Below are 59,974 nucleotides of genomic sequence, written 5' to 3'. Positions count from 1 at the left end.
AAGTTGTTTCCGAACAACGTCATGATGTTTTCGTATGGCGTCTATGGCTGCAAGAACTGAAACACTGTAAATCATCAGGGTCGACTGAAGATTTATATTCAACACGGGTATTTTGAAACCGAAAAACTTAAACGTCGGTTTTGGTTCAATTGAATCATAACACATTCATCCTGGAAAAATTTGTAATAGGCTATTAACGTTCCTAAGGTTTTTACTTGATTTATTACCATAACTAAGGCCATTCGCAACACCACCACCGCACCCAAGCACATGAGTGGCGATAATCCCACACCAACTGCTAGCCACATCCACCTTCTCCCCGCACCCATCAACCTTGTTCGTTTTTGACGTGTTGTAAAGCCTCATCCCGTGCATTTGTTGCTTCACCCATGATATCATCGCCAACTCACCGCCCCATTGTGTGTGAAGTGACCATTGGTCATTACACACGCTCTAATAATATTAAAATTTGACACGTAATCCAACTAGTTAACCTTTCTCCTTCAACCTAATTGAGTTGGTTTATAATATATCGTGTATATAAATTGCTGTTTTGTAAGCATTTAAGTGGCTTGGTCTCAATCCCACTAGCAAAGTGGAAACTTTAGCAGGATAAAGAACTCAAATATTTAAATGATATTGAGCCCTATATTGGCGTGGGAGTTTTAGTGTGTAAGATGAAAAAGAAATCTTTATTAAAGTTTCCACGTCAAATATATAAATGATATTGAGCATTAGTTATCATATGATTCTTTTATTATTAATTGTTTCTAACAGAATTGTTTAGATATTGTTTTCATATTTAGCTTATCAGTAGTTACATACTTATATAAATCGAAGGAGAGAGCAACATCTAACCAATTCTCTTACAGACAATATAAAATCAATTAATGTAATACTAATATGTTTAAAAAACTTACAAAAAATTAGATCATTTGTTTAGTGTTTTATTGGTGTGCGTATTAAGGACATGTTTGGGATTAAGTTTGGAAAGTGCTTATGGGCTTAATGGCCTTTTCAAAAAACTATTTAACAAACCCAGGATTTAGGGCTTTTATAAAACTGTTTTTCAACTCTCAAAAAGCTGAAATAAAAAGATTTTATGATTGTCAAACACATTTTAACTTATTGGCTTTTTGAAAACACCAATAAGCCAATAAACAATTTTCAAACTCAATCCTAAACATGCTCTAAGTATTCTGATTTGAGTTTAGTTAAAATGATCCCCTAACAATTATATTGCTTACACATGCGTAGATACAATACAAAAAAAAGATATATATAAAAACAAACTAATTTTGATGGGTTTTTAGGCGCATAAACTACACATAAATGTATAAGAAACATAATATTTCAAAAAACAAATTAAACCATTGACACTAAAATGATTCAGATTTGTTTGTTTTAATATAGGTGCTAAAAAGACTTAAAAAAAGGTTTTTCATAAACAAGTGTGTGACAAAGCCAAATTAAGAACTCCAAATCTACATAGATTCCCTTGCTTTTACAATAATCCTAAAAGGATGAGATGATAATTCATGTACTCTATACAAAACAATCGCCAAGTGTTCCTAATGGACCACAAAACGATGGCGCCTAGTGTTCCACTGACCACGATGTTTCAACAACAACAAGCGTGCACACGACCGACCAACTGCCAAATCAGCATACAAAAACCAACCAACTCGACTACAGACATGGCACCACGACTCACGACACTCAAAATACTTTGCAGCACAAAAAAAAGGTCAAAGTGATTTACACTTGTGTGATTCTTTTACGGTTCCCTTGGGCCGTTGTTTTCTTTGGCAGCGGTGGTGGTGGCAGAGGCGGTACGCGATGCCTGAAGTTGAACGGTGAATTTCCTCTGCAGATCTTTAAGTTTGTCTAGTATTTCTTGAAAAGTCGGTCGCAATTGTGGATCACTAAAAAAACAAAACGTCTTTAATAAGATTGTGTCATCTTTAATAAAACATATAATGCAAATTAATCGTATATATACATTGAGGTGTAAATGAGCCAAGCCGTTTGTAAGATACTCAAGACCAGCTCACTAAAAGCTGGAACCGAGCCGAGCTTAAACAAGCTCGAGCCTAAATATAAGCTTGTTTAACAAACGAGCCTGAGCTTCATTTATCGAGCTTGAGCCGGTCCACGAGCGTTAAGGAGCCTATTATTTATATAGTCTTTATTTATTATACTTAATTAATAGTAATTATACATAAAATAACGATGATAATATATATTCTGTTATTAATAAAAAAATTAATTATAACTACATATAAATATCTTTTAATATGTATAGAAACTAATTAACATATAATAAACGATTCGAACTCAAGCTTAACAAACTACTCACAACCCAAGCTCGAGCTAAGAAATAAAACTCAAAACGAGCCGAGCTTGAGCTCTCGTAAGTAAAACCAGCTGGGCTCAAGCTTACACTTTGTTTACACCCCTAAAAATATGAATAGTTAAAATATCAAATACGAACCTGCACCAACAGCTTTCGATAAGAGAAGCCCATTGTGGGTCCACGTCTTTGGGAATATCTAACCGTTGATTCATGAATCCTACGGCTCCTATCACCTGTAAACACAAGCACATTTTGAGTTTCAAGGTCAAAACAGATTTAACTTTCAACTCTTTGATTTGTGAAAATATACAATAATAATAATAACAATAATAAAACCTTCACATAATAAAACTCAATAAAACATTAACATAATTTGTAATAAAGTCTACACATATGACATTTCAATGTCTCGGTTTCTTCCATATTCTCATATGTTTCGGTTATAGAAAACACTAAGTTTGACCATAAAAACTCCGGATAAAAAATATCGTACGGTACCTGCATCGAGTTAAGACTATCCCAAGGAATCTTCTCTGTGGTAAGTTCCCATAATACCACACCGAAGCTGTATATATCAGACCTGCATATTTCAAACAAATATTATTATAAGATTTAAAACTTTATAAGCATTTAATCTATTAAAAGAAAACGGATCGGTTTACAAGGATAAAACTTACTTTTCATCAGCTTGTTCATTTCGAAGAACTTCAGGGGCCATCCATTGGGGCTAAAAGTTGAAAATGAAAAATAAATGTTTATTAAAGAAACTCGTTCTAATGTCTAAACTACCCTTGAATAATGCAAGCTTGAAGAAGGGTATATAAGTAATTACCGTTCCTTTCCCCGTCTTTGTTGTAAGGTAGGTTTCGTGCTTTATACGAGAGAGACCAAAATCCCCAACCTATTCAATTTGTAAAAAAGAAAAAATTATAAAAATATATAATTAAAGTTAATTACACAAATGATCCTCGTGGTTTAGCCAAAGTCACATATTTAGGTACTAAGTTCTAAAAATTGCAACTTAGCTTTCGTGATTGCGATTTGTAACAAGTTTGGGATTAACGAATTGCTTCCATTAGCTTTTCTGTTAAAAGTGACTAAATAGACTAAACTACCCTTTATTAACTAAATGGACCATTTACGTAATTAACTAATACATACTTTACTTTGGGTAAATTGACTTAAATTCCCTTTAATAACTAAATTGACTAAAACTCGTATTTGTCAATATCAAGAAAACAACACGAGAAATTAACTAATATGAAACAAACCTTTACATTCCAATTCTTATCGACAAGAAGATTTGAAGATTTCAAATCCCGGTGAATGATGGGTGGATGACAATGATGAAGATAATTCATGCCTCGCGCCTGTCAATTCCACCAAGTATATCAGAGTATGGACATATAAAACAAACAGACGACAACATTGTATAGTTACTTACTATATCCACGGCCATATGTATACGCCGCCTCCAATCTAATCTAGTTGTATTTCTTTGAAGTAACCGGAACAAACTGCCACTGCATAAAATAATATACACATCAAATGTATGTATATATACACAACATATGTATGCGTGTGCGTGTGTTGAGTAAATGCGGAACCAACCGGGGAAGGAACTCTGTGACAATGCAAAGGCGTTGAGGTGACATTACAGCGCCCATGAAGAGGAGAATGTTGGGATGCCGAAGCCTTTTCATCAGAGATACCTCCTGTCTAAATGATAATATGACATCATCTGAATATTCTTGCCTTGAGAAAACCTTCACAGCAACATCCTGCTTACACATGCATATGTTAGATATATATATATATATATTTGTAGTTAGAGAAACTAGCAGGGAAAAGGTTTCATATATTAAACACAAAGAAGGCATGTAACAATTGGTCAAAGGGTAAAACTGTAATTCTGCTAATAAGGGAGAGATGAAGAACATACCGATCCATACCACAGTGCATGGTACACCGTCCCACATGAACCTATGAAAATATTATATTAATTAAAAAACATCAATAAAGTGAAATTACCATCAAATGACAAAAATACCCTTCAAACAAAATGTCATACCTTGTCCAATCTGTTCTCCAATCACTAAATCTTCCCACAAAATTTCATAATCCAAGTTATCAACTTCCATGTCCGCTTTATTAATGGCACTACCGTTTGTACTGCCACAACTGCTAGCACTACTGGTACTATTAACGTTAAAAGACGACCACGACCCCGGAGCCTCATTCCTATTATTATTATTATTATTTTCCCACTGTTGACTTTCCACTTTCGACGAGCCCGACTGTTGACTCGACGACTCGTGTTCTTGCTCATTATGCAACCAATTAAACCCGAACCGACACGTTTTCGAATCTCCCTCTCGTTCGTTTCCTTTCCATGGCCATGTAATTCCCTTTTTGCCCATCCATGCCTCGGCTTTTGAAGATAGAATCTTGTGGATACCGAGTTTGTTTTCGCTTTCATCACCGGAATCTGTTGAGGGCTTTCCGCTAATTTGGTCTTTGAATGGTGAGTGAGAAAGATTATCACCTCTTGGGGTGCTGGCTCCGCTTGAATATCCATCGTCTTTATGGTCAGGGGCGTTAATGTCATTTTCGGAATTATGACCGTCTGCACTCCCGCCATCTTGATCCGTGAAGTTTTCTCCGGGTTTTATTTTCGATTTGACCTTGTTACTGACTTTTGAAGCCTGTTGTTGTGTTTTCAATAATCAAGATTCATTGTTACATAATATAATCCAAAAGTCTTTTTTTTTTGTAATAATAATAAAGATTCATTTTGCATAATCTAAAACTATTGCTGCAATTTCACAAGACGAAGGAATAATTAACTGTGGGTCCTTAACTTTCCACTAAGGTGACCCTTTTGACACGTTTAGTCGTTTACTTATTATAAATGGGTCGATTTGGGTTGTGTTCTATCTCAAACGGGTAAAATGGGTCAAATAAAAAATAGCTTTAAGGAGAACGGGTCAAAGCGGTCGAAAGTCAACCAAAGTCAACTCCAAATTTATTTCTATTAAAAAAAATTATTATTGTAATAATATTGTGTATGTAATCGTAATTAACATAATATTACTCTATTTACAAAAAATAAAAATAAAGAAAAAAGTGTGTGCGAGTCAAAGTGAACCAAACCCGGCATGCAAATTTTGACCTGTTTACTGGTTATAGTCTATAGATTGCTAGGTTGATTTGGGATGTGTTCTATTTCGAACAGAAAAATTGGTCACATAAAAGAATAGCTAAAAGGGATCAAAGGAGTTGAGTCAACCAAATTCTAACTCCTAAAATATTTTACTTTATATTCAAAATTTTAGATTATTATTATTGTTATAATTCTGTTTATGCTATCATAATTTCATAATACTTAAAATATTAAAAAAACAAAAATGGAGAAAAAGGTGTATTTGTGTCGATAGCGGCGACATGCATGAAACCGACAAAACTTATTGGTAACCGAAATGACCGAACACAAACAAAACCAACAATTTGGTTTTATGTTTCACAACAACCGACATTCGGTTTGGTTTTGACTTTACAAGTAATTAAAAACCGAACCAAACTGAATTTATGGATTTTCATTTTTTTATTCCGAATGTTAAGTCATTAATAAGAAGTTGATGAATAGTATAACCCACTTTTACCCAATTGTAAATAAACAATTAACTATTAAATCAACAAAATGATAAAACCACAAAAAACCAAAACCAAAACCGAAACAAACCCAAACGAAACAGAAAAAGAACAGTTTTCAACACTCAAAAAGCGAATATTCGGTTTTGGGTTCAGTTTGTGCCCCAAATGACCCGTGCGTACCCTATGTGTCAATGTTAATCAAGCCCGGTTTGGACCCGTACTAAAAATAACCATTTTCAACCTGATCCCGCCTGACCCCCTATCTATATTAATATCTTAAAACACTCACCAAACTTGAAATTTTTGAGACGATTGCAGTTTGTAGAGGTTGTTGAGGATCAAGCCCGAGTTTAGCCGAAGCAATCCGCCTCGGTGCACTAATATGACCCACGGGCTTCATATCCCGATACGGGCGGGTGTCACTTGATACACTTATAACCCCAATTAACGTCCCATCTTCATCACGAAATGGCGTATTTGTGGCAATAATAACAAACTTTTCCCCTCTTTTGTTCCTAATTGGAAATAGGCCCGACCAACCTCCCCCTTTTATTGTTTTGTGTATGATATCATCAGCTAAATGATAATCTTCCGGTTCTACAAAAAGCTCGTTGGGTGTTTTTCCGAGAGCTTCTGCAGCTGTGTAACCATAAAGATCTTCGGCTGTACGGTTCCTACAAAATTCCAATTGGTGCACAATGTTAAAATATAATTCCTCATTTACTTATGAATGCGTCGATTTGTAGGCTTGTAAATGAACCGAACGAACATGAACAACTCAACGGACAGGGTTTTCTTGTTCGTGTTCGTTCGTTAAGAAATGAATGTGTCCGTTCGTGAACAGTATAAACGAACGGTTCACGAACATAAACAAACAAACATAACTAAACATAGATAAACGAACATAATTGAGCTAGAACCAATTAATAGTAAATGTGAACAACAATGTGTTGGGCATAAAATGTTATTAAAACTAGACTATTGTTAATGGGCCTAAAAAAGTAAATGAATATATTGACGAATGTAAATGAATGTTCACGAACATAAATGAACGAATGAACTAGAACATAAATAAACAAAAACTTTTGTTCATGTTCATTCATTTATAAGTAAATTTAAATAAATGTAAAGCAACGAACATAAACAAAGACAAACAAACAAAATCAAATAAACAAACTTCCTGTCAAACGATTCACTGAACGTTTGGTTCATTTACATGTATATTCGGGTCAAACGAACTTGTTGCTTATTCGGGTTATGTTTTGTCTCTAACAGGTCAAATGAGTAAAATTAAAAAGATCAGCTTAAAGGGTCAAACGTTGCCCACAGTTGTCCTTAAAAATTAATAATTTTGTAATCATATATGAGAAACCAAGTATTTATTAAAAAAATATATATAAACCCAACAACTTGCAATTTAAACGCGTATTGACTATTTTTTATTGACTATTGACCCGTTAACCAACTAGCCCAAGTTGTCCATTTTTTACACATCTACTCCTAATCTTTTTCAATAACCCCAAATTAATCAAGAATCCATATTGACACAATTTAATTCTATGAATTAATGAGAAAATGTTGAGCTATTAAATGATGTGTTTTTGTTTCCTGCAACTACTTTTGTGTTTCTTTGTGAATTGTGATTATGAATCCTAACATTGCCTACTCTTTAATAATTACAATAATAATCAAAATCAAGGAAAGTGAAGAATAGATATGATAGGAAAATGTTTTAACTCACCAATAAATTATGTGCCCATTGAGATCAAATATATGAACAGCCTGGCCTATCGACTGCAATATATTCAAATACTGTGTTTCCGATAGCTTCACAAGAGAGGGCCCACAAACTCCACCACCCTCTCGTTCAGTGGCACCACCATCACCACGCTCCTCCGTGTCACCACCACCACCACCACGCTCCTCAGTGGCACCACCAACACGTTCCTCAGTGGCGGCACCACCACTCACGACAAAACCATCATGTCTATTATTATTAATATTATAATTATAATTATTACTATTATCATTATTACTACTGTAACTAACATCAATGCTACGGGTTTCTCTCCTCAATGGCGAAGAATGCCGAAAAGATGCTGAACCCATTTTGAAGGCCGCAACAGGCCCGCCCTCAAAAAACCCACCGGCCCCACCAATGGTTCTCCTGCGAGGTCGGTGGGGGGATACCGAACTTGACCTTTGGCGGTCGTATCTTTGGTTGTCATCTGAAATCTTTAGCATTGACATTTCTTGTTTGAGGTGAGCATGGCTTTCTTCTAAATCATGAATTTTCTTTAATAGCTCCTCGGTTGGTGGTATTTCATTCTTGTTCTTGTTACTGTTGCTGTTGCTGTTGCTGTTGTCGTTGCCGTTGGCCATATTGCGCACACTTTCACACAAATACACACCGTATGGTTCAAGAATCAAGAAACTGGTTCTTAAAGCTCCAAGATTTCATTTTTAAGGAACCCTAAATCAAAAAGATAACAAAAGAATTCAAAATTATTTTCTTTATTCACATACTGATCAAATCAAATTAAAACCCTAATCAAGAAACTTGAAAATCAATTTATTTGTACTAAAGATTAACAGGCAAACATCATATATACAAAAGCACATTGATCGAGTAACCGAGTTAAAGAACTATAATTTTGCTAAAATTAAAAGAATTAAGGTTAATCCATGTTAACAAAAGAATTCAAATTTGTTTCCTTTATTCACATACTGATCAAATCAAATTGATAATCTTGCAAATAAGCAAAAACCAACATCAAGAAACTTGAAAAAGCAATTTGATTTGTACAAAAGATAAACAAACAAACATCATAAATACAAAAACACATTGATCATTAACTAATTTCCCTTGAAGCCAAACTCACTGACTTTAACTTTGTCAAGACTAAGATAAAAAAGAATATATAAAAATTATTAAAAAAAAAAACATGTCTGATTGCAGCAACTAAAAGAAGCAAAAGATACACTCAAACAAAATAAATATAGTACCTGCAAATATGTTGAAATGGTAGGAGGTCTGTAGTTGTTGTTGAGTGATGCATAAGCTGATTGTTGATCTTCTTCTTCTTCTTCTTCTTCTTCTTCACATAAACACCACTTGAGCTTTCAAAGATGCAAATGGGATTTGGGTATGGAGATATTATTATTATGATGAAGAAGATAAAGATGTGTAGATGGATCAATTAATTGAATCTCTCTCTCTCTCTCTCTCTCTCTCTCTCTCTCTCTCTCTTAACTCCTCTTTCTTTATTTCTTTCTCACACAAACATACACACACATTAAACCCTAAATTAATTGAGTGTTATGTGGTGAAGTTTGTATTGGAAATAATAAGTATTTGAAATGAAAGAATCAAAGAAAAGATGTTATGCCTTGACAGGTCAAGACTTCAAGAACAACCCTTGTCTCTCTGATCTCCATAAACCATTTTTTGTTTTTTTTTTAATCTTCATTTACTTTGATTTTCAGCCTTCTTTTCTATTTTTTCAAGTATTGAAAATTTGACCCTTGTGTTATAAAGGATATGTATATTAGACCTTGATTTATTCAATTTTTTTTAATAAATGTTACTTTTATACCCTACTAAAAATCATAATATCAAATACAAGGTTTAAATGAACCAAACGTTTGACAACAAGTTTGTTTATATTTGTTCGTTTAATAGATGAACGAACATGAAAAGATGACATGGGAATACAGTTGTGCTGGTGAATGCTCAATAATGTGTGTGCTTACGTGGAGTTATGCTCGTTAATATTTGTTTTGGGTTTGCTTATTAAAGGATTTTAATAATTTTTTTAATGAGTTTTATAATCTTATCATATAAATTTAATAAAACTATAAACTATAAAAAAATATGCATGAATAATTGAGTATTATGTGATTAATTTATTTGTAAAATAACATATGAACAGGAATGTTAAAAAAATACCAACACAATCTTGGTAGCCGGACCAAACGATTAGCACTGATCATTATCAGTTAGCAAATCAAATAATACATTGTTTCTGTTCATTTGTGTATCATTCGTTTGCGTTCGTTAAATGTTCACGAACAGGTTCATTTTCTTAATAATCGGGCACGAACAATAAATTTTGTTTAACTTGGTGTTCGTGAACCGTTCAATTGTCTGATAAAAGCTTAACAGCCAGACATTAAAAAGACATTGTTTGGTTCGCTACGATAAGTTTGCGACCCTAATCAAATATATACCTTAGTTATTTGCATATTTCAATAAATGTTAGTTATTTATACCCTACCAAAAATCAGAATATTATATATATATATTACAATTGTCAAAAGGTAGTTACCTCACAAGTTCACTATTCACTTCATCGCATGCATAATAAATTGTACATTGTGGTATGTATGTTGTACCTTAATGGGTCCCAACTCTCAATTACCTTTGTATTTATTTAATATTTAAAGATACAACAGGTGATCCCAAAAAAGAGCAAAAGCATGTATAGTAACCAAAATTTTGATGTCAAAAGCATGTTTACAAAATGCCACTGTCAATTGTCATACTCAAAAGATGATATGTTTTTCTTTGCACTAACTTTAAGCAGATATGTTGTTATTTATGATTTTTATTACAATTAATGACATGCTTTAAAAAAGATCTTACAATCACTCAATCAGTAAGATGATTAAATGGTGCTTTTTAATTACTGGTTGTTCAATATACTACCATATGTGGATGAAAACAACACTTATGATTGAATGCCTTATGATAGTAAACGATGGAGTCCATAATATACATCATTTTAAAAGTATAATGGTAACAGGACATTCATTCTAAATCCGTACGATCACCTATATATAAAACACAAAGCAAGTGTCAAAAGATATTTTGATTAGGGATGAGCTCGGTGTTGGTATCGTTCAAGAAATCCGGAAATATTTGGTACCGAAATGTTTTGCCTCTTTCACCATTTTCGTTTATTTCCGACGCCGTTGTGGTGGGGTTTCTATGGCGAAGGCCGCGATTAACTATTGGATTTTATGGATTTAGAAGTTAGAACTTAGAACATTATTTTAGTTTTGATTTAGTGTTATTTAATTTCACTTATTAGTGTTGTTATTTTTCTTTTTGAATTTTGGTTATTATTTGTTACAATCTCTCAAGGATCAAAAATTGATTGAATATATAATGAATTTATAAAACAGACATGAAGTTATGTGATAGGCGTGACAGAATTAGAGGACGGCAAATGTGAATTTCTTCACTTGCAACCTCTATGATAGCTGCGACAGTCTAATAATAAAATCTAAGCCAAATAGGTCGTTGATTAATGAGTTTCACGTATTGTTTTGTCTCACATGGTTATTCTTCCGTTCCTTTTGTGCTTACGTGTGTATGTTTTGATGTTGGTTACCACCTGTAACCTCTATTGCAGCCCAATCAAGCAAACATGTTTTTTTCCGTTTAGTTTGACAGCCCAGTCGCAATAAGCAGACTTAGTTATTTTTTCATATGTTTTATGTTTCGGTCTAATTTTTGTTAGTTAACGTGCATGTGTTGTTCAGTATCTTCATTCGATTTAACGGTTCCGCCACAACGCTCGGGTCCTAAAACTAGTTTATAAATAAAAGTCACAATCATTGTTTTCTTTACCTTGGTACCTTTAATTTCTTTTATGCGTATAACTTTTATATACTTTCTAATGTTAAAAAAAGTTAACACTATAAAATCAAGCATTTTATCTTTTTAAGTTAACATTGTGTTGTGAATTGTTGAGTTTAACAATTGCTTTAAAAGAAAGAAGTGTTGTTTGCATTAAATATTAATTTTGCAGATATATCAAATTACTCAATTAAATGTATTTATTATTAACTATTATACCAATATTGTTATGTTGATGTGCAAAATTAGTCTTTCTTTAACAACAAAACAAAAGATATTTATATAAAGATGATGGTTAGAAAATTTACAGTATGTGGTTTTGTATTTCACAAGCCAAAATATTTTACAATTTCACATTGAATTTATTTGTAATGATCAATTAAATGATGGTTAGAACATCAGTGATAAAAGAAATATGCACGGTATATAGTTTTGTATTCCATAAGACGTAATATTTTATAATTTCACGATGAATTAATTTGTAATGATCAAATACTTAAATTAAATAATAAGTGACAGACCAAACAACCTTTGTTTTAGAGGTTTGCTCGTTGCAATTATAATCTCATGTTATTTTTTCAAATAGTCGTATGAGCATTTACAGGTTAAAATGTCAAATGCCAAATCATACCCTACTTTTTAAATAGTTGTTTGATGAATCCTCATATTCAAATAACGAAAATTTTTACACATGTTCAAAATCACCTAAGAAAGAACATGGCGTGCAAAATTTTTACGAAATATAAAACTTTGACAACATGGGGCTCATGGGGGCATCATAGCCCTTGATGCTCAGGCGCACTGCACATCATTGCATTAAAAGTACAACCAACCAAAGCTAACACCCCATGCTGCACAATATACATGTTAAGGATCAAACATAATTAAGCACAAACCAACAAATTTCACAATAGAGGGTTCCGGCGAGCATCATAACCCTTAACGCTCACCTCACGCATCAACGAATCAGAACATTAAGGAAGATAACAAACACTAGCTCATGAATATAAAAGTTTGACAATAAAGGGCTTAGACCGCCTGCCATAACAACAACCCTAGAAAAACCATTGCCGACGCCCACACCACACCACCGTCGCCAAGGGTCTAGAAATAAAACTCGACAACAATGCAAGGATGAATCGAAGATTGTACAAAGATAGAACCATCAAAGGTAGTATAATGGTTGTACAAAAAATTTGAGCAGCATCCAAATCAAATAACCACATAGTAAATGAAACAACCATGAGGCTTATATATGTAGCAACGAAATTTCTTCTTGCGCATATATGTCCTTTGCTGCAATCAGAATTGCATAAAAATTGCCATCTGGATTGTCACGTCAAGATGCAAATAGGATCTACAAAGACAGATTATGCTCATCCTATATTTCATTATCACCGCCTCGTATAAGAACCGGATAGAACCCGACAACAACATAGATAAACCAGCCACTGCCACTTACAATCACCATTGCTACAAACAATCACCATCCTTAGCAAACCACCGCAACACAACACCACCACCACCAAGGGTCAAAAAATCAAATCCAACAACGGTTACGGGATAAATCAGAGAGTGGGTGAAGAACAAAGCAGTCACCATCACCATATTCTGCCATAACATTGCCGCCAAAACACTGCCGCCAAAACAGTGGCGCCATAAGCAATCACCATCACCTGCCATAACACCGCTTATAACCCTAGCAAACCACTTCCAATACCACACCACCACCACCAAGGGTCCAGAAATCAAACCCAATAACGTGATGGGAGCAGGGCCGACCCTTGGGGGTGGCAGGGTGGTCGAAGGCCACATGCCCGACACCCCGCTAGACCCGAATATTTAAAAAAAAGACTATATGTATTTTTATTAAATACAATATGTGTATTCAATGTTTAAACTCAAGTACATAACCACTAGCTTGGTCTAGTGGCAAAGGGGTGCTACTCCCAACCAAAAGGTTATGGGTTCCACTCTCATTTAAGACATGTTTAATTCTAATACAAAAGTTTTTTACACAACTCAAACTATAACAAGTAAATCCATATAAAAGTTAAATTGTTTAAACATAACAAAATACTCAATTTAATTAAGGCTCAAAATGTTTTGAGCAAAAAAAAATATTTCGCCTTCGGTTCAAATCTATTTTTTTCTCGGAGCCAGGCCTGGATGAGACAGAAAGAAACCTCCCCCCCCCCTTTTGTATGTTGTTTTAAAACCGAAGACGAAAATATAATGGAACCCTAGTTGGGAATTGTAACATATATAATTTGAATAGGCACCCGCACCATGTAGGGGTGTTCTTTGGGTTTGTTTTTCGGGTTTCAGGTTCTTCGGGTTTCAAAGTTTTATATCTTGACCCGAAACCCAGCCTGAATCTCTCACGGGTTTTTCGGGTTTGGGTAATTCGGGTTCGGGTTTTTTCGGGTTGGGTTAATCGGGTTTCGAGTATCCTAGCAAACAAAGCAAAAAACAAAAAAAAAATTAAAACATATTATTCTTTGCTCGTAAGCATATAATCAAATAATAAACTAACATAACTTGATAAAACAATCTTGTTCAAGAGTAAAGCTAACTCGAACCATAGTCGTCTTCAACCGAACGTGATTTGTTTGTTCGATTATGGTTGTTATTAGCAATAAACAGAAAACATAAATTAACAATAAATAACCGATCTATAATACTTGTAATGACAACAATTGATTAGGACCAGATTATGATAACGTTAGTGGCTAAGACTAAGTCTATTATACCTAAAAATATATTTAATTTCAAAAATAAATTTTATTCGGTTGACTCAAAACTTATAAATCAAACCCGAGAACCAACCCGAATTACTTCGGTTCGGGTTCGGGTTAGCTTTTTCTCGAGTTCGGTTCTTCGGGTTCAGATACGTGTTTTCTCAGGTCGGGTTTCGGATTTTAGGTAAAAGTGACAGCCCTAACACCATGCCCATTGCTATTGATTCAATTTTAATAAAACTGGGTACCAATTGCAAAAGTTTTACATAACTTCATTCGAAATATATATAAAATATTTCTAAACATTCATTCTAATATATATTGCTGTTAAAATTAAATAACAAAAAATTATACACGTCACAATATCAGTTTTAAACTCAATTATTTGAAACTGAAATGTGAAAGTATAAATTTATACAACATAATTGAGATAAGGCAGTGTTTTTGTAAATTATAGCAACATTATCCATTGAATGAAGGTGTCAAGTCAGTCTTCATCATTCATGTTTTCTCCAATCTTCATACGCTGATATTCCTTTTTAGGCTTAACATATTTTGCGTACTTTTTTTGGGTGGTAGGCGGCTTGCATTATATTCTCACTCACTCTTATGGATCTTATTTTATTTAACCTATGATACTCTTTTCAATAAATTGACAAGCTCCATGATAATATAATATTGACCGTGATTAAAAGTTAATTCATTATGAAACACGTCTATTACTTTGTTTGGTATTTTACTGAAAAAAGTTGATTTATCTAATCTGGTGATATAAGCATAAGATTATCATAACCTCTCTTATCTACCAGCTACAATTAAAAGGTAAACCTCATTTTTTTTCTTTATTTTTTTTTAATTTTTAAGAAATTCCGATAGATTTCGTTGACGTGGGATTAGTGGACTCCTTGAACCTAGAATCTCATGTTCGACCCTCTATTTATCTATAATACTAGTAAAAGTAGTTTATCAGTCATTTGCTGATTAGTAATCTATTTAATTTCATAAATTATCTAGAATCTGATAATGAACTAATAACTTGGGTTATTGAATTTTAATAATCCAAACTTTAATCTATTGGTCAAGATTAATCTCAACTCAATAAATGTTTTTAGAGAGTCTTAATTTTGAACGTATTTTTCTCCAACAATCACACACTAACCGTAAAAAAGGAATGTGGGAATGTCTTGAAATTCTACCCCTCTCCTATTGGTGGAGAAATGTAGTGGTATTTTTTAAACGACCAACTAAGTAACGTCAGGTATTCCCTACGCGGTCCCCATTGGCTAAAGGCAGCCCAAGCCGGCCACAAGTCCGGACGGACGGAGCCCCTAGCGGTCCACCTATTGAGGAATTCTCCGGATAAAACCCGACCCCACGCCCGTTAAACGGCACGACAGCGAGGAGCCGGTAAAACCGGGTGAGATCAGGACTCAAACCCTGGCAAGCCAGGGACATCCTTTATATCTTCCGTATAAATTGGTGATAGTGATGTTTGAATCTCATACATCTTATTAGTAAAATGAGTGCTCTATCATTGAGGCATATCCAATTTATGAAGAAAGATAATGGTGTAAAGATATTTTTCACTTGCCTATTGATTTTCTTATGTTTATTATAATTTATTTGTTTAAGATGTTATTGCATCAAAAAGGCAACACCAATAACAAACATAGAGATTTGTGATTTACGGAAGAAATCAACGAAGGGAAAAATATTAAGAGTGGACGATTAGGGATTGAGCGACAAAACGTTTGATTGTAATCCAAGTTCGAAATCATTGACCTTGGGGGGGGGGGGGGGGGGGGGAGGGGGGGGATAACGTGGGGTAGGAGAGGAATTAAATGTGGGTCTTTAGAGGGAAACTAATTCCATCTTATTACCTTATACCGAACACTATAGTAATGCAAGAGTTCTTTTTATTTGTCAACCAAACACCTTTTATTTTTCTTACCTTGAATGAGTTATTAAATTCTTAACTTTATTACTTTATACCGAACACTATAGTCATTGCAATTAGATAACTAGTAAACTAATAAGATAAGTATGATACCTCTAATTTATCTTAAAACTATGGTAATAACAACTGAATATATAAATATTATAAAAGGGTAATAATGCAAATATAATTTTAATAAGTTGAACAAAAAAAATGTGGGAAAATTTTAGAAATGTCCATTTTGATTCCACACTTTTTAAGAATGTCTATGAAATAAAAAAAATACTCAAAATATCATTAAAGTATCGTCGGTCCTCACAATCTTCTAATAAACGGGCAGTCATCACAATTTTCAAAAATTAGGTAGCCCTCATCATCTTGAACCTTAAACAGTTAAACGGTTGGTCTCACCGTCTTCTAAAATAAATCGACGGTCTATAAGGCCCCGAACCCGGTAGCCTTACTTTAGCGTCGGATTTACTCATAAACACAGTTCTTGCAATCAGAGTTAATTAAAACTTTCGCGGAAACGTTTACTTGAAGCATTCGTTACAAAACATTCAATCTCTTCTCTGATACTATAAAACAAATCATTATATTTAAAACATCTTTTCTTCCATCTTAAGATGTCAGCCATTCAATCCATGCCATGTGCCATCCTCATGCTAGTTCTTTGGTCTGATCACCTGCGTGCATACTAAAAGTCAGCTACGCTGAGTGAGTTCTAGTTAATCAAGCAACTTATCATACAACCACTACATGCATCATATACGTATCCGAAGACACGTAGTCCACTATCTAACCTGCTTACCTTACCACTTAGCCTCTTATTTACACCTACCACCTTACCACTTTGCCACTTTAATAACGTTTAACGTTATGCCACTTTGCCACTTTGCCACTTTAATAACGTTTAACGTTATGCCACTTTGCCACTTTAATGACGTAGTCACGTATAGGCTTACCCTACCACGTACTATCGTCATGCCACTATCACTCTTACTACACCCTTGCCACTTCTAACACGCTCTACCTCTACTTATCTACAACATGCTTCATATCATTTACATAATAAGCAAGTCACATCATAGCATGCATACACACTAATAACCACTTGGCAATCACTGTCCTTGGCGATGCGTGCAATATCCGAAGATCGTTCACGCACCAACAAGTACTATATAATAGCTACCTCGTATAACATCAATAGCATACACTTACCACTTAAGGTAAGTGTATTCACACTTCACATCGGGTATGCACACAGCCCCGAAAACATAACAAGGAAATGGGGCTAGAAACTCACCTGAACTCTGCCTCTTCCTCCGATAGTTGTAAATCCCTTCTTTAACTGAGCTCGGCTGACTGTATAAGTTACACGTATCAATACTCGCCTGATCTAATCTGGTGGCCTAGTATTAGCTTACTTTTACTTATCGTTTTAATCTATTCTCTAATCGAACTTGACTTTAGGCGAAGTTAAACCTTAGGCGAACTTAGCTTTAGCCGAAGTTAAACCTTAGGCGAACTTAGCTTTAGGCGAAGTTGTCATCAGGCGAACTTGGCTTTAGGCGAAGTTGTCATCAGGCGAACTTGGCTTTAGGCGAAGTTGTCATCAGGCGAACTTGGCTTTAGGCGAAGTTGTCATCAGGCGAACTTAGCTTTAGGCGAAGTTGTCATCAGGCGAACTTCGCTTTAGGCGAAGTTAAACCTTAGGCGAACTTAGCTTTAGGCGAAGTTGTCATCAGGCGAACTTGGCTTTAGGCGAAGTTGTCATCAGGCGAACTTAGCTTGCAGGCGAAGTTCATCAGGCGAACTTAGCTTGTAGGCGAAGTTGTCGTCTGCAGCTACTGTTCGTTCTTAAATCCTTCGTTTCTTAACCAAATAACTCGATTTAGGTATCCACGGAATCGTCTGACCAGCGCCTACAAACCCGAACAATCAAATCGACCTAACATCGATGTTTAAAGGGTGCGATTTAGGCATATAGGTTACGGGTTCTTTTTATCAATCGATTAACCCATCAAATCATAACCATTTTCAGTAAGATTAGCTTTGTTGGATTCGTTTTTACCATACAAACTCAGATCTATCATTTCTCAAATCAAACCGAACCTATACGAACGATTTCTAACTATAAACGTACCTTGAACGAGTCGAACTACGAACACGGTTACGCCTTGATGTTGTTTTGGTCCGTCACAACGTTCCAGCACCAACAAGCTCGGGTTTTCGCCTTCGGATCTTGGTTCGGGTCGTGTGTGTTTTGGGTGTGTGTGTATGGAATATGTGAGAATGAGGATTAAATGGTGGTTAATGGTATTTATATTTAGGGATCATGGGCTTAAGCCCATGGACTCTCCTTCCTTCTTTCATAACCCAAGTCCATAACCCATATCCATTACCCAACACTAGCCCGACCCATACCAACTCCTACTCTATTTATTTCCCGATAACCCGAGTAAACTTTCCCTCTATTATTAACTAATACAATTAATATTATTTTGGAAATTTCGGGATGTTACAAGTCTTCCCTCCTTAAAGAGGTTTCGTCCCCGAAACCTAACGTATTCCCTATAAAAGGAAAACTTCTTATATTTACACACTTTATTGAATCGCCTTTGCTTTCTGGGTTATCCCTCTTACTCCTAACTTGTAGTCATCGAGCGGTGATCATGTGTTTTAGCTATTACGGTAGCTTGTCCATGAAACCCTCGATGTACCAAGTCTCGTATCGCCTCCCCGAGGAACCTTATTTTATATAATAACGCTAACTCCTAAGGCGACGCGTTACCATCACACAACTATTTATCATAACCAACATGCATTCAAGATAAATTCATAGGTCGTTCATACAAAATCACAAGAAGTCACAAGTACTTCATAACATAAAAGGAAATCATTCAAGCTTGCTAAACAAACATAGGTTCAACTGTAACATAAAACACTCTTCAACTACTAAACATAAAACAACTGTGACATGCCACTTATTCTCCGGCAACCTCCTCAGCAGCTAATAGACCATCCTTTCACGCGTCTCCTCTTCCTTCCCCCACTGCCACGGCTTCTCCACACTCCCTAGCTATGTGACCTGACTTACCACACTTGTAACACTTCTGGTCCTCGGTGCATTCACGGGAGATGTGCCCCTTCCTCCCACATCGGTAGCACTGATTTGGACCAGCCTTGCATTCCCCCAAGTGCATCTTCCCGCACACCTTACATGCTTCTCTTCCTGCCATCTTCTGTGTTTTTCTCCCTGCACGCTCCACGACATCCCTAGCTCTTTTAGTTCCTTTCCCTTCTTCCTAATCTTCCACTTCCACATCATCCGCTGCCATATCAACATAGACCATCTCCGCCAACTCGACCGCAGACTCAAAGGTAACAGGTTTGTTGGCCCTGACTAACATGCGGACCTTCTGGGGAATTCCTCTAACGTAGCACTTGATCCGTTTCGCCTCGGTGTTCACCATGTCAGGAACCAGCCTAGACATGCGGTTGAATTCAGTGGTGTACTCACGATGTGTCATCTTGTCCGCCTTCAGATTCAGAAATTTCATCTCGGCCCTCTCAACCTCAGCATTAGCACAGAACCTTTTCATCACTAAATCCTTAAGGTCATCCCATCTCATGGCCTTAATCTCCTCTCGGGTCTTCCTTTGTTCCACAGTTTCCCACCAGCACATGGCCTCATCTTCAAATGACTGAGTGGCATAACCCACTACTTGGTCGGGACGGCATTCGCTAATTCGGATTTTCTTGTCCATTGTGGTTATCCACTGGAATAGCGATTGCGTCTCCCAACCCAGTCAGCTTTGGCGGGTCGCATCCTTTGAAGGACTTATAGTTGCACCCATCTTGGCCTCTTTTCCTGTCACCGACCTCCACAGACTTATCCTCACTCGAAGCCTCTCTTTCTCCTTCCCCATCCTTCCTACCATCACCACCCGCCCCTTCAGCAGTTCGTTCACGGCTTCCAGCAGATCTTTCGGGATTCAGGTTCTTCACAGCAGCAACTACAGCTTGGACAATGGCTGCTTGAACTGCAGGGCTAAGTTGAACCTCTTCGTTGTTGTTCTGGTCTCCTCCAGCTGTGCTTACTTCATCTTCGGTGTTGGAAGATTCTTCTACCGAGGGTTGCCGGACAAGACGAGGCCTGCCACGACGTCCAGTGCGACCCCCAGTTCCAACAATTTCTCCAGCTCCAGCCATTAGTATTCTAAAAGGGAAAACACAAACGTCATCACTCTAGGAATTATTTAGCACATGATTTGTAAAGTAAGTAGTTATTGACGTTGATCAAGTGTAATTAACTATTTGCGTTACTCCTCAGGTTCTACATACTTCCCTTCATGATTTCACTTGTGCTTGTTTATACTCTTAAACAGTTAATCAATCAAAATCAATTAATCCTATCCCTAACCTACGCTCATTCTTCATTTAGCAAATAAGCCAACATTAACATACACCATTTACCATACACTTTACCTTTACTGATCTTGCTTGAGCGACACATGGCATTCTTGAACTGGCATCTTCTTTCCTTTCTTACTTAAATCCCATTCTCTGTTCGAGTCTAAGCATGTAGGATGCTTAAATCTCTCGAACTTTGCTCTGATACCAACTTGTAAGGCCCCGAACCCGGTAGCCTTACTTTAGCGTCGGATTTACTCATAAACACAGTTCTTGCAATCAGAGTTAATTAAAACTTTCGCGGAAACGTTTACTTGAAGCATTCGTTACAAAACATTCAATCTCTTCTCTGATACTATAAAACAAATCATTATATTTAAAACATCTTTTCTTCCATCTTAAGATGCCAGCCATTCAATCCATGCCATGTGCCATCCTCATGCTAGTTCTTTGGTCTGATCACCTGCGTGCATACTAAAAGTCAGCTACGCTGAGTGAGTTCTAGTTAATCAAGCAACTTATCATACAACCACTACATGCATCATATACGTGTGTTCGTTGTCACCCGAGCGTTGTTGATAGTCGTTAAGATACCTTACATAGGTGGTTCCCCTTCATCATATTTGAGAGTTCCGTTAGTGCCGTTAAGTCTTGTTAAGTTTTCTCGTTAGTTTCGTTAAGTTAAGTAAGTTAATTAAATTAGTATAAAATAAAATATAATAAAATCAATTAAATATTATTAGGTAGGACCTGGATTAGGGTTTATAATCCAAGTCATTCTCACGTGTCTTTGGGTTCGATATCCGGACTTTCCTCATCTTTACTATATGCGACCGGTACACTTGCCGTTTGTGTGAACTAGGATAGGTTGATTGGTTTTTTAAAGCTTAGTTGCGATTCGTGTTTACTATTTATATATACTTTCGCACGTCAAGTTTTTGGCGCCGTTGCCGGGGACACGGTTTGAGGCGATTAGAGAACGACCCGAGTTTGGGGACTTACCTGTTTTCTTTTTTACTTGCTTATTTGTTTTTATTTGTCTTTAGATTAATTTTAGCCTAGTTAATTTTAGTTTTTCTTTTTAGTCGTATGCGTCATACCCGCTCACAAGGACCGCCGAAGCTTGAAACGTCTGACGATACCGAGAAAGTCCAGCCCGAGAGAGAGCGTTCTGTTTCACTGACAGGATCTGATTCTTCTTCTTCTTCTTCTTCTTCTTCTTCTTCGGTTTCTTTCGCTTCTTCTAGGGATAGGAACATGGCTGACCCACCGCCTAGGAGAGTAGTAGCTGATTATGGTAGCCGACACCGAATCCTCATTCTAGCATTACCTTACCGGACGGTGCCGCCGCTGGCAACTGGTCCATTTCTACCCACGTCATGCAACTTGTCAAAAGCGCGCTCCAATTCCAAGGGCTAGAGAGGGAAGATCCTTCAAACCACATCGACATGTTTGTTCAAATATGCGAAACTTTCAATATCGGCAACATGAACGATGAAGCCATCTATCTCCGTCTTTTTTCATTCTCACTTGCCGGCAAAGCCTACAAATGGCTGAAGTCACTACCTGCTGGATCCATCACCACTTGGGCGGGCCTTCAAGAGAAATTCATGACCAAATTCTTTCCGCCATCTAAATCTGCTAGACTCCGTGAGGAGATTTGTTCCTTCTGCATGAGGTCCGACGAGTTATTCGGGGAAGTTTGGGAAAGACTCAAGGACCTCCTTCTTAGTTGTCCTCATCATGGTTTAGATAAGTGGATGCTCATCGAGAAATTCTATAATGGAGCCACACAGCATGTGAGAGAGATGTTGAACCAAAATGCTAACGGGAACCTCCTAAAGAATAAAGATCCCGATGAGTAAGTCGTCCTTTTTGATGATCTAGCAGCGAGCTACGAGGGGCACGGGGGCAGAAATTCTTCCACGTCATCGAGAGAAGTACTTCAAGTCGATTCGAACACTAGCATGCAGGCGCAGATTGATGCTTTGAACAAACTCATTAGAGATCTTACCGTTAAGAGCGTCGTGGAGTGTGAGGTTTGCCGAGGGGGTCACGACACCATTGTCTGTCTTGTAAAACATGGTAGAAATCAGGAAGAATTTGACTTCGTCAACAAGGCCTTGTGGTATCAAAACCCCGCCTTTGGCGGGAACATTGTCTGGAGAAATCAGAATAACTATCGAGGGGGACAAGCCAGTGGCTACCAAGCCCAATACCAAAACCAGCGTCGAGAGAATCTATTCGGGCAGGGGAGTTCAGGTCAGGAGAGTTCGGAACAAGTGGGGCGAGAGGAGAAGAAAGCCTCACTGGAGGAGATGATGACTGAGCTGCTGAAGCGAGATGAGAGGAACATAGTGACAAATGAGGCAAAATTTGCGGAACATGATGCTATGCTGAAGAACCAAGCGACATCTCTAGCTAATCTTGAGCGTCACGTCGGAGAGATTGCCAGCCAGTTATCCGAGAAAGCACCAGGTTCACTACCGAGTAATACCGAGAAATATCCAAGAGGGTTCGCCAAAGCAATGACTACTAGGAGCGGTGCGAGAAGAGAAAGAGAGGCTGATCCTTCGAGAGTTGTCACACCTGTGGTCGATGAAGAGGAGCAGGTGGACGAGGAGATCCAGATGGAGCCTCATCCGGCCGAGGCACACCAGTAGACTATTCCAGTGAGTACGAAGCCGGCCGATATACCTTCATCATCATCAAACCCACCTCTGAGAGTCTACAAACCCAAACTGCCTTATCCTGGGAGACTCTGATCGGACAGAGACGAGGATTAAAGCTCCAAGTTCCTTAAACTTCTCAAACAGCTTCACCTGAACATTCCTTTCCTTGAGGCGCTCACTCAGATGCCCAAATATGCCAAATTCCCCAAAGACATTATTTCCAATAAGGAGAAGCTAGTTGAGGTTTCTTCTATTCTGTTGAGTGCTGGGTGCTCTGCAGTGTTGCAGAGCAAGTTTCCTGATAAGATAGCCGATCCTAGGAGTTTCACGATTCCCTGCATCTTAGGTGACGATACGTTTCGACATGCATTGGCCGACCTTGGGGCCAGCTTCAATATTATGTCGTATTCTATGTTCAGTAAGTTGGGTCTTGGCGAACCGAGGGCAACCCGAATGAGTATCCAGCTTGCTGATCGTTCTGTGAAATACCAACGAGGGGTGGTCGAGAACATGCTTGTTCGTATCGATAAGTTCATCTTCCCGGTGAACTTTGTCATTCTAGATATGAATGAGGATGATAGTATCACGCTCATTTTAGGCCGACCATTCCTTGCCACCGCACAAGCGTTGATCGACGTCCGTGAGGGCAAACTGATTCTGAGAGTTGGGGATGATAACGTCACATTTTATGTAAGACAATCACTCAAGCACCCTAAGTCGGCGGACGACTCCCTGTATTTCGTTGACACCATCGTATCGCATGTGCAAGAGTTTTTCCCTGACATCTGTGGAGGACCTACCTTGGACCCACAGATTCTCGGTAGGGAGATTTTAGAGGTCAAGATGGTTGCCATGACCACTCAACCATTGATGGATGACACCGTGTCACCACCCCTAGATTCAGAGTCAGCTGTTGAGATCGTGCGAGACGATCCGAGAGACCGACCTTCCGTTGAGATACCTCCTCCTTCCTTAGAACTTAATGTAACATCATGATAATTTCGAGCTAAAAATGTCAAGTTTTCAAAGTATAAGGATCAATATTGACAAATTTCAAACTCCAAGGTAAAAAGTGAAAATTCTATTTCTCTGTCCTATCGTGATACGCGACAAGGACAAAGACTAGCCCATCGCGTACCGCGACGGGTTTAGTCAAAACATTCTAGAAATGGTCAACGGTGATACGCGATCACCAAAGGCCAACGTCATCGCGTATCGCGATGACGTGGCCTGACACCTCTGGCACAAGACTGCCACGTGGCAACCCTTCCGCCATGTGTCCCGACACGTTGCCACACATAACACGTTGTCCGCCACGTGTCAACACGTGGCACACCGTCTGCCACGTCGCGACACGTGGCATGCCTATTAGTTGACTCACCAGGGCTAAGTCGCGGTAGGCGACGGGTGCCCTGAAGCCCATCGCGTACCGCGATGGAACACGAATTTTTTCTTATAAATAGCAAGTTCCGGGTCTTCATAACTCACACCTCAAATCCAGTTCTCAACTCTCTCTCTAGCTTCTCTCTAAATCCCGACAATCACATATTCGATCCACCTCGAAAAGCATGCCCGATTCCTCATTTTTCGTGCCAATTGTTTTCTCAAAGTTCGTGCCACATTCTACCAACGTACCGACCAAGAAGGTGTTTTGTTAAGATCTCGATGCCAAGATGGTGAATATCGAAAGGTGTGCCGACAAGTGTTGAAGTTTGGTGTTATAGGTTCCCAGCCGGATCTACACGAGATATCGCGTTCTACGTAGGTGCGGAATCCCTACGTAAGACGTTACGAGTACAGAAAACAATACGAGCTAACACACGATACGATAATCAAACACACTTGTATTCCAACCGTAAACACGTGATACTATGATCACTGAATACAAACTCTCTGACTCGAATACACGAATAAACTGGAAATCTAATGAATAAGCCGTAAACAAAACAGCTTATATAGACACGACAACTTCGCCTGGCATGTTCAGGCGAAGTTGTCCCTAACTTCGCTTGTCTAACAAGTTCGCCCATAGAAGCGAACTTGTTATCAACTTCGCTTACATACAAACACAAATCTAACTAACACGATTACAGACACTCGACACTGAACTACTGACATCATGCACCAACAGACTCCCCCTTGGCAGTAGTTTCATCTCTTTAGCTTCAAACACGTGTCTAGTAATCTTCAATCTTCTATCTTCAAGCATGCACTCCTTCTCGAACACAAACCGAGACAACTCTTTGATATTTCCTCGCTTCGTCTTTCCAAGCAGGAATATAAAATATCTTTTTATCATTCAACACCTGCAAATCAGCTTGCGATAAGTTTACCAAGTGCATCGGATCATAAACTCTTAGCACCTCTTGTTCATCCTCGTCTTCCATCACTGCCTCAGCTGTCTCACAATCTACATACCACCACTTCAGGTCTTTAAGCACATCCTTGGGCATTAATTTCATCGGTACTTCTTTCAAACACCGGATCGGATTATACTTCATAATCATCCAAGGCTTTCCATCAGCTCTTAAACCTCTATCCTTGTCTTCAACAAGTTTTCCCTTTTGTGGTTTCAACAGCTCAAATTTCTTCTCTTTTATACTCTCTTTCCACACAATTTTCCCAAGAACTCTAGCCATATTATCATCACTTCGGTTAATCAACCCCAATCTGGCTAAGTCTTTCACTTCACATTCTGGCAGTGTATTCAACGATCTCAACATCCTTCTAAAGTACTGAACACCGTCATACCTTTTAATCACGAAGAGCCTCAACTGCTCATCATATATCCAGCAAATAATTCCTTTCTTCGCTTCAGCATAGCCTTTAATGTTGTAACTCTTCTTAAACATTGTAGGAACCGCTGGTTTCTTCGTTTTGACGAACCACTGAGCATAGCCTTCTTTCCATCTAGGCTGCTCTTCCCATTCAGATTCATCACTTGCCATATCTTTACTCAAATCTGCTTTCTCAACATCTGGATGTCATGCTCAATATTTTCCTGAACTATCTCTCCCTCTTCTATCTCTGTATCAATCACAATCTCTTCTCCAATGTTCTCTATCTCATCACTCGGTAGTACATCATCATCACCAACCAAACCATCATCCATCTCCTCTACTTCTACTACCACCACATCATCACCACCAGCTGCAGTTGTCGACTCCCCCTGAGTTGTGGAAGTTCCAAGAGCTTGATCAGTTCTTGGCAACTCACCACCTGCACCTTTCGATGCATTGGGATCATCGTCTCTATCATTTCGTCTCTTGGTCCTCAACTCATCGCCTTTACAGCTCGTCTCCCCCTGAGATGCCAAGAACTCCTTGAAAGCATCTATGATTTTTCCATGTTCTACCAGCATGGACGACTGCATTTGATTCTCTGCAACTAGGCGTTGAATAGCCTGGGTCTGGATAAGATTAATCCTTGACTGCTTTGCCACGACCCGTTCAAGTGCTGCTATTCGTTCAGAGTCTGATAGGGTTGCATCGAAATCGAACCTCATATGTGATATATCTTGAGTGTACTGAGGAGGGATTTCCGATGTCACCGGGACCTCAGAAGTAGAAATAGACGTAACCGCAGGTGGTATCGTCACCGATAACCCTGCAGTGGCCACAACAGTCGACTCGATAAATTGTGCCACGACCTCCGTTGGAGTAACAGTCGGAGGCGGCAACGAAACGATCTCAGGAGCCGAAAGTTGGAAAGTAGTGGGTGGGAGGCCAAATGTAGATGAGGTAGCCACCACGGGAACAACCGTAGCGCTTGGCCTTGTAACCTGTAGTGATGAGGGAACCATTGTCATACCGGATAGTGCTGGTGGAGTGAAACGTACCACCCTAGAGCTCTCACCGGCTCCCGATGCTGCACCTATCCGTTCCCTTCTTGACCTCCGGATCAACTGTTGTACCTCTTCCTCATAATCTGACTCGCTGTCATCATCTGTTCTCTTTCTTTTCCCATGTAGTCTTTCTCGAGTTACCATAATCCTTCTTGCCTCTGCCACTTCATCATCAGAATCAGAACCAGCCACCGTAGCAGCTGTCCTAGTAACATTCACAATCGACACTTGGGCTACCGAGACCTGTACGTTTTCCTCTGGATCCACCCGATCCATATCAAAGAAGCCTTGACCACCAAATTCTGCATCAAGGTCCACGGTCTCCTCCGGTGACACAACAGGTGCAGCAGGTATAACTTGAGGTGCTCCTGCCTGTTGTGGTGTCGGGTCCCTAAACTCGTCCCCACGAGCAGGCACATACCCCGGGTTGATCAAGTACCCAAAAAGTGGAGTATGTCGAGGACGGAGCTCAGGTTTGCTCCTCGCACTGGAGGATCTACATTGGGCGAAGATCCGTTTATTCACACTCTCAACGTATCGGATTGGACGGCGCTGAGGAAGCGTTGGAGCAACATGATTCAAGATCATTTGAAGAAATCTTGGATACATGATAAATCGCTCACGCGCCAACGCTCTTCTCTGACGATCAATCTCATAGAAGACCATCTGACTAAAGCTGTATCGCTTGTTGTAAGTCAGAGCAGTCATTGCCGACTGCATGGTCGCACCCATGCCATCAGTGCCCGCCTTTCTCCCTGACATGCATACAATCATGACATGCATGAGAAAGCACCACTGGTCAAGCAAAAATCCTTTCCTTCTCTGCGTGTCCCCCAAGGGACCAGAGTATCCCGTCCTCAAAAACGCTCCATCACGGAAAGGAGCTACAAACTCTGTCGGGTCATCCCTTGTCTCATTTCCAAACCGTAAAGCCGCCCGGATTTGTTCAGAAGAGAACTGAACAATCTGATTGTTGACTGTTGCGCGCATCACCGGGGGTTCGACTCTACAATCATATTCCACGGTCTGCCAAAAATCCTCAATGTTGGGCAAGGATATCGGCAGAGTTGTTGTAATCGCGTGGAATATCCTCGAGCATAAAAGAAATGTTATGATTTCGAGGAAATCATCAACTCCGCTCGCCTCCGGGTCTAATGTTATATACATGTTGTGACCAGGGAAGAACTGTCTCTGGTTATCACCTCCGTCATCACCGCCTGCACCACCTGCTCCAGCAACAGCAGCCATATCTGCAACAAACAGGTTAAGTTAGATAAACGTCAAAGCAAGTCACAAGTTCGCCTGTTACCATGAGCGAAGTTGTGATCTATTCTGTATAGGCGAAGTTAAAGGTGGGGCGAAGTTGGGAAACAACTTCGCTTCAACTTGAACTTCGTCTGATAACTGTTAAGTAAAATGGTCCAGGCGAAGTTAATGATAACTTCGCCTAACCACAACATCGCCTCATAAACTGTTTCAAAATCTATAATCAGGCGAAGTTAGACCTCAGGCGAAGTTACGGATAACTTCGCCTAACCTGTAACTTCGCCGAATTCGAATCGGCAACAGTTAGGATAATCGAACGACGTGTAGATGATGATGTTGGAGATCGAGGACTCCGTAACACATGATTTTATGAAGTTTTAGACGTTCAAGTAGTTTACTATCACGTAATAACAAGTTTGAAATCGGGTGTGTAAGGTTCGAAAGAACGAGGTCGAGAATCGAGTCGAAACGACCGATGATTAACCTCAAAAGACATTGATAATATGATAATCGAACCCTACACACCTTGATTTTGATTAGAATCGAAGTAAGAAAAACACAGATGATCGATGAGTTATGCTCGATAAGTTCGCCTAGGTCTCGGAGAGGATAAGTTCGCTGGTTTTGAAATAATGAAACTGTTTGACCTAAAAACTTCTTTATATAGGGTCAAAGTTAGTACAGGCGAAGTTATCGATAACTTCGCCTATTCCAGGCGAATTTATGAACAAGTTCGCCGGTATTTACAAAACAAACCCCTATACTTTGAAAAATTTTCAATAAAGTTTTAAAAACTTCCTTTAAAGCGTTAAATGATACGATCAAGACCAAGTAACCAGGTATAAAATCAAACAATTACAAAAGTAACAAAAATTTGAAAAATTAAAGTACACGGGATCAAATTTCAGTCTCGACAGGGACTACCATGTTTTAGAAAAGATCCGAACAGGAATCATACTTATTACGTGACTGTCACACAGATCCGTGTTTAGCTGTATTATGACATAAAGAAACAGGTTGTAAGCAGGTAATCTACTTAAAATGGTTTTCATTGTTTCTGTGATACGGGTTAGGTTCAATTAAGCTCAAAACTTAAGTGGGCAACAACTCAGAGATTATGATGCCTCCTATCTATTCTCAAAGCGTATTTGGCTTTCCCCAAGTCACCCCGAATTGACCTCGACCCGTAGTGTCTGATTAAGTAACAATTACTCTTCGATCTTAGACTCTGCTTCCCTTTCACGTTCTTGTGTCTTGATTGAGAATCATTAACATTATGAACTCTAGAATACATTTTTTTAATCAAATATATACACAACTTCAAGTAGAAAACAACTGCAAGTCCCGAATCTGGATCACTGCAGTGTCTTGACACGCTATCTTCACGGGAATCAGAACACTCACGGGCTCGTGTATGACTGGGTAATCGTTTTTTGCCTATCATTCGGAAAGATATGTATGAAGACATGCACAACTCTTAAGGAGTTTCCACATAAAATCGAGTAGATTTAGTTAGTATCACTTCTACTTTTACGCACCATAAAAAACTACCATGACATACAATGACTGTTCTAAAGTCTTTTAAGCCTAATAACTTCACTAGTTAAGCACACAGAATTAGTATATCTATCACTTTCCAAGGTTGGATCAATTTTCTGTTAACATAGTAAAGAAACTTCTTACGAAGTTGTAGACTTGAAAAATAATTTCATTTCCCGAAAAGGAAAAAAAAATTTAACTTCAATCGCCCCGACCAAATCAAAGTCTTCAGGGAAACGGCTATCCCGAAGATCCAATGGATCAGCTGGACCGACCACATACTAGTATGTGTCCTTCTAACTAAGTATGATCGACTAATTTTCAGCGAAAGAAAGAAAAACATCATAAACCGCCCCGTTCACTTTCAGTCATCTGGTTAATGGCTATCCTCATATTCTACAAGTAGAAATGAGGACCAAACATATCCGAAGATATGTCCTTCAAACTGAGGCAACCGACATAATTCTAAGCGATAGTGACGTTTTTTTTTGTTTTTTTTTATTTTTTATTTTTTTTAAACAAAAACACACGACATGGTTACTCTGGAATGCTCATCCCATTAAGCTCAACAAGGTTTTGAAATCTAGTTTTGTCAAACGCTTTCATGAACAAGTCAGCGAAATTATCTAACGTGTCAACCTTTTCGAGCACAATCAGTTTCTTCTCAGCACAATCCCGTATAAAATGATGACGAATGTCAATATGTTTAGTTTTACTGTGCTTTACGGGATTATTAGTTACTGAGATAGCAGCAGTGTTATCAATGCAAATTGGAGTAAGTGAGAAATTCAGACCATAATCGCGCAACTGTTGTTGAATCCAAAGAACCTGGGAGCAGCAGTTGGATGCTGCCATGTATTCTGCTTCACAGGTTGAAATGGCGACTGAGGTCTGCTTCTTGCATTGCCACGACACTAGTCTGCCACCAAGAAACTGACATCCACCAGTTGTAGACTTCCGACTCTGATTGCACCCTCCATAATCAGAATCTATGTAAGCGACTAGCTCCAAGTCTCCTCCTCTCGAGTACCACAACCCCAGCTTCGGCTTGCCTTTGAGATATCGCAGTATCCTCTTCGCACCCTTCAAATGAGATTCTTTTGGGTTTGCCTGAAAGCGTGCACAAAGACAAACAACAAACATTATATCAGGCCTAGAAGCAGTTAAGTACATTAAAGAACCTATAATAGCCCGATATTGGGTTGGGTCCACGTCTGCATCGTTGTCTGAATCAGCACCCAATTTGTGATTGACGCAGACTGGAGTATCATATGGAGTGCTGTCCTCCATCTTGAAGCGTTTTAGAACATCAAGGACATACTTCGTCTGATGAATGAACATCCCGTCTTTCTTCTGATCAACCTGCAATCCTAAAAAGAAAGTTAGTTCACCCATAGCACTCATTTCAAATCTCTTCTTCATGACGGCCTCAAACTCCTGACACATGGCGACCTTTGATGCAGCAAACATAATGTCGTCCACGTAGACTTGCACCAGTAGAAAGTCGCTCCCTTTTCTCTTGAAGAACAATGTGCTATCAATCTTACCTCTTTCAAACTCATTCTCAAGCAAGTAATCTGATAAGGTTGAATACCAGGCACGAGGTGCCTGATGTAGTCCATACAGCGCTTTACTTAGCTTGTACACGTGATCGGGAAAGTCAGGGTCAGGAAAACCCGGAGGTTGCTCAACGTACACAACCTCATCGACTTTACCATTTAGGAACGCACTCTTCACATCCAACTGAAAAACCTTCATCTCCTTATGAGCAGCAAATGCCAAAAACAGCCGAATGGCTTCCAATCTTGCCACAGGAGCAAACACCTCATTGTAATCAATCCCCTCTTGGTGATTAAAGCCTTTAACAACCAGCCTCGCCTTGTTCCTGATAACAATCCCTTTCTCATCTCTCTTACATTTGAAGACCCATTTCGAGCCTATCGCATGCACATTCTTCGGTTTTTCAACCAAATTCCATACTTCCATTTTCTTAAACTGAGCTAACTCTTCTTGCATGGCTTCGACCCACGAGCTGTCCTTAAGAGCCATTTGATAGTTCTTTGGTTCAATCTGGCTGATAAAGCAGGTGTACAAGCACTCGTTGATTATGCCTGATTCTTTAATGCTTGTGTAAACACAGGTGTGCTCATTCAAGCTTTTTCTTGTTTGTACACCATCGGACAGATCACCTATCACATTCTCCAAAGGATGATCTTTGTGAATTCTCGTAGTCGGAACCGAACCGACATTCAGATTATCTTCCAAGTTCGAAGATAGCTCATCAATGGGTGATTGATGTTGAGAGTGAAACGGATTGATGAATTCCTCTTCAGTAGAGGCAGCAGGGGTATTGACAGCATTTGACGAGGAAGGCTGACATTCATCATACTGTGGTCGTTGCACCAAAGTGTCTTCCTCATCGCATATCATCTTCGTTGCAATTCTTTCTTCAACTTCTGCACAATCCAAATAAGGTATGTTAAAAGATTTAAAAAGTCTATCATAGTCGAAAACCCCAGCGGGTCCCGTGCTTGGTTTTGGTGATTTGTAACTTGTGATATTAGTGTTACACACCACCTCAACCTTGCTGGTCGATGTATTAAAGACCCGCCTGTTGGGAGTTCCAACAACGTATCCGACTAAGATTCCTTCGTCGGCTACTTCACCAAATTTAGAATTGGTCTTTAATATCGAACACGGGGACCCGAATGGTTCAAGACCACTCAAGTTGGGCTTTCTCCCATGCATAAGTTCATAACAGGTTTTATTTAATCTTTTAACAGTTAACACTCTATTAAGGATAAAACAGGCTGTTGCAACAGCTTCAGTCCAGAACACCACGGGAAGTTTCGAATCAGCCAACATGGTTCTGGCTCCTTCAATTAAGGTTCTGTTCTTCCTCTCAGCCACTCCATTTTGTTGCGGAGTATACGGTGCGCTGTATTGGTGTTCTATCCCCTTCTGTAAGCAGAAGATCTCCATCTCATAGTTCTTGAACTCAGTTCCATTGTCACTCCTGATGAATTTAACCCGTTTCCCCATGATATTCTCAACCTTGGTAATCAAATTCTTTACCATCTGCACTGTTTCATCCTTTGACTTCAGGAAATATACCCAGGAATATCAAGAGAAATCATCAGTGATCACCAAGCAATACGATGTTCCCCCAAGACTTTTTACATTCACGGGACCGAAGAGATCCATGTGAAGTAATTCTAGGGTACTGACAATTGAATTGACCTTCTTGGTGTGATGGGATTTCTTGTGTTGCTTTCCCTTTTTGCATGATAAGCATTTGTCTTCAAAGTTGAAATTCTTCAAGGGAATACCCAGCACAAGCTCATTTTTGACAAGGTAGTTCATTTTCCGAAGATGAATGTGCCCCATTCTCCTATGCCACAACTCAGACTCCGATCCTGTTGCTTTTGACAGAAGACACGATTCTTCTGTGGCCATCTCAGTAGACCTCATATCCATGATATACGTATTCTTCACTCTTGGAGCCTTCATAACAATCCAATTCTCTGGTATCTTGAAACCAGGATATAGCACGATCGCCTCATTCTTTGTAAAATGTACGGTGTACTCTTTGTCACAGATCTGCGAAACACTCAGCAGATTGTGCTTCAGTTCTTCAACAAAATTTACTTTCTCCAAAGTCATCTTTCCATTCGACACCGTCCCTATTCCTGTAATCCTTCCACCGCTCTCTCCTGCGAAACTCACTCTTCCTCCTTGAACAGGTTTCAAGTCGTGTAACAATTTCTTGTTACCCGTCATGTGCCGGGAACAGCCGCTATCCACAACCCATTGATTGTTGGCAGCCCTGTTCAACTGTTCCTGCACGATTAAAGCAGATGATTAAAATCTGGGGACCCAAGACCGATTGGTCTTGGGTCGATACATTCCGTACCTTGGCTGTCCAAAGTTAGTATCATAATAATTTCTGTGAGTCCTAACAGGATACCTTCTTGTGGATTGACTATGAGGCCATCCAAACCTTCGTGAATTAAAAGAATTATTACTTAAGGTTTGGTTGTTAGCAGTGAAAAACTGAGATCTATTTCTTTGAAATCCTGGATTAGTCCATTTTCTGAAATTTGATGGGTTTTCATTTTTACCATTATATTGATTACCGTTAGTTCTTTTCTCAGATTTTGAAGTCCTCACACCTCTGAATTTCTGCTTCAGAGGGCAATCAGCAACAAGGTGTCCTAATTGATTACATCTAAAACAACTCCTGTGTTCAACTTTCTTTTCAAAAGTTGTCTTAGATGTTGAGGCTGTATTACTGCCCGTTTGTCTCACATATGGTGGGACATACGGGTTTAGTGGAGACTTCTTTTCAGGTGTTTTATTTTTCTCTCCACTTTTTGGTAACACTTCCTCTTGTTTTGTCTCACTCGACTCAGAAGACTTGTCTGAGTTAGATGAGACAGGACTCGGAGCAGAAATCTTAACACTTGCAACAGGCTTACTAACTTCTGGTTCTTTAATCGTTACTTTAACCGGAACTGTCTGACCATAGTCAACATCAACAGATTTCTGATTACTAGGATCATAAGTGTAATAATGATTGAAAGGTGGTGGAACTTCATGATAACCAATTCCTCCCCTTTTTGGGGAACCTTGATCACTAACGAGGTGATCAAGTATAGCGGAGGAATTTCTGAATTGCCCAAGTTTCCTGTTAAGTTCCACCACTTTTACCTGGTGATCAGCTATCTGTTTTTCCCTTTCAGCTATTAGTTTGGTTTTCTCTTCTAGAACTTCATAGCTAAGATCAATCACTTGAATTTTTTCAGCAAGCTTTGCTTTAAGACTTTTAATATCCTTCTCACTAGCTTTAATTTTACTTTGTAACTATTTTCTCTAGCTTTAGTGAAATGATGATCTTCTTTTAAAGTTTTAAATTGCGCATCCAAACTAACAAACTGATCAGTTATAGTTGTCAGTTGTTCAGACAGATGTTCACACTTAGTACAAGGGAGTTCGGTACTTACCTCGGAGAGCTGGTCTGCCACATCTGCCATGTAAGCTTCATTTTCGCCAGTTCCCTTATCACTATCTGCAGTTTCGATGTTTGCCAAATTGGCCTGTTCAAATACTTCTTCAACATGCAGATTCCAGTTGTACTCCTCGTTCTGTCTGGAAATCATGGTTCTATAGTCATTACCACTACCACTCTGCTGTGTAGATCTGTTTTGACTGCGTTCTACACGTTCATTTTTGCACTCTTTTGCAAAGTGGCCATTCTGCTGACAGTTGTAACAGCGTACCTTCGACTTATCAAACCCTGGCCTCTCACCGACAAACTTCCTGCCAGTCTTCTTCATGAACCTCTTAACTCTTCTCACAATCATAGCCATCTGCCACTGCAGATCCATCTCCTCCAGATCATCAGCATCGATCTGATGTAGGTTCCCTTGAAGAATCACACGAGATATCGCGGTCTACTCAGGTGCGGAATCCCTGCGTAGATCGTTACGAGCGTAGAAAGCAAATCAAACAAACACACACGGATAAACCGAAACACGTTATATATTAATAACTGAACTCACGTGATATGAATCACTGATACAGACTCTCGTCCTCACGTTACAATGAACTCAAACAAGCTTAGATCAACTCGATGAACAACTCTAAACACTAAGCCGTAACCTAGTATAAATACACGACAACTTCGCCTGATATGTTCAGGCGAAGTTGTCCATAACTTCGCTTGTTCAACAAGTTCGCCTAGGCGAACTTGTTAACAACTTCGCTTAAACAAAAACATAAATAACATTACAGACTCGATTACAGACACTAGACTATGAACTACTGACATTTATGCACCAACAGACTCCCCCTTGGCAGTAGCTTCATATCTTGATCTTTAAGCTCTTGTCTTGTAATCCTGTATCTTCACGCATGCACTCCTTCTCTAACACATACCGTGACTACTCGCTGATATTTCCTTGCTTCGTCCTTCCAAGCAGGAATATAGAATATCTTCTTTTCATTTAACACTTGTAGATCAGCTTTCGATATGTTTACCAGATGCATCGGATCGTAAACTCTTAGGACTTCTTGTTCGTCTTCGTCTTCCATCACGGCTTCAGCAGTCTGGAAATCTACATACCACCATTTAAGATTCTTCAACACATCTTAAGGCATAATCTTCATTGGAACCTCCTTAATGCATCGGATCGGTTTGTACTTCATCACCATCCATGGCTTGCCATCTGCTCTCATTCCCCTTTCTTTATCTTCCACTAGCTTTCCCTTCTGTGGCTTTAATAACTCAAACTTCTTCTCTTTTATGCTTTCTTTCCACACGATCTTCCCAATAACTCTTGCCATGTTGTCGTCACTTCTATTGATCAGACCCAATCTAGCCAAATCCTTCACCTCACATTCAGGCAATGTATTGAGAGATCTCAACGTTCTTTTAAAATACTGAATCCCATCAAAACGTTTCACCACAAACAACTTTAATTGTTCATCATATATCCAACAAATAATTCCTTTCTTCGACTCAGCATAGCCTTTGATATTATAACTCTTCTTGAACATGGTTGGAACAGCAGGCTTTTTAGTCTTGATAAACCAATGAGCATAGCCTTCTTTCCACCTAGGCTGCTCCTCCCACTCAGTCTCATCATTCTCCATCTCAGTACCCATATCGGCTTTCTCAACATCTGGGATCTCGTGTTCAACATTTTCTTCAATTATCTCACCCTCTTCAATCTCATCTTCAATCACAATCTGTGCTCCAATCTTCTCAATCTCCTCAATAGGCAGCACATCATCATCAAACATCACATCATCCTCTAGCATATCATCATCCAATTCTTTCAACGCATCTATCACATCATCATCATCATCAACCATCACCACCTCATCACCACCAACTGCACCTGCAGACTCCCCCTGAGCTGTGGAAGTCCCAAGAGCTTGAGTAGTTCTTGGCAACTCACCACCTGCACCTTTCGGTGCATTGGGATCATCTTCTCTGTCATTTCTCTTCTTCGTCCTTAACTCGTCGCCTCTACAGCCTGTCTCCCCTGAGATGCCAAGAACTCCTTCATAGCATCTAAATTCGCCCATGTTCAACCAGGAGGGACGACTGTAGTTGATTCTCTGCTACAAGGCGCTGAATAGCCTGGGTCTGGACAAGATTCACCCTTGATTGTTCAGCCACGACCCGCTCAAGTGCAGCTATTCTCTCCGAGTCTGAGAGGGTTGCATCGAAATCAAACCTCATGTTAGATGTATCTTGAGTATACTCAGCAGGGATCTCGAATGTAACCGGGACATCAGAAGCAGTTGTGGACGTAACCGCAGGTGGTATCGTGACCGACAACCCTGCAGTTGCGACGACCGTTGACTCTACAAATTGTGCCACCACCTCTGAAGGAGTAAGCGTTGGAGGTGGTAACGACACAATCTCCGGAGTCGTCGTCTGTAGTGTGATGGATGGGATGCCGACAGCTGATGTAGCCACCACGGGTACATCCGCGGCGCTTGTAACCTGTACAGAAGTAGGAACAATCGACATACCTGACAGTGCGGATGGAGCAAAACGTACAACCCTTGAAGTCTCTCCAGCTCCCATACCTGCACCTGTCCTCTCCCGTCTTGAACGTCTGATCAACTTGTGAATGTCCTCTTACTCTTCTTCTGATTCACTATCATCCACCGTCCTCTTTCTCTTCCCTAACGTTCTTTCTCGTGTCACCAATATCCTTCTCGCCTCATCCATAACATCGTCAAGATCTGAGTCAGCCACCGTCGTAGCTGCTCTAGTAACAATCACTTCCCGAACCTGTGCAGCAGAAACCTTCACTTCTTCTTGTGGATCAAAACGGTCCATGTCGAAGAAACCTTGGCCGCCAAATGCAGCATCAAGGTCAACATCCTCCTCAGCTGACACAACAGGCACAGCAGGTACATCTCGAGGTGATCCTGCCTGTTGTGGTTGAGGGTCTCTTAACTCATCCCCCCGAGCTGGCACATACCCCGGGTTTATTAAGAACCCAAAGAGTGGAGTATGCCTTGGACGAAGTTCAGGCTTGCTCCTCGCACTAGAAGTACGGCATTGAGCAAAGATACGTTTGCTCACACTCTCCACGTATCGTATTGGGCTTCGTTGAGGCAAATTTGGAGCCACATGGTTCAAGATCATCTGGATGAATCTTGGATACATTATGAACCGCTCACGAGCTATCGCTCTCCTCTGTCTGTCGATCTCATAAAAGACCATCTGACTAAAGCTATAGCGTTTGTTATAAGTCAGAGCAGTCATTGCTAACTGCATGGTCGCACCCATTCCGTCAGTACCCGCCTTCCTCCCAGACATACACACAATCATGACGTGCATGAGGAAGCGCCACTGATCGAGCAGGAACCCCTTTCGTCTCTGGGTATCGCCCAAGGGACCAGAATATCCCATTCGTAGAAATGCTCCATCACGAAACAGAGCCACAAAGTCAGTCGGGTCATCCCGAGTCTCCTCTCCAAAACGTAACGGAAACTGGGATAAAGAACAAGTAATCGGAATAACGACAAGTTCGCCGGATAATCAAACGATAAGTTCGCTGAGAAATATTCAATAAGTTCGCTGAGATTAGAAATTATGAACAGTTTTGACTCTTGAAAATCCTTATATAGGGGCGAAGTTATACAGGCGAAGTTATGGTTAACTTCGCCTAGGCGAAGTTACTCACAAGTTCGCCTGTTTAACAACATCGCCTATATTTACAACATCAACCCTTATAATTTGAACATTTTGCAATTAACTTTTAAAACTTCCCTTTAAGAATTAAATAACACGATCAAGTCCAAGTAACCAGTTAGAAAATCATAAACTACCTAAGTAACGAAAAACTTTTAAAAATTAAAGTACAAGGGATCAAATTTCAGTCTCGATAGGGACTGCTACGTTTAAGAAAAGATCCGAACAGGAATCATACTAACTACGTGACTGTCACATAGATCCGTGTTTAGCTGTATTATGACATAAAGAAACAGGGTGTAAGCAGGTAATATACTTAAGATGGTTTTCATCGTTTATGTGATACGAGTTAGGTTCAATTAAGCCTCAAAATTTAAGTGGGCAACAACTCAGAGATTATGATGCCTCCTATCTATTCTCAAAGCGTATTTGGCTTTCCCCAAGTCACCCCGAATTGACCTTGACCCATAGTGTCTGATTAAGTTTGTAATTACTCTTCATCTGCTTCCCGTTCTCTTTCTTACTCTATGATTAAGAAGTCTTGATATCTTCAACTCTAGAATGTTCCAAAAACTCATATTTTTTTTAAACCGTTAAACATTCACTGCAGTTTCTTGAAACGCTATCTTCACGGGAATCATAACACTCACGGGCTCGTGTATGACTGGGTAATCGCTTTTCTGCCTATCATTCGGAAAGATATATATGAAGACATGCAAAATCTTAAGGAGTTTCCAAGTAAAATCGAGTAGTTTTGATTTGTATCACATCTACTTTTACGCACCATAAAAAGTTACCATGACATACAATGACTGTCCTAAAGCCTTTTAAGCCTAATAACTTCACTAGTTAAGCACACAGAATCAGTATATCTATCATTTTCCAAGGTTGGATCAATTTTCTGTTAAACATAGCAAACGAACTTCTGACGAAGTAGTAGACTTGAAAAATAATTTCATTTCCCTTTAAAAAAATTTTTGACTTCAATCGCCCCGATCAAGTCAAGTCGTCAGGTTAACGGCTATCCCGAAGATCCAATGGATCAGCTGGACCGACCACATACTAGTATGTGTCCTTCTAACTAAGTATGATCGACTAATTTTCAGGGAAAGAATGAAAACTCATCATAAACCGCCCCGGTCACTTTCAGTCATCTGGTTAATGGCTATCCTCATATTCTACAAGTAGAATTGAGGACCAAACATATCCTAAGACATGTCCTTCAAACTGTGGTAACCGACATAATTTTAAGCGATAGTGATTTTTTTTTAATATAACTTAAAAGCATGGTTACTCGGGATTGATCATCCCATTCAACTCAATAAGGTTTTGAAATCTCGTTTTGTCAAACGCTTTGGTATATAAATCAGCGAAATTATCAAGCGTATCCACCTTTTCAAGCACAATCAGTTTCTTTTCAGCACAATCCCGTATAAAATGATGACGTATGTCAATATGTTTAGTTTTACTATGCTTCACGGGATTGTTAGTTACTGAGATAGCAGCTGTGTTATCAATGCAAATAGGAGTAAGTAAGAAATTCAGACCATAGTCGCGCAACTGTTGTTGAATCCAAAGAACCTGGGAGCAGCAGTTGGATGCTGCCATGTATTCTGCCTCATAGGTTGAAATTGCGAATGAAGTCTGCTTCTTGCATTGCCACGACACCAATCTGCCACCGAGAAACTGACATCCTCCAATTGTTGATTTCCGACTCTGATTGCACCCTCCATAATCAGAATCTGTGTAAGCGACTAGCTCCAAGTCTCCTCCTCTCGGGTACCACAACCCTAGCTTCAGCTTGCCCTTGAGATACCGCAGTATCCTCTTCGCACCCTTCAAATGAGATTCTTTTGGATTTGCCTGAAAGCGTGCACAAAGACAAACAGCAAACATTATATCAGGCCTAGAAGCAGTTAAGTACATTAAAGAACCTATAATAGCCCGATATTGAGTTGGGTCCACATCTGCATCACCGTCTGACTCAGCACCCAATTTGTGATTGACGCAGATTGGGGTATCAAATAGAGAGCTGTCCTCCATCTTGAATCGTTTGAGAACATCATGGACATACTTCGTCTGATGAATGAACATCCCATCCTTCTTCTGATCAACCTGCAATCCTAAAAAGAAAGTTAGTTCACCCATAGCACTCATTTCAAACCTTTTCTTCATGACGGCCTCAAACTCCTGACACATGGAGACTTTTGATGCAGCAAAAATAATGTCATCCACGTAGACTTGCACTAGCAGGAAGTCGCTTCCTTGTCTCTTCACGAACAGTGTGCTATCAATCTGACCTCTTTCAAACCCATTTTCAAGCAAGTAATCTGATAAAGTTGAGTACCAGGCACGAGGTGCCTGATGTAATCCATACAATGCCTTGCTTAACTTGTACACGTGGTCGGGAAAGTCTGGGTCAGGAAAACCCAGAGGTTGCTCAACATACACTACCTCATCAACTTTTCCATTCAGAAACGCACTCTTCACATCCAGCTGAAATACCTTCATCTTTTTATAAGCAGCAAATGCCAAAAACAATCTAATGGCTTCCAACCTTGCCACAGGAGCGAACACTTCATTATAATCAATCCCCTCTTGTTGATTAAAACCTTTAACGACTAGCCTCGCCTTGTTTCTTTTAATAATCCCCTTCTCATCTCTCTTGCACTTAAACACCCATTTTGTGCCTATCGCATGCACATTCTTCGGTTTTTCAACCAAATCCCATACTTCCATTTTCTTGAACTGACCCAACTCTTCTTGCATGGCTTCGACCCACGAGCGGTCCTTTAGAGCCATTTGATAATTTTTCGGCTCAATCTGGCTGATAAAGCAGGTGTACAAGCATTCGTTGATTATCCCTGTCTCCTTAATGCTTGTGTAAACACAGGTGTGCTCATTCAAGCTACATCTTGTTTGTACACCGGAGGACACATCACCAATCACATTCTCCAAAGGGTGATCTTTATGAATTCTCGTGGTCGGAACAGAACCGACATGCAAATTGTCTTCCAAGTTAGAAGAGAGCTCGTCAATGGTTGTTTCATGCTGAGAGTGAAATGGATTGAAAAATTCTTCTTCAGTCAAGGCAGCAGGGGTATCGATTGCATTTGATGAGGAAGGTTGACATTTATCGATCAGCTGTCTTTGCAATAGACTTTCTTCCTCATCAAGGATCATCTTCGTGGCAACCCTCTCTTCTTCTTCAGCAATATCCAAATACGGTATGTTAAAAGACTTAAAAAGTTTAACATAGTCGAAAAACTCAGCAGGTCCGTTGCTTGGTTTTGGCGGTTGGTAACTTGTGATGTCTGTGTTACACACCACCTCAACCTTGCTGGTCGATGTATTAAAGACACGTCTGTTGGGAGTCCTAATGTTGGTACATGTTTGTCAGTAGTTCATAGTCTTGTAATTGTAATCGAGTCTGTATTGTAATTGTGTATTTGATTATGTTTTAGATTGTGTAACTAGCAAAGTTGTCAACAAGTTTGCTCAGGCGAACTTGTTGAACAAGCGAAGTTGTCAACAAGTTCGCTCAGGCGAACTTGTTGAATATGCGAAGTTACAGACAACTTCGCCTGTGGCGAAGTTGTCGTGTATATATTCACTGTTTCAGCCGAAACGTGAAGAAGTTAAGCAGTTTAGGGTTTCAGTCAAGAGTTCGAGTTTAAGCAGACGTGTTTGCTAGTTCCAGTGTCTGTAATAGTGACTACGAGTCACGTGTTTGGTTAATAATATTACGTGTTTGATTCATTGCTTGTGTTATTCTATATCTACACTCGTAACCTACCTACGCAGGGATTCCGCACCTGCGTTGTTAGAGAACATCCCGTGTACGATCCGTTCCAGGAACCTACAATTGGTATCAGAGCCAATCGGCTCGATTGTGAGGTTCGGGATTTCACGCGGGTGTAGTTTCGTCTCGTTTGACCTATTCGCGAGACGTATTTTTGTTGGGATTGTGTTCTACTAGTGCTTGACAGTCATTTTCAAGCCTTAGCATTGATCGGGAGCTTCTGGTTTGAAGAAAACAGATCTGGAAAAACTTCCAGGTTCATCGGGCGAACTTGCTGATCTTCAGGCGAAGTTGTTGAATTCAGGCGAAGTTGCCGTCACTAGAATTAGGGTTTTTGGCGAAGATATAAGGTTTGGCGAAGTTAACCACAACTTCGCTCAACTCATAAGTTCGCCTTAGCGAAGTTATCCGCAACTTCGCTTCACACTTAAGTTCGCTGATTTCATAAGTTCGCCTTAGCGAAGTTATCCACAATTTCGCTTACTACCCAAGTTCGCTCAACTCATAAGTTCGCCTGAGCTAAGCGAAGTTAACTTTAACTTCGCCAATTCAAGCGAATTAAAGACCTCAGCGAAGTTCTCTGTTCAGCGAAGTTGACCTTCAAGCGAAGTTATCCTTAACTTCGCTTACTGAGCTGTTTTAATATTTTCTTGTTTTTTTTTCCAGGTTTTTCAGGTTTTACAAGGATGTCGTCTATCAACATCTCCGATTTGGTCAAGATGGAAGTTGAGGCAGGGTCAGCCACTAAGGCCCCGAGGTTGATGAAGGGAACAGACTTCGTGGCATGGAAGGATAGATTCATCCAGTACATTAAATATCAGGATGCCAAAATGTGGGTGTGCATTCAAGATGGATACGTTCCTCCAACCATGCAATACGAAGGACGTGACGTGGTGAAGAAGTACAGTAAAATGGAGGACGAAGAAAAGAAAATGTATGAGGCCGAGAGCAAGGCCCATGCAGCGATAACAATGGCACTTCCTCAAGAAGTTCTCCATACGTTTCGAAAGTACACTTCTGCAAGAGAGCTTTGGGATGCTCTGGAAAACAGATTCGAGGGGAACGTAGGTATCCGTGCCTCAAAGATTAAACTCTTGAAGACCCAGTTCTCCGTCTTCAAATATTTGAAGAATGAATCTTTGGATGATATTATCACCAGATACTATCATCTAATGACAGAGCTTAGCAATTATTCGATTGCCTACCGAGAAGAAGAGATCGTCGAAAAGCTTCTCGATGCTCTCCCACCGAAGTGGGAAATGTACACCGTCCTTATGAGGGAAGACAGAGACTTTCCTAACTGTGATTTGGAAACTGCAGTAAACAAGCTCAGAACTTATGAGCTCAATATGGTTCGAAAAGAAACACCAACAGACCAGATACAAGACCCTGGTATGTATGGTGCAAAGATTAACTCAGGCTCAAGCTCGAGACCTGAATCTGCAGCTTTTTACTCAAAAGGGGAGTCAGGTCCCGACTCTCCTCATGATGGAAACGTTTCTGTAAACACGAATGGTGATGTATGTTTCGTTGCTGGAGGATCTAGTACTTCAAAGCCTCAAGCATCCACAAGTAGTTTTTCTGTAAATGCATCAAGCAATAATTATACCAAGATGCCTATGAGTGTAAAATCTGCTGAAGAGCAGTTTGCAGTCTATGCTTCATTTATTGCTTCCTACGAAAACTACATCCAGGGGAAGATTGTGGACCCTGCTGTTCTGGATGAGGATTATGACCAGATCGATGCTGATGATCTGGAGGAGATGGACTTGCAATGGCAAATGGCCATGATAGTGAGGCGAGTCAAGCGTTTCATGAATAAAACGGGGAGAAAGTTCGTTGGTGGTCGGCCCGGGTTCGACAAGTCCAAGGTAAGGTGCTACAATTGTCAACAGTACGGGCACTTTGCCAAGGAATGCAGAAATGAGAGGGTTGAACGTGGACAAGGTCGACCTACACAACACTCAGGAGTTAACAGAGAGATAAATGCCATGTTGACCAGAGAGGCAGGAGAGTACAACTGGAATCAACGCCCAAGTGGTTCTGGTGAACAGGCTAACATGGCTGAGACTGAAGCTGAAGAATGTGAGAAGGTTGAAGAAACAGAGAAAGCAAATGAAGAAGAAACCGCTTTCATGGCAAATGACAAGGATAATCGCTCCGAGGTAAGTCTTAAGACTGTTTGTACTAGTTGTGAGAATTTGTCTGAGCAACTCACAACGATAACTGATCAGTATGTCAAATTGGATGCTGAATTTAAAACGATTAAAGAAGATCACCATTTTACTAAAGCCAGAGAAAACAGTTATAAAATTAAAATTAAGGCTTGTGAAAAAGACATTCAAAGTTTAAAAACCAAACTTGCTGAGAAAGTAGAAATTATTGATCTTAGTTATGAAGTTTTGGAAGAAAAAACTAAAGTGATTGCTGATCGGGATAAACAGATTGCTGACCACCAGGTAAAGGTGGTGGAACTGAACCGCAAACTTGAGCAGTTCAGGAATTCCTCGGCCATCCTTGATCACCTCGTGAGTGATCCAGGTACCTCTGCAAAGAGGGGAGGAATCGGATATCACGAAGTTCCACCACCCTTTAACCAAAATTATACTTATAATCCAAGTGTTCAGAAATCTGTCGATTTCGAAGTTCCTCAGACAACTCCAATCAAGATTACAAAACCAAGTGTTAGCTGTGGAGAAACAAGCTCGAATGTTTCTAGTGTGAATATTTCTGTATCAAGTCCAGTCTCATCAGATTCGGATATGTTGTCCGAATCTGGTCAGACAAAAGAGAAGGTAGGTTTACCCACCGATGGAGATAAAAATGAAGTAGCTAAAAAGAATACTCCACTCAATCCGTACGTCCCACCTTATGTGAGACAAACGGATAGTAAAACTGCCTCTACATCCAAATCAACATTTGACAAGAAAGTGGAGAGACGATGTTGCTTTAGATGTAACAAATTAGGGCATTTAGTTGCAGACTGCCCTCTGAAGCCGAGATTCAGAGGTGTGAGGCCTAACAAAACTGAGAATAAGCGTAATTTTGTAAATGCTAAAATTGGAAACTTTTCAAATGTCAAAAATGTACCTAATTCAAGTTTTCATAAATACAAACCTCAGTTTTTCAACCAAACCACAAGATATAACTCTTTCAATTCTCATAGGTTTGGAAGGCATTACACTCAATCTGCAGGGAGATTCCCTAACAGGACGTACAGAAATTATCCTGATGCTAACTTGAGAAAGCCAGGATACGGGATGTATCGATCCAAGACCAATTGGTCTTGGGTCCCAAGATTCTAACTCTTTGTTTTATGGTGCAGGAACAGTTGAACAGGGCTGCAAACAATCTTTGGATTGTAGATAGCGGCTGTTCCAGGCACATGACAGGCAACAAACACTTGTTGCAAGACTTAAAACCTGTTCAGGGAGCTAGAGTTAGTTTTGCTGGTGAAAGCGGTGGAAGGATTACCGGAAGAGGAACTGTGTCGAATGGGAGAATGACACTTGAAAATGTAAACTTTGTGGAGGAATTAAAGCACAATCTGCTGAGTGTGTCGCAGATCTGTGATAAAGAATACACTGTCCATTTCACTAAGAATGAAGCGATTGTATTGAAGCCTGGTTTTCATATACCAGAAGAATGGATAGTAATGAAAGCTCCACGTGAAACGAATACATACGTGATGGATATGAGGTCTACTGAACTGGCCACCAGAGAATCCTGTTTAATGACAAAGGCAAGCGAATCAGAATCAGAATTATGGCACAGGAGAATGGGACATATTCATCTTCGTAAGATGAACTTCATTGTCAAAAATGGGCTTGTGATGGGTGTTCCCTTAAAGAGTTTTAACTTTGAAGATAAATGCATAGCGTGCAAGAAGGGAAAACAACACAAGAAAAGCCATCTCACCAAGACGATCAACTCAATTGCTGGTACTCTAGAACTACTTCATATGGATCTCTTCGGTCCGGTGAATGTACAAAGTCTAGGCGGTACTTCTTACTGCTTGGTGATAACTGATGATTACTCGCGATACTCGTGGGTATATTTTCTGAAAACGAAAGACGAGACGACTCAGATGGTAAAGAATCTCATTACAAAAGTCGAGAATGTCATGAGTAAATCAGTTAAATTCATCAGAAGCGACAATGGGACAGAGTTCAAGAACTTTGAGATGGAAATCTTTTGTCTACAGAAGGGTATTGAGCATCAATACAGCGCTCCGTATACGCCACAACAGAACGGAGTAGCTGAAAGGAAGAACCGAACGTTGATTGAAGGAGCCAGAACTATGCTGGCAGACTCAAAGCTTCCTGTGATGTTCTGGGCTGAAGCAGTGGCTACAGCCTGCTATGTTCTGAATCGGGTGTTAACAGTTAAGAGACTTGGAAAAACTTGTTACGAGCTTATGCACGGTAGGAAGCCCAACTTGTGCGGTCTTGAACCATTTGGTTCTCCTTGTTCGATTTTGAAGACTAACTCGAAATTTGGTGAAGTAGCCGATGAGGGAATCCTAGTCGGTTATGTTGTTGGGACTCCCAACAGACGGGTCTTCAATACGACAACTTGCAAGGTGGAGGTGGTTTGTAACACCGACATTACTAGTTATCAACCGCCAAAACCAAGCAATGGACCTGCTGAGCTTTTTGACTATGTTAAACTGTTTAAGTCGTTTAACGTACCTAATTTGGAAATTGCTGAAGAAGACGAAAGAGTTGTGACGAAGATGATATTTGATGAGGAAGAGGAGCTAGTGCAACATCAGATGACAGAAAAATCTCAGCCTTCCACATCAAACTCTATTGATACCCCTGCGGCCTCAACTGAAGATGAGTTTATTAATCCTTTTCACTCTCAGCCTGAAACTACCATAGATGAGATCTCTTCAAACTTGGAAGAAAATTTACATGTCGGTGCTGTTCCGACCACGAGAATTCACAAAGATCACCCTTTGGAGAATGTTATAGGTGACGTGTCCTCGGGTGTACAAACCAGAAGTAGCCTGAATGAGCACACCTGTGTTTATTCAAGCATTAAAGATACAGGTATTATGAATGAATGTTTGTACTCTTGCTTCATAAGCCAAATTGAACCGAAGAATTATCAAATGGCTTTGAAGGACAGCTCGTGGGTCGAAGCTATGCAAGAAGAGTTGGCTCAGTTCGAGAAAATGGAAGTTTGGTCTTTGGTTGAAAAACCAAAGAATGTGCATGCTATAGGCACGAAATGGGTGTTCAAGTGCAAGAGAGATGATAAGGGAATTATTGTGAGAAATAAGGCGAGGCTGGTTGTTAAAGGTTTTAATCAGCAAGAGGGTATTGACTACAATGAGGTTTTCGCTCCTGTTGCCCGGTTAGAAGCGATTCGATTGTTTTTGGCGTTTGCTGCTTTCAAAAAGATGAAGGTGTTTCAGTTGGATGTAAAGAGTGCGTTTCTTAACGGGAAAGTTGACGAGGTTGTGTATGTTGAGCAACCACCGGGTTTTCCTGACCCAGACTTTCCTGATCATGTATACAGGTTGAGCAAGGCGTTATATGGTTTACATCAGGCACCTCGTGCCTGGTATTCAACGTTATCGGACTACTTGCTGGAAAATGGTTTTGAAAGGGGTTTGATCGACAGTACGCTGTTTGTGAAGAGAGAAGGATGTGACTTCTTACTGGTTCAAGTCTACGTGGATGACATCATTTTTGCTGCATCAAGAGTATCCATGTGTCAAGATTTTGAGGCTGTCATGAAGAAACGATTCGAGATGAGTGCTATGGGTGAACTAACTTTCTTTCTAGGATTGCAGGTTGATCAGAAGAAAGATGGGATGTTCATTCATCAAACAAAGTATGTTCATGATGTGCTGAAAAGATTCAAGATGGAGGACAGTTCTCCATATGACACTCCAATCTGCGTCAATCACAAATTGGGAACTGAATCAGATGGTGACGCAGATGTGGACCCTACTCTGTATCGGGCGATAATAGGTTCTTTAATGTATTTAACTGCTTCTAGGCCTGATATAATGTTTTCTGTTTGTCTTTGTGCTCGCTTTCAGGCAAACCCAAAGGAATCTCACATGAAAGGTGTGAAGAGGATTTTGCGGTATCTCAAGGGCAAGCCAAAACTAGGATTGTGGTACCCAAAGGGAGGAGACGTTGAACTGGTGGCATATACTGATTCTGATTATGGAGGTTGTAATCAGAGTCGGAAGTCAACAACAGGAGGCTGTCAGTTTCTTGGAGGAAGATTAGTTTCCTGGCAGTGCAAGAAACAGACATCAGTTGCAATTTCAACTTGCGAAGCTGAATACATGGCAGCATCCAACTGCTGCTCTCAGGTTTTATGGATTCAGCAACAATTGCGCGACTATGGTCTGAATTTCTTACTCACTCCTATTTTAATTGATAACACTGCCGCCATCTCAGTAATTAACAATCCCGTGAAGCACAGTAAAACTAAGCATATTGACATTCGTCATCACTTCATACGGGATTGTGCTGAGAAGAAACTGATCAAGATCGAAAAAGTTGATACACTTGAAAATTTTGCTGACTTGTTTACAAAAGCGTTTGATAAATCCAGATTTCAAAACCTAATTGAGCTAAATGGGATGATCAATCCCGAGTAACCATGTCTTTGTTTTTGATTCAAAAAAAAAAAAAAAAAAAAAAAAAAAAAAAAAAAAAGGTGTCTTTATTGCTTAAAATTAGTCGGTTACCTCAGTTTGATGGACATCTCCTCGGATATGTTTTGGTCCTTGTTTTCGACTTAGGAAATGAGGATAGCCATTAACCGGAAGACTGAAAGTAACTGGGGCAGTGTTGACATGTTTTTCTTTCAGTTGCTGAAAATTAGTCGGTCATTCTTAGTAAGAAGGACACATACTTGTATGTGGTCGGTCCAGCTGATCCAATGGATCTTCAGGATAGCCGTTTACCTGATGACTTTGACATGATTGGGGTGATTGAATTCAAAATTTTTTTTAGGGAAATGAAATTACTTTTCAAGTCTATTACTTCGTAAGAAGTTCTTTGCTGTGTTTAAAAGAAAATTGATCCAACCTTGGAAAATGATATATATACTGACTATGTGTGCCTAACTAGTGAAGTTATTAAGCTTAAAAGGCTTTAGAACAGTCATTGTATGTCATGGTAATTTTAATGGTGCGTAAAAGTAGATGTGATACTAACTTAAATTTACTCGAATTTACGTGGAAACTCCTTAAGAGTTTTGTATGTCTTCATACATATCTTTTCGAAGGATAGGCAGAAAAGCGACTACCCAGTCATACACGAGCCCGTGAGTGTTCTGATTCCCGTGAAGAAAGCATTTCAAGATACTGCAGTGATCCAGATTCGGGACTTGCAGTGATTTAGTACTCCGATGAAAATTCTTATGTTGGATTATTAAAAAAAAAAAAAAAAAAAAAAAAAAAAAAAAAAAAAATAATTCATGTATAATTTTTGTACTTATGAGAAATAGTGACAATAAACACGAGAACCGAAACGTCTCAAGATTTCTCAAGTTTGGAGTAAGAAGAAAACGGGAAGCAGACAACGAGTATCTACAAGTTAATCAGACACTATGGGTCGAAGTCAATTCGGGGTGACTTGGGTACAGCCAAATACGCTTTGAGAATAGATAGAAGGCATCATTACCTCTGAGTTGTTGACAACTTAAATTTTTGAGCTTAACTGAACCTTAATCCGTATCACAGAAACAATGAAAACCATTTAAGTTATTACATGCTTACAACCTGTTTCTCTATGTCACAATACAGCCAAACACGGATCCAAGTGACAGTCACATAGTTAGTATGATTCCTATTCGGATCTCTTCTAAAACGTAGTGGTCCCTGTCTAGACTGAAATTTGATCCCTTATTTCGTTAAAATTTTATAAGTATTTTCTGTTTTTGTAGTTATATTTTTATTGTTGGTTACTGGGTCTTGATCATTTTTGTTTAACTCTTTTTGGTAACTTATAAGGATATATTCAAGATTTTTCAAACTGAAAGGGCTGTTTTTGTAAATAACGGGCGAAGTTGTTGAATCGGCGAAGTTGTACTTAACTTCGCTTAGGCGAAGTTAAGAATAACTTCGCCTGAACCAACTCAGCCCTATAAAAGGGATTTTCAACAGTAAAATTTTTTTTTATTATTAACTTTTTCCGGCGAACTTAACCATAATTCCGGTTAACCTTTCTTATATACACTTTCGATTTCGATCTTTTGTTCCTTGTTTCTACTATACTGAGTGGTATGTGTTGTCGATTTCATCCTTTCATTCTCGTTATAATTTTAACCGGTTCGAGACCTCGGGTCGTCGAACACTCGAAGAACCCGCGAAACCAAGGTTTTCGACCTCACGTTACGTGTTCATGGACGACCTTTTCGTCCATACACCATTGAGATATGTTGTTCTTCATGTTTATATCGTCAAATCGGTCCGAAAACATCGGATTTCGACCTCTGAATCCGAACAGTCGCCGATTCTGTTTCAGGCGAAGTTATGGTTTTGGCGAAGTTAATCTCAACTTCGCCAGACGCTTAAGTTCGCCTAGGGCGAAGTTATCCACAACTTCGCCTGGGCGAAGTTAACCACAACTTCGCCGTGGCGAAGTTATCATCAACTTCGCCCTGGCGAACTTAACTGTAACTTCGCCGTGGCGAAGTTATCCTTATCTTCGCCTATATCCTTTTCTTTTAACTGTTTTTTAGACGAATTTACTGATGATGCGAAGTTGTCCCCAACTTCGCCTCAACTTTAATTTCGCCTGTGTATCTTACATCACAACTTCGCACTTGCTACACTGCGAACTTGTGAGTTACGTAAAACGTCTCTAACTTGATTTATTTTGTGCAGATATGGCTGCAGTTGGAGGAACTGGTGGTGATGATGGTGATGAGCAACGACAATTCTTTCCAGCTCATAACCAATACATTACTTTGGATCCAGACGCACGAGGCGTTGAAGACTATAGGGAGATTATCACATTTCTCCAACGATCACGAGTTTTTCACGCGATCACTAATACACTACCCATATCTCTGCCCAACATTCAAGACTTCTGGCAGACGGTGTATTATGATTGCAGACCTGAGCCTCCAGTGATGCGAGCAACCGTCAATGGTCAAAACATACAGTTTTCTTCGGAAGACATTCGGTTGGCTCTGCAGTTCGGCAATGAGACACGAGACGACCCAACGGAGTTCGTAGCTCCCTTCCGTGACGGAGCATACTTGAGAATGGGTTATTCGGGTCCGCTGGGGACTCGCAGAGGAGGAAAGGCTTTCTGCTGGACCAATGGCGTTTTCTGATGCACGTGTTAATTGTGTGCATGTCCGGCAGGAAAGCAGGAACAGACGGGATGGGTGCGACGATGCAATCTGCCATGACGGCCCTGACTTACAATCGTCGTTACTCTTTTAGTCAGATGATTTTCTATGAGATTGATCGTCAGAGACGGGCGACGGCGCGAGAACGATTTATCATGTATCCGCGATTTCTTCAAATGATTATTAATCATGTCGCTCCGTCTCTACCGCAACGGCGCCCTATTCGATATGTTGAGTGTGTAACAAAGCGTATTTTTGCTCAATGTAGGACGTCGAGCACTCGTAGCAACCCTGAACGCCGTCCAAGACATACTCCACTTTTCGGGTATCTCATCAACCCGGAGTATGTTCCTGCAGGAGGGGACGAGTTCAGGGATCCGCAACCACATCAGGCGGCAGCACCTCATGCTGTATCAGCTGCGCCTGTTGTATCTTCTGCTGCTGTGCCAGCTACTATTGCACAGACTATGTCCACGGCTGAAAACGTTGATCTGGATGCTGCTTTCAGTGGACACGGTTTGTTTGATATGGATATCTCGGGTCCTCAAGTTATGGATGCTTCTACAGCAGCTACTTCGGTAGCTGAATCCGAGTTAGATGAAACGTTTGCTGAGGCCAGACGGCTAATGGTGACTCGTGAAAGGATTTCGGGTAAGAGGCCGAGAGTTGAGGACGAGGAGGGAGATGAGGAAGAAGCGGTACAACTTGTGATGAGACGTTCGCAACGAGAACGACTGGGTATGGCTACTGGAGCGGGGGAGACTTCAAGGCATGTACGTTTTGCTCCGCCTGTCTTGTCAGGTATGTCACTTCTTCCTACTACTGCACAGGTTACGACTGTCGAAGCGTCAGCTCCAGCAGTGGTGTCTCTACCACCACAACCGTTTGATCCACCGGTGGTAGTCGCACGCTTCGTTGATTCGACTATCACAACAACTGCAGGGTTACCAAGTGTACCACCTGCGGTCACTTCTGCTACTGATGTTCCGCCAACTCCACTGCCTACTTCAGATGCTGAACGGATTACATCACTAGAGCGTATAGTTGCCGAACAGTCTAAGACTATTGAACGCCTAGTGGAATCCAATCAACTACAAGCTGCCCTCCTGGTTGAACACGGAAGAATAATTGATGCCTTCAAGGAATACTTGGCATCTCAGGGGGAGAAGACGTGTAGGGGCGATGAGTTGAGAACGAAAAGACGAGAAGATCATGACGATGATCCCAATGCACCTTCGGGTGCAGGTGGTGAGCTGCCAAGAACCTCTCAGGCTCTAGGGGCTTCCACAGCTGAGGGGGAGTCTACAGATGTAGCTGGTGATGTTGTTGTTGGTATGGGTGATGATGCTGATGTTGAGGACGTTATCGATGCTTTAAAGGAGTTGGATGATGAGGAAGACGATGAGTTTATGGATGATGACGACGTGTTGCCCGTGGATGAGATTGAGAGGATTGGGGAAAAGATTAATGTGGAAAATGTGTTAGAAGAAGGTGAGATAATGGATGATGATGTTGAGCATGACATTCCCGAAGTGGAAAAGTCGGGTGTTGGTGATGAAACGGTGTTGGATGAGACGATGTGGGAAGAGCAGCCTAGATGGAAGGAAGAATATGCTCATTGGTTTGTCAAGACCAAGAAGCCTGCTGTTCCAACCATGTTCAGAAAGAGCTACAACATTAAAGGGTATGCAGAGGCGAAAAAGGGGATTATTTGTTGGATCTATGATGAACAGCTCAAGTTGTTTGTGGTGAAGCGTTATGATGGCGTTCAGTATTTCAAGAGAATGTTGAGATCGTTCAACACATTGCCTGAATGCGAAGTAAAAGATTTGGCCAGGTTGGGCCTGATAAACCGAAACAACGACAATATGGCTAGAATGATTGAGAAGATAATGTGGAAAGAAGGAGTAAAAGAAAAGAAGTTTGAGTTGCTAAAGCCACAAAAGGGAAAATTAGTGAAGGATACAGAGAGAGGTATGAGAGCAGATGGTAAACCGTGGATGGTGATGAAGTACAAACCAGTCCGATGTATCAAGGAGGTACCCATGAAAGCTATGCCTCGAGATGTGCTGAAAGATTTGAAATGGTGGTTTGTGGACTGTGAGACTGCAGAGGCAGTAATGGAGGACGAGGATGAACAAGAACTGCTTCGGGTTTACGACCCGATGCATCTTGTTAACCTGTCGCAAGCTGATCTGGAAGTACTCAACAACAAGAAGATCTTCTACATTCCTGCTTGGAAGGATCAAGCTAGGAGATATCAAAGTGTAGTGTCAGTATGTGTGAAAGAAGGGGCGCACGCTTAGAGATGCAGATTACAAGACTCGAGTTTTGAAGAATCAAGATATGAAGCTACTGCCAAGGGGGAGTCTGTTGGTACATGTTTGTCAGTAGTTCATAGTCTTGTAATTGTAATCGAGTCTGTATTGTAATTGTGTATTTGATTATGTTTTAGATTGTGTAACTAGCAAAGTTGTCAACAAGTTTGCTCAGGCGAACTTGTTGAACAAGCGAAGTTGTCAACAAGTTCGCTCAGGCGAACTTGTTGAATATGCGAAGTTACAGACAACTTCGCCTGTGGCGAAGTTGTCGTGTATATATTCACTGTTTCAGCCGAAACGTGAAGAAGTTAAGCAGTTTAGGGTTTCAGTCAAGAGTTCGAGTTTAAGCAGACGTGTTTGCTAGTTCCAGTGTCTGTAATAGTGACTACGAGTCACGTGTTTGGTTAATAATATTACGTGTTTGATTCATTGCTTGTGTTATTCTATATCTACACTCGTAACCTACCTACGCAGGGATTCCGCACCTGCGTTGTTAGAGAACATCCCGTGTACGATCCGTTCCAGGAACCTACACCTAACAACATAACCAACTAAGATTCCTTCGTCGGCTACTTCACCAAATTTTGAATTTGTCTTTAAGATCGAACAAGGGGACCCGAATGGTTCAAGACCACTCAAGTTGGGCTTTCTCCCATGCATAAGTTCATAACACGTTTTACCAAGTCTTTTAACGGTTAGGACTCTATTCAGAACATAACAAGCTGTAGCAACAGCTTCAGCCCAAAACACCACAGGAAGCTTCGAATCAGCCAGCATTGTTCTGGCTCCTTCAATTAACGTTCTGTTCTTCCTTTCAGCCACTCCATTCTGTTGCGGTGTATACGGAGCGCTGTATTGGTGTTCAATCCCTCTCTGAAGGCAGAAGATCTCCATCTCAAAATTCTTGAACTCCATTCCATTGTCACTTCTGATGAACTTAACTCTCTTATCCATAACGTTCTCAACTTTGGTAATCAAATTTTTCACCATCTGAGCCGTTTCATCTTTTGATTTTAGGAAATATACCCACGAATATCGTGAGTAGTCATCAGTAATCACCAAGCAGTATGAAGTACCTCCTAGACTTTTTGCATTCACGGGACCGAAGAGATCCATATGAAGCAATTCTAGGGTACTGGCAATTGAATTTACCTTCTTGGTGTGATGGGATTTCTTGTGCTGCTTTCCCTTCTTGCACGCTATACATTTATCTTCAAAATTGAAATTCTTCAAGGGAACGCCCAGCACAAGCCCATTCTTGACAATGTGGTTCATCTTCCGAAGATGAATGTACCCCATTCTCCTATGCCACAGTTCGGACTCCGATTCGCTCGCTTTTGACATAAGACATGCTTCTTCCGTGGCCATTTCAGTAGACCTCATATCTATAATGTACGTATTTCTCTCACGTGGAGCCTTCATCACAATCCACTCCACTGGTATCTCAAAACCAGGCTGCAACACAATCGCCTCATTCTTTGTAAAATGAACGGTGTACTCCTTATCACAAATATGCGACACACTCAGCAGATTGTGCTTCAATTCTTCTACAAAGTTAACATTCCCCAATGTCATCTTTCCGTTCGACACCGTTCCCCTTCCAGTAATATTGTCTCCACTTTCTCCGGCAAAGCTTACTCTCCCTCCTTGAACAGGTTTCAAATCGTGTAACAAGTATTTGTTACCCGTCATGTGCCGGGAACAGCCGCTATTGTTGGTGCATGTTTTGTAACAGATGATCTTTCGTGTTTTGTTAGAATTGAGAGCAACGGTCAAAGGGGAGACTGTTGGTGCATTTTGTGACCGTCGCTATGCAATTCTGACCAGCGGAACGCCACGGGCGAAGTTAGCACAACTTCGCCTTAGGCGAAGTTAGAACAACTTCGCCAACGGCGAAGTTGTAACAACTTCTGCCTTAGGCGAAGTTATCACAACTTCGCCTTAGGCGAAGTTAGCACAACTTCGCCTACTGAAGCCCAGGCCCGAGAATGTTTGGTCTATATATTGTTGTGTCATGTTTAGTTTTAGATTAATCTAGAAATCAGTGTGTGTTTGAGCAGCTTGTTTATTGAGAGAGAGTAAGAGACTAGAGTCGTGTGAGACGACCCGAGGTAGAGCTCACCTCGGGTCAGTCGTGTTTTCTGTTTTTGTTACGGTATGTAACGTGATTATTTTATATATGAATCTGCAGATTTGTTTATCCCGTTCTAGTATTTGTTTGTGTATTTGATCGTGTACGTGTTTGTGTTATTCGTCTGTACACCATAAACGAGTCTAGGAGGATTCCGCACTCCTAGACCTCGTGCGGATCTCGTATCGATCGCCGACGCCCCGGGGGGACTTACAAGTGGTATCAGAGCCTTAGGCTCTTACGCTATGGTTCGAGATCTGCGTTTTGGTGTTTTTGGCACGTTTCTGTGCGTTTCTGGCCGAACAGTTCTTCAGGCGAAGTTATTGTTCATCAGGCGAAGTTGCCGTCACTGTTCGTAGGGTTTCAGCGAAGATATAAGGTCAGGCGAAGTTATGAACAGGCGAAGTTGACTTTAGGCGAAGTTGACTTCTCGGCGAAGTTATGGTCAGGCGAAGTTATGGTCAGGCGAAGTTATGGCCAGGCGAAGTTATGGCCAGGCGAAGTTAGCAGCCAGGTGAAGTTAAAAAAAAAAAAAAAAAAAAAAAAAAAAAAAAATGGAGTTTCGTCTGTATGGCCGGGTGTACACGATTATTGTGAGACCGAAGATGTTGTTCCATCAACGAGTGATCTTGTTATCTTATGGTTTTACGTGTGAACAAATACGTGTCAACTCTGATTTGGAGTTGAGGTTGTGAATGGGTTATTGTTTGTAACTGGATATTGACACATATTCGGGTGTTTGTGGGCAATGAAATTGTTGTTGTTCGTGGTGACCAACCGAAGAAAGTCAAATTGAACTGAAGGTTTTTCGTCATTACTGGATTGCGGTCAGAGCATATTATTTATGTTATCTTCAAGGCGTTCGAGAATTGGATCTTGAAACGTGATGCTTATTTATTAGAGTGAAGATTCTGGAACAAGTTGGATTTAACCGGGAATTAAAGTGTTTATGTTCCTGATCGTTATCCCTGGTGATTGAAGATGCTTCTGATTTTTTAATGGTCGTGTGTTAGATTCTGTCAGGGTGGTTTTGTGATAAAATTGATCACTTGATGTTGAGTAGTTGAAGATTAAAACCTTATCATATGCCGACGAGTTGGTGAAGTTGTGGAGGAAGCCCAACTTCACGTGTTGGTGAAGTCAGATGGACTCACGTGATTGGTTGAGATGATCTATTGGCACGGGGATGCATGCATTACAAAGACCTCAATCGTTATAGTCGGAGAAGCTTACACTGAAGGGGAGATCTGATATGGAAGACGCTGGGTGATTGGTAGATTTGTGAAGCTACAGGACAGTTTCAGACACGGCTGGTTGACTGCAAACAGAAGATCATCAGTTAAGAGGGAGTCTGTTGGTGCATGTTTTGTAACAGATGATCTTTCGTGTTTTGTTAGAATTGAGAGCAACGGTCAAAGGGGAGACTGTTGGTGCATTTTGTGACCGTCGCTATGCAATTCTGACCAGCGGAATGCCACAGGCGAAGTTAGAACAACTTCGCCTTAGGCGAAGTTAGAACAACTTCGCCAACGGCGAAGTTGTAACAACTTCTGCCTTAGGCGAAGTTATCACAACTTCGCCTTAGGCGAAGTTAGCACAACTTCGCCTACTGAAGCCCAGACCCGAGAATGTTTGGTCTATATATTGTTGTGTCATGTTTAGTTTTAGATTAATCTAGAAATCAGTGTGTGTTTGAGCAGCTTGTTTATTGAGAGAGAGTAAGAGACTAGAGTCGTGTGAGACGACCCGAGGTAGAGCTCACCTCGGGTCAGTCGTGTTTTCTGCTTTTGTTACGGTATGTAACGTGATTATTTTATATATGAATCTGCAGATTTGTTTATCCCGTTCTAGTATTTGTTTGTGTATTTGATCGTGTACGTGTTTGTGTTATTCGTCTGTACACCATAAACAAGTCTAGGAGGATTCCGCACTCCTAGACCTCGTGCGGATCTCGTATCGATCGCCGACGCCCCGGGGGGACTTACAGCTATCCACAACCCAAAGATTATTGGCAGCCCTGTTCAACTGTTCCTGCACGATTAAAGCAGAAGATTAGAATTTACGGACCCAAGACCAATTGGTCTTGGATCTATACATCCCGAACTTCGGCTTCTCAAATTTAGTACCTTGATAATTCCTGTAAGTCCTACTAGGATACCTCCTTGTAGATTGATTGTGAGGCCTTCCAAACCTTAGTGAATTGAAAGAATTATAGTTTGTGGTTTGGTTATTAGCAGTGTAAAACTGAGATTTGTTTCTATGAAAACATGAATTAGTCACACCTTTGAATTTTGAACAGTTTTCATTTTTAGCAGTATAATAATTACTATTGGGCTTATTCTCAGTTTTAGTAGGCCACTCACCTCTGAATCGCTGCTTCAGAGGGCAATCTGCAACAAGATGTCCTAATTTATTACATCTAAAACAACACCTATGCTCAACTTTTTTATCAACCAGTGTTTTAGATGTCGAGGCGTTATTACCGCCCGTTCGTCTCACATATGGTGGGACATACGGGTTTAGTGGAGTACTCCTTTTATTTGTTTTATCTTTTTCTCCACTCTTGGGTAACACAACCTCCTCTTTTGCCTTACCAGACTCGGATGACTTATCCGAATCTGACGAGACTGGACTTTGATCAGAAATTTAAACACTTGAAACAGGCGAACTTGTTTCGCCTCTACTAACATTTGGTTCTTTAACAGTTACTTTAATTGGCACTGTCTGAGCAACCTTAAAGTCAACAGATTTCTGAACACTAGGGTTAAAAGTGTAATTGTGATTGTACGGTGGTGGAACCTCATGATAACCGATTCCTCCCCTCTTGACAGAGGAACCTTGATCACTAACAAGGTGATCAAGTATAGCAGAGGAATTTCTGAACTGCTCCAGTTTTCGATTCAGTTCCACCACTTTCACCTGGTGGTCAGCAATCTGTTTTTCTCTCTCAGCAATTAGTTTGGTCTTTTCTTCCAAAACTTCATAGCTTAAATCAATCATTTCAATTTTTTCAGCAAGTTTTGTTTTTAGACTTTTAACATCTTTTTCACAAGCTTTTATTTTAATTTTATAGCTATTTTCTCTTGCTTTTGTAAAGTGATGATCTTCTTTTAGTGTTTTAAATTCAGCATCCAACCTAACATACTGATCGGTTATGGTTGCTAATTGCTCAGACAAGTTTTCACATTTAGAACATTTAGTTTTAGAACATACCTCGGAGAGCTGATCTTTAACATCTGCCATGAAAGCTTTTTCTTCTCCGGTAACCTTCTTACTTTCTTCAGTTTCAACCTTCGCCAAATTTGCCTGCTCAAAAGTTTCTTTAGACTGCAGGTTCCAGTTGTATTCACCAGCTTCTCTGGACATCATGGCACTATAATCTTTAGAACCTCCACTTTGCTGTGTAGACTTGCCCTGACTTCGTTCTACACGCTCATTCCTGCATTCCTTTGCAAAGTGACCGTTTTGTTGACAATTGTAGCACCTTACCTTTAACTTGTCGAACCCTGGTCTTCCTCCGACAAACTTTCTACCGGTCTTATTCATAAACCTTTTCACCCTCCTCACAATCATGGCCATCTGCCATTGTAGATCCAT

The 59,974-nt window shown here is 40.2% G+C and overlaps 1 protein-coding gene and 1 non-coding gene across 4 annotated transcripts; both read right to left on the bottom strand.

The window, feature by feature from the left end:
• Positions 1 to 1,481: 1,481 nt before the first annotated feature.
• On the bottom strand, positions 1,482 to 36,371 carry LOC143547110 (uncharacterized). 3 transcript variants are annotated; one of them, XM_077038614.1, is made up of 14 exons: positions 36,355 to 36,371; positions 9,017 to 9,238; positions 7,752 to 8,483; positions 6,300 to 6,684; positions 4,428 to 5,061; positions 4,299 to 4,339; positions 3,968 to 4,137; positions 3,801 to 3,879; positions 3,628 to 3,726; positions 3,189 to 3,257; positions 3,034 to 3,083; positions 2,855 to 2,936; positions 2,495 to 2,589; positions 1,482 to 1,925 (listed from the first exon to the last, which is right to left on the bottom strand). In XM_077038614.1, the coding sequence occupies exons 3-14, from the start codon at positions 8,390 to 8,392 to the stop codon at positions 1,778 to 1,780; spliced, it is 2,493 nt and encodes an 830-aa protein (XP_076894729.1). In that variant the 5' UTR covers positions 8,393 to 8,483; positions 9,017 to 9,238; positions 36,355 to 36,371; the 3' UTR covers positions 1,482 to 1,777. The 3 variants fall into 3 exon arrangements, with proteins under 3 accessions (XP_076894729.1, XP_076894730.1, XP_076894731.1); XM_077038615.1 differs by lacking the exon at positions 36,355 to 36,371 and having other exon boundaries at positions 9,017 to 9,373; XM_077038616.1 differs by lacking the exons at positions 9,017 to 9,238; positions 36,355 to 36,371 and having other exon boundaries at positions 7,752 to 8,609.
• On the bottom strand, positions 22,391 to 22,497 carry LOC143547115 (small nucleolar RNA R71). The gene has a single exon (XR_013137721.1). It is a non-coding gene; the product is annotated as a small nucleolar RNA R71 (small nucleolar RNA).
• Positions 36,372 to 59,974: the final 23,603 nt, after the last annotated feature.

This window comes from Bidens hawaiensis, unplaced genomic scaffold, assembly GCF_021521415.1.
Source record: "Bidens hawaiensis isolate Kalapana, Puna unplaced genomic scaffold, B.hawaiensis_p1.1 tig00014618_1, whole genome shotgun sequence".
Taxonomy (NCBI): Eukaryota; Viridiplantae; Streptophyta; class Magnoliopsida; order Asterales; family Asteraceae; genus Bidens; species Bidens hawaiensis.
The sequence above is the reverse complement of the archived record's forward strand: the minus strand, read 5'-3'. Positions and strand labels throughout refer to the sequence as shown.

Coding starts and splice junctions, on each gene's coding strand:
- LOC143547110 (XM_077038614.1), bottom strand. CDS start 8,392: ATGGCCAACGGCAACGACAACAGCAACAGCAACAGCAACAGTAACAAG. Junction 3,880..3,967: donor GTCACAGAGTTCCTTCCCCG/GTTGGTTCCGCA, acceptor TATTTTATGCAG/TGGCAGTTTGTTCCGGTTAC. Junction 2,590..2,854: donor ATAGTCTTAACTCGATGCAG/GTACCGTACGAT, acceptor TTGTGTTTACAG/GTGATAGGAGCCGTAGGATT.